The 61,924-nt window shown below is 38.7% G+C and overlaps 1 long non-coding RNA gene across 3 annotated transcripts; it reads right to left on the reverse strand.

Moving 5' to 3' along the window:
• Nucleotides 1–37,971: 37,971 nt before the first annotated feature.
• LOC135981703 (uncharacterized) lies at nucleotides 37,972–54,668 on the reverse strand. Of its 3 annotated transcripts, none has more exons than XR_010598839.1 (3): nucleotides 54,529–54,668; nucleotides 44,205–44,351; nucleotides 37,972–40,498 (listed from the first exon to the last, which is right to left on the reverse strand). It is a non-coding gene; the product is annotated as an uncharacterized LOC135981703 (long non-coding RNA). The 3 variants fall into 3 exon arrangements; XR_010598841.1 differs by lacking the exon at nucleotides 54,529–54,668 and adding an exon at nucleotides 53,068–53,206; XR_010598840.1 differs by lacking the exon at nucleotides 54,529–54,668 and adding an exon at nucleotides 50,798–52,184.
• Between the last annotated feature and the right edge of the window lie 7,256 nt (nucleotides 54,669–61,924).

A 61,924-nucleotide genomic window follows, 5' to 3' on the forward strand; every position in this document is an offset into this window, starting at 1 on the left:
GAAGTAGGGAAACATAAATGTGGTGCTATGTAGCCCGTAGCTACAATGAGTATATGAGAACCAGTTGAGGATCAGCTCTCATTGTATTGTACTTTGCATTTACCACTTGCACTCATTCAGCTATATATCTCAAAATGCTTTACAAAATTGATAAATATTATTATTCCTGTTTTACTGATGGAGTAAATAACAGTCCCGAATAGAGGGCAGAATAGAACCATCCCACCCCAGAAGGAATACCAGGAAGACTCATTGAGACAATCTGCCTCATAGAGACAATCTTTCTGTTGGTGCTCCTTGCGCACAGCAAGAACACAACTAGCCCCACCCATTAAGGCAGAGCAGTTCTAGAGCTGGTTGAAAAAGTAGGACAAAATTGTCTCAGAAAAATTTCTAACTTTAAAAAAAAAAATGTCAGTGAAAAAATCCATTTATTTATCAAAAAGCTTTTATCTCTAAACATGGCCTTTTTAGGAAACAATTCTTTTGAAAAAAATCATCAATAGTGTCGTCTTTGTTTTTTTACAACCGTTTCCATGTCTTTTTTTAAAGGAAAAAATAATGTTTGTATTGAAATTATCAAAAACATCAACATTGAAAAATATAAATAACTATTTCAATAATGTTTTCAATAAAAATGTTGAAAATATAGATAATTTTTTTTAAAAACCCACAAATTATGTTCATTTTGAACCATTTGAAACAAAACTAACTTCAGCAGTTCAATTTTTTTTCAAAACTAGTTTTCCAGTTTCCAACCACCTTTCCTAATTTGTAATTTCCTGAACAACTATAGCAGTGAACTATTTATATTCACTTGAATAGGTGGCAGTTATAAAATTAGTGTTGACCTCCTTATCTGGGGGGAAAAGTAATGGTGGTTTGCCACTTCCAAACATACCCATTTACTTGTTGAATCTTGGATTCAGTCTTAATTTTGGAAAAAAAAGCCTTGAAACTAGATTCTATATTTTCTATAGATATTACCCATCTGATTGCCCAGTATCACCTATTGCAGGGAAACTATTTAATGCACCATACAATGAGCCAAACTGATGCTAATAGAAGTTAATATTGCTTTTTCATAGATATATGCTGGGCATGTACATTGTTTATATTTTTTGGCAGTTTGTATTTGTTTTCTGGGAAATAGTCAAAATGAAAGATAATATAAGGTGTTTTTTCCATACAGCCATCAATGTCCAGAGCCTGGTAGTTTTTGAAAGTGATGTTCTCAATAGAAAAATTAATTCACTTCTCTGTTTTCTTTTGACAGCTACAGGACTTTCCATTGCTATATAACGGCAAAATCCCCATGTTACTTCTGTGGGCATTTGGTTCAGTAGAGCATGGATCATCCCTACAGTGGAGAAACTTGAGGTTTTGTTACAATTATTGTCCGTATATGAATAATTATTGTACACTACTTTCTTTGGAGGTTTTTTGTATTTTAATTTTATATTTAGTTCTATATGATTATGTACCACTTAGATGGTTAGCTCTTTGGGGCAAGGACCATTGTTTTGTTCTGTGGTTTCCAGTGCTTAGCACAATGGGGGTCCTGGTCGTTGACTAGGACTCCTAAGTGCTACAGTAATACAAATAATAATACATATTGTCTGCTATCCCTTCACTATACACACACACTCACTGTCTCTCTGTACATATATTTCCATCTGCTTCTTCTCAGAGAGCATGCCATGCCATTGTGCTGCTGTCGTAAATTGTATGCACCTGATAAACAACCTAAAAATTGCAATAATGTTATTCATTTTAAAAAAAATGTCAAGAGCTGCTGTGTGGTGATTTAATGATTATTGTTCAGAATCAGTAATAGAATGAGATGCTGAGCTAAGAGCCTCCACAGGTTACAAATATAATTGTATTTAAATGTTTTATATGAGGCAAAGACATGAGTATTTGATGAGTACATGCCATTGAAACTCAAATGTATTTATTGTTTCTGCTGTCTTCAGGGTTCTCCTGTAAATTAACCATTTCTCTAGGATGTGTTTGCCTAGGCAAATAGATGTTGTTAATAAATTGCATATTTCATTGCTAGTTTTCTTATTTATAGTTTTACTCGTTGATTAATACAATGTAATTCAAACACACACTCAAATGATACGAAATTTAAGCAAAAGATGTTGATTGGAAAAGATTTCTTCCCATATGTGAAAAACATGGCTGCAATAATTCACCAAGAACATGAAATCTGTGCTTTTCTAAATAAAATATTGTAGAGCTACAAAGAAACCCTGACACAATTTAGCTCCATACACCTAGGTCATAGTCATTAATACTGGTAGAGCTAAGCTGAACAAACTCTTGAAATGTTTGCCAATATTTGTTCAAATAACAAATTATGGATTTGCTTCACTGCGTTCATGCCCATTTGGGGTTCAATTTATATAAATATCTCAGCAAACATTCACTATCAAGGTAGGGGTGTGTGTGTGTTTGTGTGTGTGTGTGAAAACAGTAAATTGTAACCAAATAGTAGAGAATATTCACAGAAAGCAAATTTTAAATGTGAAATTTGCATATACACCATGAGTTATGTTCACCTGATCAGAGAACAGAACGTATGCCAGGTGACATATGAAACCCATCAAAATAGCTTCATCTGTAAACTGAACACATACTATTCAGTACCATTTATTTGCCCACCCTACTTATTTTACTTGAATACTATTTGCTGTTAGGGCTGTCTATCCTAAATAATTAATGTTCATTATGGCCTGAAATACAATGATATATTGATCCAAAAAGTGTCCAAAAGTTACTCAGAAAAAATGCCAGCAAAAGGTTACAGGTTAGTGGGAGCTGCCAAAATCTAATTAGATCATTCCATTTAATCAGTGACTGGGTTTAGTCTCAGTCATATGTTGCATATGAATCAATCACTTTGGAATTAGTGTTTCTTTTTTTCTGGCCATGAGCAGAGTGGAAGCAGTTTGGTTCTACAGCCCTCAGTGAAACTCTGACAATGACTATTGTGAAAGATTCATACTATCAAGCACTCCCAAGAACATGGTGTCATATAAATAACAAGTTACAGTCTGAAACTTCTATTAAAATGTTGTTGTTTTTTAAAAAGAGGATGAAACAAGTGTAGGTATCCAAGAACTATCTGCCTTTGCACCTCACTGCAGTGCTAAAACAGGAGATTTTTTTTCCTCTGAGGGATTTTGGCTGGAGCACACCATAGCAAAGTAACCATCAGGAACCAAAAGAGAGCAACTGAGTCAAGTTTTATAAGGGATCTTGTTAGGCCTACCTGGGATGGAGCATAACAGGCCTTAATTCACCTACGTACTCTTTGGAGCTTTGCTTGCAGTTATCAAAGACTCATTTCAGGAGCTCACAGAGCTATAAAGTGTGGCATTTTACTTAACAAGGGTTTTGTCTGGAGATGCATTCCCCAAATGCATTTCCCCTCCAGTGGTTTTGTCTGAAGAGACATTCCCTAGAGACTTTATTCCCCATTCAGTACTGAGCCGTATGTCATCATGGTATTTCCCCCTTGCTGATACTTCTTATTTTGCAGAGTTGTTGCTCAGTATTCTGAGCAGGAATTCTTCTCTGGATCCTTCTTCACCTGTTCCAGGAAATTAATCATGGAAGCCTGGTATGCATGCAATGTGGGGTTGGCTTGGCTCAGAGATGCTGTGCTCTCACTGAACTTGGGTATTTTGCATTCAGGAGATTCTAGTACTCTTACTAATGCCTCTGTCAAGAATCAGTTCTATTACTGGAGACTACACTTGTGTCCTTTTCTATAGGCGTCTGATGTAGAGGCTGCTTATTATTACCACATAATATTCAATGTGGATTACCAGCACATGCTTGTGTCTTGTCAGACTATGCATTTGGTATGCCTGTTAGCCTGAACTGCCCAAAGAAGGTTGAGTGCTCTTACAAAGCATTGAAAACTCCACAGATACTGCATGCTGTGGTGTCTCTCTGACCTTCCAGACCTTTTCTTCCAAGAGACAGAGGGTGTGAGCAAAGCAACATGTGCTGTCATATGCTGAACTCCTCCTGTCTGATCATAAATGAAGCAAAGAGGCCCATCCACTAGCCAGTGGCAAATGTGTGTTGTTGAAGCTGCAGCAATTAGTTCTGCTGCATGAGTGCTGAACTCTTGTTGCCCATCCATCAATACATCACTTCTCAACTTCTGATGGATACGAACAGCGTGTAGCTGCACAAGCAGTTGCTATTGTCCTCTGCCCATTCTTGAACATCATGAATCTTTCTGCCACCACTCCATAAAGAATACAGATAACCATAATATATAGAAATGAAAACATACCTGTTCTCCTCTCCTTCTCTTGCTGTGCTTCTGCTCTGATGCTCCTTCCCATAAAACCAGACACTGGAGCTCTACTATATCCCTGTTTATATCTATCTCAAGATAAAATAAAAAATCCCTGAATATTATCTACGTTCCCCCCCATCTAAATACCAGCCAAATCCAAATAGACACTTATATTCCTATTTGTTATGTATTTGTATTTTCAGCGTCCCTTGCAGACATATTTTCTTTTAAAAAGGCAATTTGAAGAACTGATAATTAGGACTTAATTTCCTCCTTATTGCACACGTATCTCCTATTAATGTTAATGGAACTTGTTTGCAGAATGAAAGAAGTGTAGACCCCAAAGGCAGAATACAAGTCATTTAATAAAGTATCTGAACTGCATAATAAGTCCATCCTTTGACTTGATTTGGCTGAATATTTGGTTTCCTGCTTCTGACATGACACACATTGTGAGTGTTTATAAAAGATTTACATTGCAACAAAAATATCAATTTTACTGAGTAATTTATTGCAGGACCTGACCCTTTAGACACTCGCTTGCTCTGTTTATTATATGTTGGTTTTTGGCTGTAAGTGCATGGTTTATGATAATTTACACTTCTGCATATTTGTAAGTTTTGTCAGTTTGAAAAAAGGAGTTCAAGTAGCCCTGTCTTGGAAAACAGGGACTCAGTGAAAATAACGATGGTTTATATATTCTAAGCAATTACTTGAATTTTAACGTTTTTTGCAGTGTTGTTGTAGCTGTGTTGGTCCCAGATATGAGAGAGGCAAGGTGGGTGAGGTAATATATTTTTATTGGACCAAACTTCTGCTGGTGAAAGAGACAAGCTTTCAAAGATATTACCTCACCCATCTTGTCTCTCATGCATTTTAATGAAATAAATAATGAATAAGATATTTTGCATGACTTCCTCATTGTTTAGTGATTCCACCAGGTGTGCTGCTCTGTCATATTAGTGTTAATGAGGAAACCAATATGTGCAGATGGAAGAAATGTTAAAAGTAGAAGTGGGTGGATGAATCAGACAGCTAAGCTAGCCCCAGCCTTCATTCTACAAGCTTTCAAAATGTTTTTTAAAGTTTTTATTCTTTCTGAAAGCACACACACACAAAAAAATCTTCCCAGACTTTTAATTTCTAGTTGCATGTTTTATACATATCTTGAGTCACTGTATAAGTGCCCTGTAGTAAAACAGAACCCTAGTCGAGCAAATAGAAATAGTTATTATTGTTCTGTTGCATTATATACACTTAGCAATATCAGAAAGCATTTTTTTTCACAGTATACCCTGTATAGGTGGATGCTGCAAGGAAATTATTTCAGACTACGGATGGGATTTTCAAAAGATCCTAAGGGAGTTAGGTGCATGGCTGCCAGAAAACAAGAATACCAGTTTGTGAAAAATGTGGAGGTTTCAGAATTTGGTTTTGTTCCATATCAGAAGAAAATCAGGACATATGAACTTTTTTCATGACCAAAAAAAAAGTGTGTGTGTGAGAGAGAGCCACCTCAGAATTGCTAATAGCCCAGGAGTTACAGCACACATCTGTGACATGGGAAACTCAAGTTCCTACTTTGCCTGACTATCTCTCTGGCTCAATAAATATGTAATAAGTCCCTGCTCAGCCTGATTCAGAGCAGGGACTTTGAACCTGGCCCTCCCACATCTCAGGTGAATGTGCTAATCACTGTTATTGGCTATTCTGAGTTGGGTCTCTTTCTCTCTCTCTCCCCTCCTCCCTCTCCCTCTCTCTCCCCCCACTCCCGAAATTCCACCTTGGACCTCAGAAAATTTCATTGAAACTGACACTTTTCCACTAATAGTTTCATTTCAAACAAATTGGCATTTTCCAGTGAAAAACTTTTTTGTTAAAAAATTCCTGACCAGCTCTAGTTAGATGTTCCAGTCCCTTTGAAAGTCAGTGAGCACTGGGGCCCAGATCCACAAAGGGACTCACGTGCAAAATGTAGGTGCCACTGGCTAAGGCACTTACCTGAGAAATGGGAAATCTGTTCAAATACCTTCTTCTCAATAAATTGGAGAGGATTCAGAGAAGAGTCATGAGAATGATTAAAATATTTGAAAACATGCCTTATAGTAATAGGCTTAAATAATTCCATATATTTAGCTTAACAAAGAGAAGGTTAAGGGGTGACTTAATTACACTCTCTAAGCATCTACACAGGGAACAAATATTTAATAATGAACTCTTCAATCTAGCAGAGACAGATATAAGCTAGATAAATTCAGTTAGAAATAAGGTATAAAATTTTAACAGTGGGAGCAATTAACCATTGGAACAAGTTACCTAGGGTCATGATGGCTTCTTCATAACTGAAAAATGTTGTATCAAGATTGGATATTTTTCTAAAAGATCTGCTCTAGGAATTAGTTTGGGGAAGTTCTATGGACTGTATTATACAGGAGGTCAGACTGGATGCTCCCTTTTGGCCTTAGACTCTATTAATCAAAATTCAGTAGGAATTTCAGGTGTTCAGCACTTTAAAAGGTTAGACCAAAGATTTTATGTCTAAAATATTTTTGAGGGGGAAGATTAAGGAAAGTTATATTGCTCTAAAGGTGAGCCAAGCATTAAAAGTGAACACAAAAAAATCTAATAGAATGGAGAACTGATCATCGTAAACATATATTTACCTAGCCAGGACCCTTGGTCTACAAGGTAAAAGGGATTCTTCTATATCAAGGATCTGGACACACTGATCTATATGTTTATCACTTACTGACTGGATTACTGTAGTGCATTGTATCTGAACCTGAAAGAAAAAACAAAAATGGAGGTGGGGGATCACTGTCATCAAAATTTTCCATCAAAATGTTTGCCTTTTAATAAAAAACAAAAACAAAACAAACATTAAAAACCTGAAAACTGAAAATGTTTCAGATGTTGGCAAGAAACTGAAAAGCTTTCAAATGAAATTTTTGGGGTTTCAGTTTTCTGATGACAATTTTTTTTTTAGGAAAGCAGACACCTCCTGCAAAAATATTATTTTCAACAATCCCCCAATTTTTAATCAATTTTTTTAATGTAAATTTTGAGCAGGCCTAATACAAGGTCTGGATCCAGATCTTCAAATCCATCAACAGATGAGGACTCAGCTACATCAGTGACCGCATCTCCATCCTTAAGCCACCAAGAAATTGGTGCTTGATTGGAACAATGCAGCAGACAAAGCTCAGGACAAAATGCCTAAGAGCTGGAGATAATGTATGTCCTGTGGAGGTGCTGGCTCTGAGCCAGCTTCCAGAAGAGATTAGTTTAATCTAGATTCTAACCACTTTTGGGATGCTCTGCAAGACATCAAGCCACCTCCTCCTTCCTTAGCTGTGCTGTGCAATCCTCAGCCAAATGTCTGAGATATAGTGTACACATTCTGGCTAAACAAACATGTCCGGCATATATAAACCTGACCTCTCAAAGGGAAAGGTCGAATTTACTTGTTTTTCTTGGTTGGTTGTTCTGCGAGAGTGAATTCAGGTTGTTGAAAAAGAATTACCCAAAGTGCAATTCATGAAAGAATAGGCATTGCAACCTTGGGACCAAATTTCAAACAACATCAATGCTCAATGCTTTTTTCTCTTGGAATGATTTTACTTCTTTGCACTGCGTCCAGTTTACCAAACCAAATTGGTACCTCAGCAGTGAGATACCCTCATACAGTTAATATATGATATTTAAGACTACACTGCACTCAGTGCTTTTGCATGCAAAACTCACAATTTATGAGAAGTGTTAATTCATCCCATCCATCTCACTGGATGTTGACACTGAAGCCTAATGATGCAAACATAAATGTCAACATAGTTTCACTGCTGATCATTTTAAGAGAAATATCTTGTGATTCAGGGACTGTAGAGTACAGTATTTTTTTTTCCAAATCTGATCCCTTACTTTCTTAAAATACATTTTCATTTTCATCAATTTTGTGTAACTCAAGGAAGGATGCTGCATTCTGCCCTAGTTAGAGTTTTTCAAGGTTCAGATAACTGGATTGAAGAGGTAAAAAAGAGATTAGCTCCAAAAATCACAATGTTTCAGTAAAGGATTTAACTTGCATATACCTTCAGTGGTGAAAGTGTTAAATCACAGCTTTCAAATATGTTTTTGCTCAATTACTATGCTGATTTAAGTTCTGCCTTCTGAAGTTTGGAGTCTTACAGGTTTATGGACTGGTTGTTGCAGATCTGGGAATTGAGCAGAAAAATATTAGTCTGTATTCACAGTTATTACTTCACATAATGATTTTTAATGCTACAAAACCTCCTCATTCATCACTTGAATTAGGAGTTCATGTTGAATAAAAGAATATTATGAAAATTACTGTGTTTGTTCAGTGCTCATTTTTCAAATGTGCTGTTTAGCCCACAGAAAGCACTAACAGCCACACTTTAAATGAAGGTTTCACTTCTAAATACTTCATAAATAATACATTGAAGGCTAACAGCAATTGATTTTATCCCTAATAAATTATTGTAATTTACTTATTTATTTTGATGTATTTAAATATACTCAATCCAGAGCACTGGGTACATTTACAGATATATTAATAACAAAAATCCATAATGTAAAATTTTGATCCCTGATTAGACATTCTAAACCAAACCTTACCAGATCCCACCTATAAACTAAGACTTTCCCATGTCACATTCCCATTCCCTTAGCCCTCTTCACTGGGGGGAATAAATAAACTTGTAATGTGACTTGAAGGTCAGTAAATCCAGATTCTGAGGGAGCAAGTTCCAAAGTGCTCTTACTAGGGTGACCAGATGTCCTGATTTTATAGGGACAGTCCTGATTTTTGGGTCTTTTTCTTATATAGGCTCCTATTACCGCCCACCCCCGTCCCGATTTTTCACACTTGCTGTCTGGTCACCCTAGCTCTTACAGAAGTGATCTGCCTCTATCTCTGACACATGCGCTAAACTAGAGGACTTGAATGTCTCAGCAGATCTCAGCTGATAAGTAACGCATTAGGAAGTGTTTAATTTATGAAAGACAGTTAGTCTTTAAGGTGCCACCAGACTCCTTGTTGTTTTAGTAAGAGCTTTATAGATTAAAGCTATAGTGGAATGAACATTCTGCAGCTCATAATTTGACAAGTGTAGATCCATTTTTGGCATGCGTTATCCATCTCCTTCCTGCTCTGCACTACTAGCTGATGCAGATGGCCAGCCGTGGCGAAGGGGGGGTGGATTGCTTCATTTAAATAGATCAATGCCGGGGAGCTGTGGATGGGACTGTGTCTCGTGGGTGGGGTAGCTCAGTGTTGGTCATATGGTAAATTACTCCCATCTGATACTCTGAGTATTTGTTATTCATAAAATGTTATTTGTCAGAGCTAATTTTGAAAAGCAGCATTGAAATTTCTCAAACATGTTCACAATTCTTGTCCCGCCCCTTTTTCCTAACCTCTATCTTCATTTGTGACCAGTCACCTAAAGAACACTGCATTGTCTAGTGAATAGAGCACTGAGCTGTGTTAGAGAAGACCTGGGTTCTAGTCCCTACTCTGGGCAAGTTGCTTTACCTGGGTGACCCTTCTTGTTTCCTGACACCTTTTGTCTATTTAGATTGCAAGGCAGAGGTTCTCTCTTATTATAAACTGTATTTGTATATGCCTAGCGCAATGGGACTTTTATCTCAGTTGAGGCCTCTAGGTACTACTCTAATCTAAATAATGAATTACAATAAATGAATAGAATAAATTGTACTGTTAGTTTCCTGACAGTGTGACCTAAGCTTAAGAAACAGGAAGAGACTTGATAAAAATCACCGTGGCTTTGATTTTTCTCAGAGAAATGGAGGACTGGGAAATGGAATAGTTTAGGGAGTAAGAGCTAGCAGGAAATAAACAGGCCCGAGGAGTTTAGTTAATTTGAAACCATTTTTTGCCCCCCCCCCCCTTTTTTTTTTGCATGGGAAAAAACATTGTACATGGACCTGAGATTTAAAAATAGCTAGTTTCCTCCTTGATTGAGAAAGTTACAAGCCAAATTTATTGGCTGTCTAGAGACCTTATGTTCAGTTTCCTCTTGTCACATTCACACCAATTACATAAGTGTGAATGCATGTGTTGTCCTATTTGTATAGATGAGAGCCAGATCCTTGTCTGGCTCATTTAATTGTTTCTGTGGGGGCAGTTCCCCAATCCCATGTACAGCACACAGTATTTCATATAACTACCATAAAAGCCTTGTCACCTGAATGTTTGCAAATATGTGAACAAAAGTGGTCATGAGAAAGTAAATCTTTAATGTTTTTTGTAAGGACATTCACAAATAGTGTTTGTTTTTTTTATTTCTCTTTCTTTCTAATTAAAACCAATATCTTAACTTGGACAGAAATAACTGGTTTTAGGAGAAAGCCCTAGGAAGCCTTCTATGATGAGATAACTTTCTCTGTGGATATGGGAAAAGTGGTGGATGTGATATATCTTGACTTTAGCAAAGCTTTTGATATGGTGTCCCACAGTATTCTTGCCAGCAAGTTAAAAAAGTATATGGATTGGATGAATGGACTATAAGGTGGATAGAAAGATGGCTAGTGGGCTCAGTGGGTAGTGATCAACGACTCCATGTCTAGTTGGCAGCCGGTTTCAAGCGGAGTGCCCCAAGGGTCAGTCCTGGGGCCGGTTTTATTCAATATCTTCATTAATGATCTGGAGGATGGCGTGGACTGCACTCTCATCAAGTTTTCAGTTGACACTAAGTTGGGCGGAGAGGTAGATATGCTGGAGGGTAGGGATAGGGTCCAGCGTGACCTAGACAAATTGGAGGATTGGGCTAAAAGAAATCTGATGGGGTTCAACAAGGACAAGTGCAGAGTCCTGCACTTAGGAAGAAGAATCCCATGCACTGCTACAGGCTGGGGACCAACTGGCTAAGCAGTAGTTCTGCAGAAAAGGACCTGGGGATTACAGTGGATGAGAAGCTGGATATGAGTCAGCAGTGTGCCCTTGTTGCCAAGAAGGCCAATGGAATATTGGGATGTATTAGTAGGATCATTGCCAGCAGATTGAGGGAAGTGATTATTCCCCTCTATTCGACACTGGTGAGGCCACACCTGGATTTTTGCATTCAGTTTTGGTCCCCCCATTACAGAACGAATGTGGACAAATTGGAGACAGATCAGCAGAGGGCAACGAAAATGATTAGGGGGTTGGGGCACATGACTTGTGAGGAGAGGCTGAGGGAACTGGGGTTATTTAGTCTGCAGAAGAGAAGAGTGAGGAGGGATTTGATAGCAGCCTTCAACTACCATACAGGGGGTCCAAAGAGAATGGAGCTAGACTGTTCTCAGTGGTGACAGATGACAGAACAAGAAGCAATGGTCTCAAGTTACAGTGGGGGAGGTCTAGGTTGGATATTAGGAAAAACTTTTTCACTAGGAGGGTGGTGAAGCACTGGAATGGGTTACCTAGGGAGGTGGTAGAATCTCCATCCTTAGAGGTTTTTAAGGCCCGACTTGACAAAGCCTTGGCTGAGATGATCTAGTTGGTGTTGGTCCTGCTTTGAGCAGGGGATTGGACTAAATGATCTCCTGAGGTCTCTTCCAACCCTAATATTCTATGATTCTATTTACAATGAATTTCAAAAGTGACAAAAGTATAAATCACTGTGGCAAGATCCACTTTGGGAAGAAAACATTACAACCTCCTGGTCAAGCATTGATTTAACAGATACTGTTAGTTACTGCTGCTCTCTGGAGTGGACATCCAGAGGCAGCTGAAGATCCAATAAAACTCTCAAATTGCAAAACTCAGTGTTAATAAGCAGGCAACCCCTTTTAAAATGTGCGAGCTAATACAATCTCCTATGTTTCTCCCAATAGCTTTCTCCAACCGGTCAGCCAGACCTGAGTGTTCTGTTGGTTATGCCTTAAACATCTCACCTGCATACAGCTCCTGATCCCAACATGGAAATTAGTCAGCTACACCAACTGTATCAGATGAGACAAAAAAATTAGCACCTGTTCCAGTGTCAATAGAAGTCAAAGAGAATCCTTCCAATGACTGAAATGGTGTTTGTATCAGACACATCCTGTTGAGTGTCATGCACATACTGGAAGCACCACAGCCCATACCCACCCCACTTTCTCTCCTAAAGTCCCATATATACCTGTAGAAAAGGGAAGTGACAGAATCTGGTGAGACCCCATGCAAAAGGGAAGTTCAGTGATTACCCCATAACATCATCTGAATCTTCCAGGAGGAAAAAGAAAGGAGCTATTCAAGAGTGACCCCATCTATTGTTAGCAGGATGTGCAGCCATGTCAACAATATCTTATGGTCAATGGTAGCAAAATGAGCCAGTAGGTTTAAAAGGATCAGTGTGGATGTGATGGTTCTTGACTCCGGGACTGTGAGTCACCTTGTTAACCTCTGCCTCCAGCAAGAGGGAGTCTTGCTTGCAGTAGGTGGGTGTCAGCTCCCTGACCTCACCAGCTTTTTGGCCACTCAAGCACTCTCCTCTGGTCTGTGCCAGTCCCAATTTCACCTTGCAAGTTAACAATAGGTGCACCCCAGTCCCCAAGTCCCTTTGAATCATTCCCTTGTGATATCCAGCCCCTAACACTAGCCAGGGCGATCTCCTGCCTGCTACAATGTTCCTTTTCACCTTCAAATAGTTTTGATCATTTGCATTTGTCTTTGATGGCTTTCCATTGACTATGCAAGGATGTGGCAAGGTTAGACAATAGACCCTTGCATTATCGTGCTGGCTGACTAGGGAGAGGTCACAACTCCCTGTTGCTTGAAGGGGTCATCACCGAGACACATTACCCCTGGGAACTAATTTCTATTCCAAATCCATGATGTATAGTTTCAGTGTAAATAGGTTATTCCTTAAATATTACCCGTACATACATCTTGCTATGATTATGAATCTTGAAAAGTTACGAGCTTTCTGTAGATACCTTGCATGTTACTTTTTATTCATAAATATCCTGTCAGATATATTTGGTGTAGGGAGTTTGTCAGTTCTGAGGTCAGAAAAGTTTGCAAAGAACAGGAGACTCTTTGCCAAGGGGTCTGTGCGTCACAGGGGACTCTTGATTTTTGGTCTCCTGCCAGAAGATTATTGACCAACAAAACTAGTGCAGTCTGTGTACTGTACTTTGATCTATAACTACATTGACAAGAATCAAGGAAGTCTGAAACTACTATATCATCATTGCATACAGAGAAATGTATAAATTATTATATCTTCAAATATGTAAGTACTTTGTAACACATTTTAAAATTACACACAACTCATAGATTTATAGATTATAAAGCCAGAAGGGATCATCATGATCATATAATATGACCTCCTGCACATTGTAAGCCACAGAACCTCACTCACCCATTCCTGTAATTGACCCATAACCTCTGGCTGTGTTACTGAAGTCCTCAAATCATGATTTAGACGTCAAGTTGCAACACGTTAGAATATTCCTCACATTTGTAGTCTGTAATGTTAAAAAGCTGATTTAAGCATGGATATTTTATTATTAACATTAACCTTTTGCAAGTTAACCTTCATTTATGGTAAATTCAAAAACTGACATATTTTAAATGAACCCCCTTTTGGTTTAAATCATGGATAAAAATAATTCTAAACTCCAGAGTTTTATTGTTTTTGAGACAGTGAATATATATTTTTGTGAAAGAAGAAATGAGTTTGACCTAACAATCTATATTTTGAGTTTCAATCTGATGTGATGTATCTGAGAGGTCAGCTTTTTTCTATATTAGAATTTCTAAATAAAACAATGATAGTCCTTAACAACAGCATCACTGGTATGAAGATACATTTAGATAGTTAGTGGATTTATGTTCTGATGTTCGGAGACTTACAGGTGACTTATTTTCACTTGGATATATATTATAGGGTAAATTCTGATACCCCTAACCATGCTGAATAGCACTACACTCCAAAAGTGGTCCCACTAATTTCAGGGGGATTACTCATAAAGTACTGGGTACTGTTAAGCATTAATACGGGTATCAGAATCTGGTCCAAAACAAAAGCATAATGTGATAATTCCATTATTTTTCTACTAATGAGAAAGTACATTTGTATTCTATTTTCATTTTTTGCTATTCTGTCTGATTATCTTTTAGACTGTATTTTAAAATAATGTCAATGTTTAAAATATGTACTTCTACAGTGTCGGTCATTAAATTTACACTGTACATAGCCTGTGAGGAGACCCAAATTCATGGTGTGCACAGTAAATCAGAGTACTCCTAAAAGATTTTACACAAAGGGTTTAAAAAGTTATCCATTGTTAATGCTAAGATATATGATGAATACAATGAGGTATAACACTACTCTCCCTAATTGCTGCTTCTTTATTGAAAACAGAAAATGAGGATGCCATCTTGATAGGTGACAAATTGCAGCCACACAGATCTGCTTGAAGTCCAAATAGATCATTCATTTTAGATTATACTTGGTGCAACTCAGTTGGAAACCAAGTACAGAGCTCCTGAAGCAAAACATTACATTTGCATCAAGATTTGTTCAAAAATATTCATTTTAACTTCTTCTTTGAAGCAATTTTTCCACCAAATCAGCAGTTCTCTAGTAGTCAACTCACACCTTTCTTTCACTTCCTCCTTTTATTTATAAATCAGGTTTTCATTCAGATCATAAATAATTGGTATTAGCAATATGAAACATGAGGTGTGTTTTATCTTTTAGTTTTATTCCAGGTTTTATTAACAACAGTGACATAACATAATGATGTAATAAATATTAGAGTATCCTATATCCATTCATTTTCCATGTTAATGGGTACCATTAGATTGATCGACTATTTTATCCACATACATCTTCAAGCTCTCTGATGTACAGTTGTTCCATGTTAGGCTATTGTGACTTTTCTAATGGAAAACAATTTAAGAAATAGCATCTGCAACAAGGTCAGTGACATATATTTGTTTTGAAAAAAGAAAGGAGTGACCTACATACCATCTGTAATGACTTTGCCTTCCAGTTATAAAAGCACTTCATGTCTATTTATTTCCACACTGAAAATATAGAAAATCCAAGATATCAAAGTCTGTAATCCTTCCAAGGAAGGGGAAAATATTTTGCAATAACTAGTTAGCTAGTGAGTGTAAGGTCACAGTCACTGGTGAATTCTTGATATACTCCTGTACTCCACTGAATATTCATCTCCATTTGTAAACTGGTGACTAGAGCTGTGCAGAACTTTCATAGTGAAGCCTGAAATTCAAGAGAGATTAGCCAGTTTTCAGGCTGCATGGCCAAAGCAAAACTTGTGCTTTATTTTGTGCAGGAACAGTTAAAAACTCATGGTTTTTATGGTTCAACCCAAATCTAGACACAAAATGTGTTGGTTTGACTGAGTTTTGCTTTTGAATTCTGGGGTCATGAGCTTCAGACCTGAAGGTGAAGCTTAGGGCAGGTTTTCCTATGAGAACTCAAACTTAAAAACAGGTTCACTCAAACCTCTGTAAACAAAACCCCCCCCCCACTGATATTAGTTCATCTGACTGGTAATCCACCCATAACATGAAAACCGACTATTCAAGGTGAAATTTAGCCCTTATTCTAGTTACATTCTTAAAGCCACTTAGGATAGCAATTATACTTAGGCCTAAACTGAACTGTCAGCCCAGAAAAGAGTTCACAGCATGAATTTTTCATTATTATGGACTGAATCCAAACATCCCAAACTTTGGGAACATTCAGATCTTGAGTTCATACTACAAAATCTGGGAGCATTCAGAGTTATGTGTTTGATTGAACCAATACAGAGACAAGTAATTAATGCATAAGCTGAATGTGTTTTGGAAATGTGGACAGTATTAGCAATCTGAGGTATATTAGATGTATGGATATGACTTCAAGAAAATAAAGAAAAGAAAACAAGCAGTCCTAGATGATAGATAAGAAAGTTTGGATATATATTTGATTGTGGTTTTATTTTCAGGTACATCTCCAGTGCTGAGGTTAAAGATATAATAAAAACAAGTTTCAAAATGGATTTTTAGATATCAAAGTGTGGTGTACAGTATGAATAGAGTTGAAATAATGTCTTTGTTTCTATCACAGTAGATATGAAAGGTAATGGGCCAGATCCTGAACTGTGGCTTAGAAACATCTGGTGAAATTCAGTGTGGGAGGGGAGAGTTCAAAGGTGATCCTTAGTGTGTTCTGTGCTGGGCTAGTCCCCTGGCACAAACTGGATAATCCTGAAAGATGTTCAAAACTGTGCCAGCTGACCTGACCCTAAGGGATATCCCAGCAACTAGGGAATAATGAGTCAGAGCGTTGTGCCATCCATGTCTCCTTTGTATCATTCATGCCTCCTTTACATCATCTATGTTTACTATGTAGGGTGAACTATACTATGCAAGGGCCTGGAGAAGAGATTGTGTAGGAGTCACTATAGCAACTGCATGCCACTAAAGGAGTCTTCAAGTGGCTAGGCAAACCACAGAGTTCAAAGGCCATGACCGGCTTTTGTACGTACTTCACACAGAGACGTGCGATGCGGAAGGCTACTGGAGATTTGTGGGTAAGAGAATTCTGTGGAAACTTGAAGGTCATTTACAGAGAGTGATAAAAAGTCTGGATAATTTAAGAACATGAAAATGCCCAAACTGGTCATAGATGCTGGAGCTAAGCATGCTGGGGGTGCAGCAGCACCACCTGATTTGAAATGGTTTCCATGATATATAGGATTTACAGTTTGGTTCAATGGTTTCAGCACCCCCACTATAAAAATTGTTCCATCACCTATGTACTGGGTCAGATCAATGGTCTGTCCAGTATCCTGTCTCCTGCCGGCAGCCAGTGCCAAATGTTTCAGAGAGAATGAACAGAACAGGGCAATTATCGAGTGATCCATCTCTCTGTCGTCCCATCTTCAGCTTCTTGCAATCAGAAGTTTAGGGACATCCAGAGCTTGGGGTTGAGTCCTTGACCTCTTGGCTAATAGCCATTGATAGACCTATCCTCCATTAACTTATTTAATTCTTTTTTGAACCCAGTTATAATTTTGGCCTTCAAAACATCCTGTCAAGAAGTTCGACAAGTTGCTCAATGTTGTGTGAAGACATACTTCCTTATGTTTGTTTTAAACCTGATGCCTATTCATTTCATTAGTTGACCCCTAATTCTTGTGTGATGAGAAGAGGTATATAAAATTCTGTGATGGGGGTATACAAACCCCACACTTTGCAACCAGGGGTTAAGGAGTTGCTCTGGGCTTAGCCAGCCCCTCCCCCCCGACACACACACCTGTAGCAAATGCTACAACTGGAGGAGTTCAAAGGCAGGGGAGCAGCTTGTTTGGTGGCAGACCTGGGAAGAGAGCAGACTTGCAACCTGCACCTCCAGCAGAGGAGAAGTGAGACATGGTAGAATCTCTCCCCACAATAACTGCCCAAAGGTCCCTCCCTGAGGGAAAGGAGGACCGGCTACAGAGACAGCCTGAGAGGGAAGTATTCCCCTCTCCTTTTATGGACCCTGAGTTTTATTAATTCCCCTTTACTTTGTTTGGGCTACCCCAGCAGAGGAAAGCCCTCGGACTGATCTGGCCCAGGAAGGTGGGTTACACTGCAGAAGGAGGCAGTTGCCACCTGAGAGAGGAAGAGAGCTACCATGCTGCACGCCACTGCCAGAAGGTGCTTTACTGTGAGCAGACAACCCTCACACTGCTTAGACCCAGACAGTGACGTTGGGACAATCACAGCGGGGTGACAGGAAGTGGCCCAGGGAGGGCAGCCTTAAGCAGCCATTGGCTGTCAGATCATTGATAGCCCTCAAAGGGCACTGGGATATAATTCAGTGGAGAGGGAGGGTTCAGGCTCCCCTACCAACAACCCCCCTGCATGTCACGGGCATAAGCCCTGATCACTAGGTGACACTTCCTACCAACCAACCCCCCAAGTGTGGACTGTCATAACTTCCTTATTCACTTTCTCCTCACCATACATGTTTTTGTATATCTCTATCATATCCCCGCTTAGTTGTCTCTTTTCTAAGCTGAACAGTCTCAATCTTTTTAATCTCTCCTCATATGGAAGCCATTCTATACCCCCTAATCATTGTTGTTGCCCTTCTCCAGACTTTTCTAAGATATCTTTTTTTTGAAAAGGGGTGACCAGAACTGCATGCAGTATTCAAGATGTGGGCATATCAAGGATTTATGTAGTGGCATTATATTTACTGTCTTATTATCTCTTTCCTAGTGGTTCCTAACATTGTTAGCTTTTTTGACTGCCACTTCACATCAAGCAGTTGTCAACAATTTATGATGACTCCAAGATCTCTTTCTTGAGTGGTAACAGCTAATTTAAATCCCATCATTTTATATAGATAGTTGGGATTATGTTTTCCTATTTACTTTACATTTATCAACATTTAATTTCACCTTCCATTTTCTTTCCCACTCACCCAGTTTTGTGAGATCCTTTGTAACTCTATGCAGTCAACTTTGGACTTAACTAAGTTGAGTAAATTGTGTCATTTGCAACCTTTGCCACCTCACTGTTTACTGGGACCAGTGCTGTTCAACATGTTCATACATGAACTGGGAAAAGTGGTAAAGATCTTTGGGGGACCCTACTACTTATCTATATCCATAGTGAAAACTGACCATTTATTCCTACAATGTGTTTCCTATCTTTTAACCCGTAACTCTGTAGTGCTCAAAAGCTTGTCTCTTTCACCAACAGAAGCTGGCCTAGCAAATGATATTACCTCACGTACCTTGTCTCTTTATTATTTCATTTGACATTTCTCAGTTGGGGAAATAATAATAAAAAAAAATTGAAATACATGATTTAAAATTCAGTGTCTGCAGGTTGGAAATCTGCATGAAGGATTTAATATATTATGTGTATTTGTTTACTGGTACATAGGTATATATAGGGATCAGATTATCTACTGATGTAAATTGGCATAGCTGCATTGACTTCAGTGGAGATGCACTGATTTCTGGAAGACCTGTTGAGAAGCTGGCTCCATATAATTTAAATTTTCAAGGGCATAAAGCATAATAAAGTGGTAGAGGAAAAATTGCTTGAGAACCTGTTTTCCATCAGTACTCAACATTCTACCAGCATTTGAAAATTTAATGCAGTACTGTATAGTTTACATGATGGCTATACATTTGCACTCCCAGCCAGACAAGGAGTCATGTGTAGTTCAGTATCAGTCAGCTCTCTTAATGTTGAAGTGGACTTGAATGAATGGTACACATTCAGTTCTGTAGGAGTTCTCTCTCTTTCCCCTGAGGCAGACATGTTACATTCAGGAATGCTAGATGAAGGAAAGGATTTTTTTAAGAGTCTCTGTTTGAGAGATAAAACAATCTGTATATCATTTTATAATCACAACCACCCTACAGTCATGCGCAAAAATCAATTGTTTATAGTATTCTGTAGGGATGTAAGAAATCCTGAAGAAGAGTACTGGTAGTTACTCTTTTTCAGATAGAGTGACACATACAGCAGAGGAGACTGATTGTATCAGATTTACAAGCTGCTGGATAGCGAACGCTGAGATCAGACTGTCCAAACTATCAATCAGTAGAGAATTTCTGAAAACTAACAGAGAATTAGGAGAATGCTACATATCCAAAGAAGGAAATGACAAAATAGAAATGTTCAGTCACTTTTTGGAAGTGAGAAATCACAAGTGGTCACCTCTAATGCAACAATCCAGTTTCACTGACAACATGCTTCTAAAATTTGGTTTGAAATATATTGCCACTTCCACAGGGCCAAGGAATCCTTTGAGAATTGGAATCATATTTCTCAACACAGTTCCTCCTTGTATACTGACTAAAACTATGAGTAATTAGAGATGGGCACAAATCCAGGTCCTAGATACAATACTTCTCTGTCTTTGTTTTGTTTGTGGAGAGCTTTGGGATCCAAAGCCAAGTCTAGATCTGAATTCCTCATCTGGTCCCTTTATGATAAACTGAACCAAACTCCTGTTACATTTGGAACTTAAACACATTCTCAAATTAATAATACACCTCACCCCGATATAACACGAATTTGGATATAATGAGGAAAAGCAGCGCTTGGGAGGGGGGGCAGGGCTGCGTGCTCTGGTGGATCAAAGCAAGTTCGATATAACACGGTTTCACCTATAACACAGTACGATTTTTGGGCTCCCGAGGACAGTGTTATATTGGGATAGAGGTGTACCACCAGTTGCAGGTCAGAAAAAAAAAAAACTTGTGTTATTCTTCTGTAGAAAACTCAGAATTAAGATGACCATTGATAACCTATAAGGTTAATTGTCCTTTTATCTATAAAAGGAGAAGCAGGTGCAATTCCATTCAAAGCCAAAGTAAGAAAGAGTGGAATCAGGCCAATAATGTTTAAGTTGAACAGCTAAAATAGAGTATTTATTCATGGTGTGCAAAACCTCACACAATAGAGAGATGTAATAATCCCTGTCCAAATTCTTCTGTACTTCAGGATTTTTTTAAATCTATGGGGCAGATCCTCCACAAGTAGTTCTAATGCATCTCCATTATTATTGAAGCACTGCAAGAACAATAGCCCAAATGTAGCAATTTACAGAACATGGATTTCTGGCCCTATTGAAGTCAATGGGAGTTTTATCCTTGACTTCCATACACCTGGGATTTTGCCCCAGATCTCAAATCCTGGCCTTATTTCACTAGTGCTTGTGTAGTTTTTAGTGTTTTTTTTCTTCTTCTGCTTCTTCTTTGTCTGTTGTTTTTCTTTTGTCTGATTTAGAATTCATGGCTTAACTCATGTGCATTGATGTACAGATGTGCAATATCATTTAAATCCATATATATATATATATATTATTTATTTTACTACAGGTGCTAAATTTCAATATCCACTCTTATTCAATGAAACAGGAAGTGACCTCTTTAACATATGATCTACATTGCAAATATTTGCTTTAAAAATGAGAAACAGTTTCTAGAGAAAACACCCACTCTCCTGCATCCCATTCCTGACCTATAGCTCTTGCTGTAGAGGGACCCTGCACACATCTGTGTGACATGTAGATTTAAATATACATTTATATATATTAACCCTATTTTCCTAATGTATGGACTAAGCTTTGATAGCCTTAGAGTAATTGCAACTTTATCCTGCTGACTTCACATACCGGGTCATGAATGAGCCCCATGGGTGTGTATAACCTTAAGGAAAGCCTGCCTTAAACCTACATTAGCATGATGAACTCTTCTGTCTGGTTCTGGGTGTGACATGAGTTGCCAGAAGCAAATGGGCCAGCACAAAGCCCTGAGCCGGGGTGGCTTTCTCGCCTGTTTTCCTGGTAATCTGGATGAGCTTTTCAGTTATTTGGGTCATCTTTGAAAGGTGAATGTGATGAGCTGGGGAACATTAACCCCATAATGTAAGACTCTAAACATGAGGAAGTAATTTTGTTGTCTCTCTCTTGGTGTCATTTGGGGGTGATACTCTACAAAACCAGCATTTTTCTGTGATTCTGTGCTTCAGCACAACAGGTCCGGTCAATTAGCTGGGGAGAGCCCAGCCATATACAAGTGTAGCCATTATGACTAAAGATTATTACTCTATATGGTGTTTACATTGTTACTAGTCATATTGCTATTTAGAGAAGAAAGATTGAAAGGATTGGTGAAGGAGAGAAGAAAAGAACAAAGCCAATCTTCCATGGCCTAATACATTTTGTTAAACAGGCTGTAGAATTGTAATTAGGATCTGTAGCTTTTGAGCCACAAATCCTGGATATCCACAGACCAAGGTCCTTAGGTAAGAAAACTATCCCTCTTGGGACACAATCCCTGCCCTTTTGGGCCTCCCTCTATGGCAATTTGTGACTTTGCACCTTCCTCAATGGAAGTCCTGTATTACATTTTACAGTCTTTCCCTGTAGTGCACTTTTTAATCTAGCATTACTGTCTATATAAACATGGAATCCATAATCTTTCTTGGTCTTTGAAGAAGAACAGGAGGCAGCATGATCTAGTGTACAGGGCATGGGACTGGTGTCAGGAGGCCTGGTTTCTATTCCTGTCTCTTCCATGTACCTGCTGTGTGACTTTGGGAAAGTCACTTCACCTCGCTGCACTCCTGTTGCCCCATCTGTTCTCGGTCTTGTCTGGAATTATAAACTCTTCAGATCAGGGTCTGTCTCTGTGTTTGTATAGTGCCTGCCACAATGGAGCCCCATTCTTGGCCGTGGCCTCTAAGTGCTACCATAACACAAATAATCATTTTAGTATAGTTCAGAAGAGACAGGTTTCTCATTACGAGAATTTGTAGGTGCCTGCAAGTCAACATGTGGTCGTAATAAGTCGGATGCAATTAGCAATGTTTTATACTTAGAAAAAATCAGAATAAAACATCAGAGATGAACTGAGTTTAACCAAGACATGCTGTTTAAAAAGTAAAAAATATCATCTGACAAATAATCTTTTAGTCTGTTTCCTCTTTATGCCAATTTATTAAAACATCATCACCACTAGAATCTTTGTTTGGCAGCAGAGTCATCATCACAAAAACTATAGCTTATACCCATTCTTTAAACAATTAGGAAGAGCCTGAGGATTACATGGAAAAGATAAACATGTATCTATAATAAATGTAATCCAGTTAGAGAATGACATTGTCAAAAATACATAAAAGGTATACTGCTTGTGTTTAACTAAATTTTGAAAACTTTTTTAAGCATGACAGTTAAATGTTAAAGTTTACAGATTCCTAGTTTAAGCACTATAAAATCCAGCTAAAAAATTGCGACCATCAATTTCCATGTCATTTTATATCCAAAACGTTATATTATATTTCATGTTCTGATGTTATGAAGAATTCAGATTTTTGATTCTTGAATCCCTCAATATCTTTATCCAAGCTATTTTGGCCATTCATTTAAAAATCTGTTTTCAATGCTGGTATAAAATATTAGATTAATTCAAAAAAATTAATTGCAAGCTATAAATTGTCATATAGAGTAAGTACCATATGCGGTAAGTATTCTCTACATCAATTTGAAATATATTTATTAACCTTTGGTATTTTTCTAGATCATATGTCGCTGAAACAACATGGTGTGACTAAAAATGGGCAAACTTACAAAAAAGAAATCAGGGCCAACTCCTTGGCCCAGGCTAAATTCCTTCTGTATAATCCCAGTGGCAAAGTGGGTGACATTCAGAGTTTCCTGAAAGAGACAGTTAGGGACTGCCCTGTCATAAGGAATCTCCTACTGGAGTATATGCCAACTCTATGTCACTCACTCCCACGACCATGTCTGCACAGGGGGCAGGTTCAAACTTGAGATTTCCTAATAAGAAAAAGGGGGGGGGGGCAGTTCAGCTTCCATCCAGTAGGCCTAATGTATAATAGATAATTTACACAATGCCATATAAGAAAGCTTATCCTTTGCTCAATTCCTCAACTCCTGTGATCCTATATTTTTTTGAGGAAGAGGAGACACAATTTGGCCTCACGTGTATGTTATTTCTCTGACAGTGCAGCCGTGCTTTGCATTTGTTTTCCTCTTCAATAATATCATCCGTATCAAAAAGTTAGTTGACTTTGACCTGTTTTATTATTATTACTCATTCTTTGTATTGTAGAAGCAACTACCTGCCAGGGCCCCATTGTCCTAGGCAATGCACAAACATATAACAAAGAAACAGTTCCTGCCCTATCAAGCTTGCAATCCAAGTATGAGGTAACTACAACACAGATCAGGGGAGCACCAGGAAACAAAGCACATGATATGAGTCAGCAGGACATGCAGTTGTCATTGTACACCAGTTGCCTTTTTGGTATCTTTAGTTCAAGCACTCCTCTCTCACATCTTAGATCTTTTCTTAAAAGTGAATTACTTTCTCATCGTTGTAATATAAACATGGCTGAATTTGCCTCTTAAAAATTCCGTACACACACACACACACACACATTAAATGCCTGTTCAAGTAATGTTTCTCTACTTTACATTTGCTTGCTCAGGAATGATTTGATTTATAACTTTATAGGCATGAATATCTGCCCTGTGAACTGTAAAAGGCATCATACCATTCCAGGCCCACATTTCTATGATACTATGACTGTTTAATTATCTTCTCTCTTGAATTGATGGTAGATTTGTAACATTGTTAGTTTAATCAAATCAGCATTGTAAAGAAGATGTACAAAGTCCATCTACAGGATGTTGAGCTCTGACCCCAAACTGCAAATTGTGTTAAAGGGAATTTGTTTACATGATTTGACACATTGCCAGTTTACAATAAGGAAAAGAAAACTCACCTTACATGCTCTTGCCTATGTTTCTAACATTCGGCAGGCATCAGGCATGAGCGGAGACAAAAGTGATCTGCCACTTTCTCAACATTTAAGAACTGCAGCCTTAGTGGTTAGAAGTGGGTCAGTGAAACTACAGTGTAAGCTCTTTGGGGTAATAATCATACTTCCTTTTATGTTTGTACAGAAGCTGCCACATAGTGGGTGCTACTGGAACCACCTAAATAATAGTCAAATAATACTGCTCAGTCTCATTCAAGCATCATATTCTGCAATGATTAATTACAAGATTGGTCTACTTTATTAATTATTATCATTATCCCTTTTTCTGACACCAATGTCACCCCTATGCTTAGTGGTAGCAGTAGTCATGGACCTTGGAGGTCCACTGGAGGAGAAATCAATGACATAAGAGTTTGAGTATATTCTAAGTGTAACATGCTGTATTTACACTTACACCAGTCCTAGAACAGAGCTGGTCAAATCGCATGCAGGGCAATCCCATCTTCCAGGAACCTCAACCCAGTACCTTTACCTTCTTCCCAGGGAGTAACTCCACCTCAAGAATTGACTGTAACGAAGCCTGAGCCAAAGAGTTAAACTCTCTAGCTGCACACAGACTTCCCTCTGTACAAAACCTTGCATATCCCAAAAGTCAAAACTTGCTTGCATACTAAGAAAAAATTTGAAAGATGATGTGTAACAGTGCCACTTGGTGACATCCGCCCCAGCATTATTATTATTTGTATGATGATAGTTCCTCAAAGCCCAGCTGAGATCCGGACCCCATTGTACTACACACTGCAAACAAATAGTAAGAGAATGACCCTGCTCTAAAGAGCCTACGTAAGTGTCCCTGCTCTGAGGAGCCTTTCGTAAGTGTTGCCACATAGTTACCACAGATATCTCCTGTTCCACTAGGGGGAAAACTGTAGTAATCACAGACACCGCTGTTTGGTAACCATGTGGCAAATGCTGCTTTTTGTATCCATTGTTCTCTCTTTTCTTCACACAAGGAAACAAAAACAGATGAAAATGGTTGTCTATGCAGGAAGAAGTCTGTTCTCTCTCCCTGGAGCAGGGTAACTTAAGTGTCAGTAGGCAGTGCTGTTGCTCCAACAAGGACCGAGTGACATGGAAGTTTTATATATATATTAAAGGACAATATTCATTTTACAGCATAGCTGGACTCCACTGAAACACACTTTCAGCTTAAATTCTTTTTAAGAATCCACTTGTGACCCTTCTGTTATTTTCTCAGCACTTCACTAATAGCCAGGTCTCATGCTGTGCTTGCTTGAAGGGGCATGGGACCTTCATCCCAGTGGGTAGGTTTATCATGATCTAAAACACTGGTTGCATGCTGTTCTTAGCAGACCATGAAATCAAATTAATTACATTGCATGAATCTATATTGCTTGCTGCAATCGGACTTGGTGAACTGATGCTCTGCTGTTAAGATACCTTGCACCCTAACTATTTCTCTGGGCTTTGTATTTCCTCCACATCACAAGACACTGTGGTTCCTGCTTCTGGTTTCACTCCACAAATGGCAAGGAATTTTCCCCCATATCAAAATAGAGCTCAATTTTACCCTTCTCCCTGAAAGGGTCTCCCACTAGGCCATAACCTCAAAAAGTAGAACTGATATTTGCCATATATTTACTCCAAGAACTACAGATAGACAAATTTTGGCTTCACCAAAAAATAGTGGCAGAGAGTGTATAAAGCATATAGTATCTCAATCCTTAATAAGAGCCCTGACTTCCACTATTTCAGATGTCCCAACTCTTCATAGAGTATCAGGAAGCGTTTTTGTTTGCTGGCACTCAGACTGTATTTGTTATTGATTTTTTTTCCCAGCTGATACCACAGGTGCTCCTCCCACTTCATCTGCTCCTTTGTTTCTCAGGGACCCTGAAAAATCACACGGGTGATGTGTTCCAACAGAAATTAGATTGTTTGCCTGTTCATTCCTTCTCGCTTTTTGCTGCTAAGTTATTTTTGCAATTTACACATTCGGCAGACAACCAAACACCTTGCAATTTCTTCCTTGTTCAACTGTCAGCCTCCTATAAGCTGGAGTTAATTTCATCATCCCATGCATTTCTCTCTTACAAAAATATGACAAACAGCATCCAACCATAACTGCCTGTAATGGTGTTTTTGATGAAAAATGATGTTATTTGAACGTTTAGGGCTTCAGTGTTAAATTGTTTGGTTATTTTTGTAAAATGTATTAATTTCTATCACACACACACTGATTTTTCTAGGCTAAAAATGCTTTGAAAGCTCTTCAAAAATAACCTAATGTTATAAAATAATAGTGGGAGCCAAATTCCAAATCATGAAGCTTTTTTGTAGGCCTTTTGATGGACTCATTGTTTCCTTCATCAAGAGTATATTTATGTCTGTAGCTTAAACAATGAACCAGAAACCGCACAGCTGGTTGGCAACTCAAAGCTGCCAGACATTAGCACTATCTTTGTTACTGCTGTATTATTTTTTTATGAATAATGGGTATAGATTTACCTTGCCTCATAGAAATGGGCAGTCACCTACAGTTAGGGAAAGAATGCACACAAATGAAGGCAAAATGTACAGGCATTAAGCCACCTTTTTGGATACATGATCCTTGGGCCAGCAGCTGCCAGTGCAATACAGGGCATTTAAAGGCTGCTGTATCTAATAGTGTCTGCTGACAGCCTACAGGGGACATTATGGCATCCGAGGCTTGGCTAAGATATCTTATCCCCGTCCCTGTCACCCATGCTGGATGTGGAAGGGGTATATCATAGGAGCTGCTATTCCACTAAAGGATTCTGCCTTGCAAAGTACTATTAATTTTGAATCTGACTCTAACCTCTAATATTATAATAGTCTAATTATTCTTGCAGTCAGTCAAGGTTGGCTTGAGACATCAAGTGGTCTGGAAATGAAAGGTTTTAAGTATCCTCAGAATTCCCCAATTCTCCCACAATAACGCCTCTATGACTTCATCATGGAAGACTTCATCATACCTTCTCCCTCTTTGTTACAGTTACACTCAATCAGCCAACAGACAATAGCATATGTCTGATTTGCCCTCCAGTTGCCCTAGCTTCACACCAGTGTAACTCCAGTACTGTCAGTGGAGTTATTCTTGATGTACAGTGACGTAAATGAGAAGAGACTCTGACTCCATGTGACTAATGTGGCCATGCACACAATGCACAATAATCAAATACCAGGGTAAGGGGATGCTGAGAGAATTATATGTATAACTATAACATTCCCTTTCTTCTTGTACCTTAACTTATCTCTTTGTTGAAGCACAGGTCAGAGTTCTGTCTTGTCAGAAAACACTACCCAGAGATAGGATATCCTAGGGTTACCATTCGTCCGGATTTACCCGGACATGTCCTCCTTTTTGTACTAAAAATAGCGTCCGGGGGGAATTTGTAAAGCACTCACAATGTCCGGGATTTCCCCCCCAGGCAGAGCAGACCGAGCGGCTGGGAGGGCTGCAGGGAAGTCCCGGGCTGGACTCCGGAGCAGCTGTAGAGGAGCCGGATCCGCCCTGCATTCTGAGCAAGTGTATCAGCACAAAGTGCAGCCCTCCCCTTTTGCAACTGGGAGCGGTTTCTGCCATGCAGCGTAGCAAAATGGGAGCGAGAGCACTTTGTGCTGATACAAGGGCAGCTCTCCCCTGCAGTCCGGTCCGGGCCAGGGACCGGGTTTTGTTGTGCAGGGCCAGGGACCCGGTTTTGTTGTGCTGGGGAGCTCAGCCACGTGTCCGGCTCGCACAGAGCCCAACACCCTGTTCTGAGCAGCAGGGTAAGGGGGCCAGGGGGCAGGAAGGTTCTGGAGGTGGCAGTCAAGAAACGGGGGGGGGGCTTTTTGGGGGGAGTGGAGAAAGTTTTGGGCAGTCAGGGTACAGGTAGGGGGTAGGGTCCTGGGGGGCAGTTGGGGGGGTCTTAGGAGGGGGCAGTTAGGGGACAAGGAACAGGGAATCTTAGGTAGGGGGTGGGGTTCTGGAGGGCAGTTAGGAGCAGGGGTCCCAGGAGGGGGCAGTCAGGGGACAAGGAGCGGGGTGGGGGGCTGAGAGTTCTGGGGGGGAGCTGTCAGGGGGCAGGAGTGGGGAGAGGGATCAGAGCAGTCAGGGGACAGGGAGCAGAGGGGTTTAGATGGGTTGGGAGTTCTGGGGGGGGGGCTGTCAGGGGGCAGGAGTGCGGAGAGGGATCGGAGCAGTCAGGGGACAGGGAGCAGAGGGGTTTAGATGGGATGGGAGTTCTGGGGGGGGCTGTCAGGGGGTGGGGAGTGGTTGGATGGGGCGTTGGAGTCCCAGGGGTCTGTCTGGGGGTGGGGGTGTGGATAAGGGTTGGGGCAGTCAGGGGACAAGAGGCAGGGAGGCTTAGATAGGGAGTGGAGTCCTGGGGGGCAGTTAGGGGCAGGGGTCCCAGGAGGGGGCAGTCAGGGGACAAGGAACGGGGGGAGGGTTGGGGGTTCTGGGGGGCGGGAAGTGGGAGGGGCAGGGGCGGGGCTAGGGCGGGGCTCCTCCCATCCTCTTTTTTGCTTGCTGAAATATGGTAACCCTAGGATATCCAATTGTATTGAGAAGCTGCAAAAAGGACCCTAGGCTATGGATCAATTGAATCTAAAAGCAGATGCCCTCAATAGTGGGATATGTTAGAGAGGAAGCAAATTCTCTGAAGCTTCTTTTCCTACTAGCATCACCTTATTCTAGCCAATTGGTTTTTTATGCAGATGCTGCATTCAGCTAGACACTGAGAAATATGGGAGTGGTGTCCTTCCTGTTTCCTATAAAGGAGATGTAGAACTGGTTCCATCTGTACACTGCACTGGCACTTAAACCTTTGTTGTCTTCTCAGCCCTTCCAAAAGTTTCAAATAGAGATTGAGCAATACAAAGAAGAGAAATAAGCAGAAGAGGGGTATAGAGGTGGAGGAGCAGTTGCCTATAACAACTGTCTGGGTTCTGGGAGGAAAGACCTATTTCAAGTCATTTCAGTTCACCGCAGTGCTTTCCTGAAGGCAGAAAAAGAGCATTTGGTGCTCAATTATGTGTCCTAAGCCCCACAGTGAGGTCAAGAAGCTGTGCTTTTTGAGTTATCTTTTTAAGTTGCTTGAAAAAAGGCTTAGCATTAGGCACTGACAAATTTAAATCTGACATACTTTACATTAAGTTTCCATTTATAAAGTGTTTATAATGATTAATTGATGTTGTAAGCAAGTTACAGACATGATACTGTATTGTATTGTAGACAGTGATAAGCAAATCCATAGAAGATGCTCCAAATTGTATAAGCCATGGTAATAAGCAACCTTTTAACCTGTTGGATGCTATAACAACCAATAGTTATTAAACATTTATTAAAATACATCCTGTATTAATATTTTCAAACCTATGTATAAGCACAGTCTACATAAGAGTTCACCAGTTTATTATTAATAAAAATACTATATTAGAAAAATAATGAACTGAACAGACTTTGGAAATCCCATCTGATTCAATTATTTAACTAGATGATAAAAATGGGTCACTAGATCTGTTTAAACTCTATAGGAAACCAGTTTCACACACTGGCAAAATTTGTTTTCTTTTTCTCACTGTTGCTTTGACATCAAATCAGGGGCTATGGATGTTTTATATTCTCCTTTTTTTAAAAAGGGAGAGAGAACATTCTTTAAAACATTTGGTTACATTTTTGTTATTTAATCTAATGGCCACTGGATTTTGAAACCTGTAAAACAATTTGTTGATAAATTATTTCACAATTGTGAAGTAGTAATTATGCTTTCAAAATTTAGCACATATGATCAGCAGTTTATGGCAATAATCCCAGAAACCAAGCAAATTGATGCTGAAATCAGGCTAATTATCCATTCTGTTATCAATGTAAATTAGGGCTGTCAATTAATTGCAGTTAACTCACACAATTAACTACAAAAATTAACTGCAACTAAAAAAATTTATCGCGATTAATCGCACTGTTAAACAATAGAATAATAAATTTCAATTGGTAAATTTTTTTGAATGTTTGTCTACATTTTCAAATATATTGATTTCCATTACAACGCAGAATGCAAAGTATACAGTGCTCACATTATATTATTTTTTATTACAAATATTTGCACTGTAAAAATGATAAACAAAAGAAATAGTATTTTTCAGTTCACCTCATACAAGTACCGTAGTGCAATCTTTACCATGAAAGTGTAACTTACAAATGTAGATTTTTTTTGTTGCATAACTGCACTCAAAAACAAAATTTGTGACTCAACTCCTTGTGGGAGAATTGTATGTCCCCTGCTCTGTTTTACCACACTCTGCCATATATTTCATGTTATAGCAGTCTCGGGTGATGACCCAGCACATGTTGTTTGATTTACGAACACTGTCACTGCATATCTGACAAAATGCAAAGAAGATACCAATGTGAGATTTCTAAAAATAGCTACAGCACTCGACCCAAGGTTTAAGAATCTGAAGTGCCTTCCAAAATCTGAGAGGGACGAGGCGTGGAGCATGTGTTCAGAGGTCTTAAAAGAGCAACACTCCAATGCAGAAACTACAGAACCCGAACCACCAGCAAAAAAATAAATAAAAAGAAAATAAAAAATCAGCCTTCTGCTGGTGGCATCTGACTCAGATGATGAAAATGAACATGCATTGCTCCACTCTGCTCTGGATTGTTATCAAGCAGAACCCATCATCACCATGGATGCATATCCTCTGGAATGGTGGTTGAAGCATGAAGTGACATATGAATCTTAAGTGCATCTGGCACGTAAATAGCTGGTTACAACAGTGCCATGCAAACGCCTGTTTTCACTTTCAGGTGACATTGTAAACAAGAAGTAGGCAGTTATCTCCTGCAATTATAAACAAACTTGTTTGTCTGAGCGATTGGCTGAAGTAGGACTGAGTGGATTTACAGGCTCTAAAGTTTGACGTTGTTTTATTTTTGAATGCAGTTATTTTTTGGTACATAATTTGACATTTTTAAGTTCAACTTTCATGATATAGAGATTGTACTACAGTACTTTTATTAGATAAATTGAAATATACTATTTCTTTTGTTTTTTTACAGTGCAAATATTTGTATTTAAAAATAAATAGAAAGTGACCACTCTACACTTTGTATTCTGTGTTGTAATTGAAATCAATATATTTGAAAACTTCCCAAAATATTTAAATAAATGGTATTCTATTATTGTTTAACAGTGCGATTAATCGTGATTAATTTTTTTAATTGCTTGACTGCCCTAATTTAAATAATTTTTATTTGTATTATGGCAGTGTCAAGAGCCCCCAGTCACGGTTCGGAACTTCTCATTGTGTTAGGTGCTGTAAACACATTAAATGAAGAAACAACCTCAAAGAGCTTACATTCTTAGCATATGATGACGCACAACGGGTGGGTAAACATTGGTGAAGGGGGATAATCAGTAAAAGGCAAGATAACACATCATGTTTTTGCATTGTGACTAGAATGGCATGCACATGCAAAGGAGTTTAGTCTACCTCCTCCCTGCCCCCTTAAATCCCCACAGGTGCTGCCTGAAATCAGGGTCCAGGCACGCAGGAGTAAAAATGGGTTATGCACTTTTTTATTCCCTCCCTGGAGAAGATGGGTGTGGAGTGACTCAAACATAAGAACAAAAGAATGGCTATACTGTTTCAGATCAATGTTCCCTCTAGCCCCCAGTACCCTGTCTTCCAACAGTGTCTGGTGCCAGATACTTCAGCGGGAATGAAGAAAACAGGGCACTTAATAACAGGGGATGGATCACTGAGTCATTCCCAGCTTCTGGCAGTCAGAGGTTTAGGGACACCCAGAGCATGTGGTTGTATCCCTGACCACCTTAGCTAACAGGCATTGATGGAGCTATCCTCCATGAACTTATCTAATTCTTAACCCAGTTATGCTTTTGCCCTTCATGACACCCCCTGGCAACTAGTTCCATAGGTTGCTTGTGCATTATGTGAAGAAGTACTTCCTTTTATTTGTTTTAAACTTGATACCTATTAATTTCATTAGGTGACTCCTGGATCTTGTGTTATGAGAGAGTAAATAACACTTCCTTATTCACTTTGTGCACACCTTTCATGATTTTAGAGACTTCTACAATATCCCCACTTACTATCTCCTTTATAAAAATGGTTTCAGAGTAGCAGCCGTGTTAGTCTGTATTTTTTATAAAAATGAATAGTCTCAGTCTTTTTAATCTCCCCTCATATGGAAGCTTTACCAAACCCCTAATCATTTTTGTTGCCCTTCTCTGGACATTTTCTAATTCAAATATATCATTTTTCAGATGGGGCAACCAGAATTGCACAAAGTATTCAAGATGTAGGTGTACCATTGATTTATATAGTAGCTTTATGATATTTATCTTATTTTCGGTGCTTTTTCTAATGGTTCCTAACATTCTGTTTGCTTTTTTGACCACTGATGTTCATGGAGCAGCAGATCTTTTCACAGAAAAATCTACAATCACTTCAAGATAACTTTCTTGAGTGGTAACAGCTAATTTAGACCCCATAATTTTAATGGATAGTTGGGATTATGTGTATTAATGTGCATTACTTTGCATTTATCACCATTGAATTTCATCTGCCATTTCCTTTACCACTCACCCAGTTTTATACGATCTTGTTGTTACTCTTTGCAGTCTGCACTGGACTTAACTATCTTGAGTAATCTGCAAACTTTGCAACTTCACTGTTTACCCCTTTTTTCTAGATCATTTTAAAATATGCTGAACAGCACTGTTCCCAATACATATCTTTCGAGGAGCCCACTTTTTACCTCTCTCCATTGTGAAAACTGACCATTTATTCCTTCCTTTTGTTTCTTGTCTTTTAACTAGTTACTGATCCATGACAGGTCCTTCTCTTTTATCCATGACTGCTCACTTTGCTTAAGAGCCTTTGGTGAGTGACTTTGTCAAAAGGCTTTCTGAAAGTCCAAGTATACTATATCCACTGGATCACCCTTGTCCACGTGTTTGTTGATCCCCTCAAAGAATTCTAATAGATTGGTGAGGCATGATTTCCCTTTACAAAAGCCAAGTTGACTCTTCCCCAATAAATCATATTCATCTATGTGTCTGATAATTCTGTTCTTTACTATAATCTCAACCAATTTGTCCAGTAATGAAGTTAGGCTTAGTAGGCTGTAATTGTCAGGATTTCCTCTGGAGCCTTTTTTAAAAACATCAAGAATCTGGCACAGAGGCTGATTTAAGCAATAGGTTATTTACTACAGTTAGTAGTTCTGCAATTTCATATTTGAGTTCCTTTAGAACTTTGGGGAGAATATCATCTAGTCCAGTGACTTATTACAGTTTAATTTATTGATTTGTTCTAATACCTCCTGTATCAACACTTCATTATGTGACAGTTTCTCAGATTTGTCATCCAAAAAGAATGGCTCAGTTTTGGGAATCTCCCTCACATCTTCTGCAGTGAAGACTGATGCAAAGAATTCATTTAGCTTCTCCACAACAGCCTTGTCTTCCTTGAGTGCTCCTTTAGCACCTCGACTGTCCACTGGTTCCACTGACCGTTTGACTGGTTTCCTGCTTCTGATGTACTTCAACATGTATTTGCTGCTAGCTTTTGTGTCTGGTGTTAATTGCTCTTCAAATACTTTTTTGTCCTGCTTAATTATATTTTTACACTTGACTTGCTGGAGTTTGTTTGTTTCTGTTTTCCTCAGTAGGATTTGACTTTCAATTTTTAAAGGATGTCTTTTTGCCTCTAACCACCTCTTTTGGTCAATTTAGCCATGGTGGCATTTTTGGGGTCCTTTTATGGATTTTTTTAAAAAATATATTATTTTGACTCCACCTCTCCTACTCCCTGGCCACCATAGTTTGTGGGAGGGAGAGTGTGTTAGTAGTAATTTATTACTGGTATTGGCATGGAGTATATTACATTCCTCAGGAGGTAGTAGGGAATAAATTGTGATTGTCAGCATCACATTTCCATTCCTGGGTTGCTCCTGCACAACTATGCATTATGGCTTTCTATTGCCTTGTTTTTTTGTCTATATCATTAAAATCTGCTTGTGACCACAGTTACCAACTTTCACAATAAGCCAAAAATTAGGTAAGCCCATTTCAAAACAAGGCCAAAGCAAGCCAATCCCTAAGAACCCCAACACTCTATGTGACTAGATCCCCCCGGTGTGCAGTCTGGGACTATGGTGGGCTCGCTGTGCACCCCTGACTCTCCCCCCCTTGTCCCTGCTTGCCCACCCCCTTACTCCTGCTTGCCGGGAGCCAATCAAAAAAAGAAGCAACAAGCTACAAGCCAACCAAGCAACAAGCTACAAGCCAAAAACTAGCCAACAAGCAACTCAATCCAATTAAGCCAAAAACAAGTCCAGTTTCTGCATTTTTTCCCCATGGGTTTGGCATGTCTGCTTGTGACCCAACCCACATGGTTTTCAGACCAAACCAAGGTTTGCAAGACTTCTGTACAGAAAGAAGAGCTCTGACCAGGGAAATTTATGTTAACCACAAGTCTTATTGCAAAATTCTGTTCAGTTTCTCAAATGAGAATTTCTGTGCCCAGGTAATTCCCCCAAATCTTACCTTCTGTTTTATTCAACACAAGCTAGTAGAGAATCAAGGTCTTAGTGTTTCACTTGAACATAATTTTGAATATTTTAAAGTTTAGGTATGTTGAAATGTATCATTTGAATAAAATGTGTAATGTTGACATTTTTAATGGCTACCTGCAAATACATGTAATACAATTATTATGGGTTTTTTGGTATAATAATCTATTAATTACCACTCAAACATTAGCTGGATTGGACTGCGTTCTTTATTTCAATTCATAACCCTGAATAGAAAAGATTAATGGAAAAGCAAAAAGTTGTAATCTATTGTATTAGTATCTTGCAAAATGTATTAAATGAAAAAAAGAAAACCTATCTGAAGAAGCAACTTGCTATTTTTGTCAAAGGAGTTCCAGCTTTTCAAATCTCTGGAGACTGAAAAAAAGCATATACTATGAATTGGAGAGAAAAGAGAAAAAAATAAAAATCCAAGTTATGGATAAAGTTAGAATAAGAAATATTAAATTATTACCCTATATTTTACAACTGGGCTTGAATTGTGTCCTCAAACTCATTTTTTGCACAAGCAGGCTAATTTCCCATTCACCCCGGTACTTGCAGTGTGGATTTACCTACATAGTAAGCTGGGTTTCCCATCCAAACATAGGTTTTGTAGTGCAATTAGCTGTCTGGTGTTCACATATTTATGGGAGCAGTTTAGGTCCTGTTTGAAAATCTGGTTCTTAATCAAACCAATTTATCTTGTGCTACTTATTTTACTTTACCATACAGGTATAGACAAAAATAAAACACATGATTGGGGGGGGTGTCATTTCTCCTGCTTTCTCTCTGATGCTTTAGGGAAAAAAGGGACTGAATGTTTGCTCTATCTGTCCCTTGTTGTCTCTGATACAATAGGCTTGTCCTAATACTCTGAACACATGATTTTTGGTGTAACATAATGAACTTGTTCTGAATATAAACATTGTCTATCTTTTTTTTCTGCAAATTGTGATGATTCCTCCTGCATTTCCCATTTCCTAGGCGTGAAGTTATGTAAGCACTGAAGCTTTTATTCTCACTCTCGCTTTCAAGATCCATGTTATCAATTGAATTCAATAATACTTTATTAGTATGACAAGCTATACAAGTGTTGCCAAAGTGTAAAAGACCTCTCAGGTGTCTATCAAAGGTAGATAAAATCTGTCCACATTACAGCTTCTCACAGAGTTTGAGGCCTCATTTTCCATGTCTGCTTAGCACTACTGTCCATTCCTGTTCCAGTGGAAGGTTGTAGAAATGGAAAAGCAAACCTCCTAAATAAACGGTATTAAGCCTGCAACCTTTCAAAGGGGTTTACTCACAAAGGAAGGTTGATCCAGTTCTAAAACAAACACCTAAACATAAACAATTGCACAGACTTCTTAGGGAATATATTAACAATAAGGATTTTCTGACACTTTGTGCAGCAAAGTATAGACAGCAAACAAGAGAAGAGTGCAGCAAATTAACAAAAGAGACCAGATGACTGTCCTGGTTCCATAATGATTTTGCTGTCAGATGTAACTAACTGTTATATACACTTTGACTGGTATTTAGTATTAACGTATTTGAGTATTTTTACTCATAGTTTCAGACAAGTGAACAATTTGAAGGTTATGGAGGCATACATGGTTGGGACAATTTTATTATTTATATACCATGCAATGTATTTGAAAGGGAAAGATTTTCCTGGCTTTAACTGGACTCCCATTTTTGCAGACCGAAATAATTACAGGTTCAATTTTGCACCAGCTATTATGTTGCTGAGATGTCTAAGTTCTTGATTGTACCCACAATTTTAAGCTCCTTAACTGTAGGTGCAAAATTGAGCTCTTCATTTATACTCTGACAAAATCTGAGGCTAGTGACTAAAAATATGGGCTAAACATACTGAACTATATTTAAAACATTCTGTCATATTCTATCCAACATCTGTCAAACAAGAGTGTCCAGTTTCATAATTTTGTCACATATGCATTATATCAACATTCATAAAACCAATAGTACAATGTTGGAAAAAGCATTATATTTTCTTCCTGCATCTCAACTAAGTTTTTCCAGGATCTCACATCTCTACATTATAGTGCTGTTTCGTTCCTTTAATAAAACGATTCTTTACAGCATTTACAGTCAAAATTTTCAGATCTAATGCGTTTCTCTTTTTACATCTCACTTATGCAGGTTGTCCTGACCTTGACAGCTCAGTAGCACATTACTGAAATATTACAGCAATAATTCAGTGCCATTATGCTTAATATTACAGCAACATCCTGCAGTTTTGTGCTCTGAATATGGGAGGAATTCAGGTTTATTTATTTTAATGACTGGATAATGAGTCTGAGCTACACAGATCAAAGTGAACTGCTAAAAGAGAGACTTATGAGCAAAAACTAATAACAGATTAGCTTGAAGAAAGGGATCTATTCACTTTAGTGCAGTGAGAGTGTGAGTAAGTGCTGAGAAGAGACAAAGGACATGATCCACCTATATTTAAAATAATGTTGGCAGACTATTACAATGTTGCCTTTCAACCCTTTGGCAGCCCTCTGGAGTTTGCACTTCTTCTCTTTATGAAAGCATTTAGAATCTCACACTGGTTTACTCTGTCTGTATAACTTTTGAATATCACTTAGAGCCTTATCTAGCACGAAATTTTCTCTGTGGATACAGACAGACACTACTTTTGATTCTTAGAATGAAGAATTCCCTACTGTAGCAACAACATCATGCTAATGCAGGCATTGTGGTCCTGAGACAACCCCTTGCCCATATATGGAAAATGGATGATTGGTGGTGACGCTGGGGAAACATAGAGGACAATATGCTCAGTTGGACCTCATGGTAACCTAACATGGGAAACAGATACTCTCCCAGGTGAATTAAAGTCATGGAAGAATTTTAAAGGAACTGCAGTTTTAAGTATGGTCTTCCTGACAGGTCCATTTCAGCACTCCTCTAGGAAGATGAAGAATAGGAGTCATGTGAGTGGAAGATGATCCCATGAACAGGTGATGTGAAGAAAGGGAATGGGTAGGCAAAGGTTCCCTCTACCCCTTCTCACCTCTCTAGGTAATTTTTAAAATATGTTCCAGAGCCTGTCCATTGCTTCATAGAATCTCATGCAGCAATTTCCACTGATTGCATGCTCTCAATAAAGAGAGCATATAAATCTGCACCATCCTGAAAGGAGCTGTAGGAGGGTAGAGATTCTGGAGGATGCACTGCGGGTTCTCCCCTCTATGCCCAGCCATTACAACTGGAAATGGAAAGAAGGAAGAGGTGGTGATGGAAAAGATAGAGTCACGCCACCCATTATGAATGGGAAAAATCTCCCATTCAAAAATCCATAAAGCCACCAACTTATTCTCCTTCAAAATTCCTCCAAACTCACCTCTGCTGTATTGCATTCAGAAAACAGCAATAAACAATGGCCTGGCAGGAGGTGAGTTGGGATTACTGCTCCCACCAACTACAATTACACACATCCCATTATTTCTTCCATCTCTTCCACCCCTCTCCCTTTCCTTGTTTTTTTGTATCATCCTCCTGTTATGGCTAGTCTGTTAGACTGTAAACTCCTTGGAGCAGGGGCTGTAATTTATCATGCATTTGTATAACACCTCACAAAACAGGGCACCAACCTAGTTGGCCTTTAGGCACTACTGCTATACAAATGTTAAATAACACAAATGGGTCCACTAAACCACATGTGAATTTAAATGCTTCAATAATTTCTTTTTAAATTCAAAGATTTTTATTTTTTTCTGGATTCAAACGTTCCCACGCAGTACAAGAGACAAAGTATTGTACATGAGAATAATAATGTGAAATGGACTGGAAACAAATATAAATCTCACCAGTCTAGTTTAATTGCCCAACCTGAGTGAATTAGAAAATGTAAACTAGCATAATAATTTGTGAATTGCAAAATACTTTCAAAAATCCTCTCTCTTTAAATGTAGTAAATTGATATTAGCAATACATTTAAGGAAATATTTGCTATGTGTTTTATGTTTCTAGTATCAATTTGACTGTTTTTTCTTCTTACTATTCAGTGCTATGAATATAAAACAAAGTCTTATACAGAATTTGGCATCCTCTAGAGAAGGCACCAGTATGATTTAAACTGTTCTGTGTCTACTGTACTCAGAGTGGTCATCAATATGAACCACTATTTCTGCTGTAGTAATATTTCTATATTTGTAAATCTTGTGAATATTTGTATCCAGGGCTTTATATATTCAAATTGGGGGAGGAACCCTGTGCTTTCTAATTTTACCCCAATTTACAGCACCAGGTAAGATGAAGGTAATATAATGGCTAATATACCAACACATAAAATACAGTCTAATGAAAAGTTTGAAAAGTACAGAATGCTTTGATATTTCACATTATATATTTATGGGTTAAGATTCTAATGCAGTGCCTAATTTTCATGATAAAAATTTTAATAGGAGCATGAAATGGCATAGAAATACCTTTTGCATGATAAGCATTGCTCTAGAAAAAAAATGGGAAAACTTATTTGTGGTACTCTGTCAAGATAGCAATCTCTCAGCCATTTGTGTATTAAATTAAATAAAGGGGCTCCTTAGCTTTTATTTACAGCAGTGATCTTCAACTGTCTTCCTTTCTAAGCAGTTTTAGGGTAGACACATTTATTATTTAATGAAACTCCACAAGGAACATTTTTATAGCATGAGAATAGGAATAATACTATAACAATAAAGATCAAAGATTGATGCAATTGTGAGTACAAGTAATAGCTGCCTTGTGTGGCTGTTATCTCCTGAAGGGAATTCTTTAGAATGTCTTTCATTTTATAAAATAAAGTATTTGTTTCAGTACTACAGTGTATGTGGAGGGAACTATGGTAGTGTTGTTTTGTCTCACCCCACCAGCCACCCAGGAAAATTTCTTTTAAAATTGACTTGACTGATTTCATGAACTTTGTGGTAGCTCTATACTTCAAAGAAATCAGAATCAGACAGTGGCCATTGAAAGTTGCTGTATTTAGAGGTATTTTGCCTGCCCAGCCTGTCTTTCAGCCAGTGGATGTCAGTGTCTCAGAAATTGCTATTCTTGGATGTAAACTACATACAGGTGCGAATGCTGGGAATTACATCATAGTGTCATGCAATGCTTGTTGGCCAACGTTGTCTGGCCATTCCACAATGTAACTCTTTCTTGGAGGTAGTAGGCTAGATACTTCATTGAAGCCAATGTTGCTGTGGCAATTCACATCAGCTGAGGATATGGTCCAAAATGTCTATCAATGATATAAAAAATAAAGGTGACAGATTTTAGTGTCAGTGGGACTTTGTGGGGGATACTAAGGTACCTGATAGTGTAAGCATGGCTCCAGTTTTCCCCAGCACAACTTGCCTTTAGATTTGCTCTGTCATGATATTATGGGACCATTACTATGATTCTTATCCTGCTGAGGTCAGTATTTATACTGCTATTGATGCTGACGGTACAATAATGAGACCATGTTATGACATAATTTTTTTTAAAGAACAAATCTAAAAATGAAGCAGGATCAGGGACAATACACTGTTTTACTTATTCTCATAATGTTATTTTGTTCAATGATATAAGAAAGCTACTTTTCCTCTAGTTCGTTATCATATGTCACAAGCTAGCGGAGGGAGAACTGAAATGGTTTTGTAGCAGCTTGGAGATGTAGGGTTGAGGAGATAGACGGGTCTACTAGGACATCAAGTTTGTATGTTTGGGTGACAGAGACAATAGTGGAATGATCAGGAGTAAAAGGAGGGAAATGAGAAGCTTTTCTTTTGCCATGTTGAGGTTGAGATGCATACTAGCTACTAACTATACTAAAGAGGGTATCTAACCAACATCACTTAGCAATAGTATCACTGCAGATATGCACGTTATTTTCTGATCTGACAAGTAATTCTTCATCTTACTTTGTGCCATCCTGTAACCTCCAGCAGTATTCAAGAAACCAATACCTCCAATGAAACTATGAGCATCTAAAACTAGACATTTCACACTGATGCTGCTTATTACTTCTACTCACATAGCTGTGAGATAAAGCAGAAGACATGATATGCCACTGTTGTACCACCTCTGATTTATAATGTCTGTATCCCCTGTCCCAGCATCCTGTTAGTTTTCTTGACAACTGTGCCTGTAGCTGTAGAAGGCTTTTATAACCTTTCTGCAGAAATTCCTACATTTCTTTCCTGGCAAAAATCTTGCTTCACTTTTCCCAGCTGAAAGACATCCCCTCTCTTTAGTCATTTTCCTGAGGTTCACTCTTATATATTAGCATTAAATTACATTTACTTCTTGTCAAGATTCAGCTTAATATCTTTATTTTTTAAGACTGAATTGAAAAAAGGGGTAAACACCACTTTAACTAAAATTCACAGATTATACTAAATCGGGAGGTGTTGCAAGTATAAATGAGACCTGAGGAATAATACAAAGGGGACAGGGGCAAGAGATTCAACCTGAAAAGTGCAAACTAATACTTCAGGGGGAAAATAATTCTGAACACTAATATGCAATGGGAGGGAAACATTTGGAAAGATGTAATGCCAAAATACAGCCTGGGGCTGATAAAGGGTCAGAAAACTAGATATGAAGTTACAATGTGATACCGTGACAAAAACAGTCAATGCAATCAACCTGCATGATATAACAGATCAGGGAGGTGAAAAATCCCTCTTTTACTGCAAGTTAGGCTGCACCTAGAATATTGCACACAGCTCAGAGAGAACGGAGAGATGAGCAATAAAAATGATTAAAGGACTGGAGAGGCTGACTTATGAGAAAATATTACAAGAACTAAATAGCTCAGCCAAATGACAACTAAGGGGGATACGATAACCTTCTACAAGAATTTGAAGGGTGTAAACACTAAGCAAGGGGAAGAACTTTTTTCCTACTCTCCAAAAGACATAAGTAGAAAGAAAGAGGTCAAAGAGAGCAAAGGAACATTTGGGAGGAATATCATGGAAAAAATATCTGTTGTGGACTGTGGAACTTATTTATTTAAAGCCCCAAAATAACCACAGCATCAGAAATCTAGTAATATAGTGCAATGAATGAGAAATCCAAGGACAAGCAATGCAAATGAGCAGAAAACAGACGTGAATACCGGACACCCAATGGAAATAAACATATGTCAACTAGAATGTAAATCGGTACATCATGAGTATAAAGAGAATAAGGGTACAGCATCGTCAGAATAATGCAGACAAGAAATAAGACACAACAGAAATAAATAAATACATAAAACTCAATCATAGCAGCTGTTATAGAAAAACAAGATTTGCTTCAATCACTGAAGTTATCAACATCTATTTGGACCTTAGCTTCCGCCCATCACCTCTGTATAGTATGACCCAATCACAAACCATGCTATGTATTGTGCTAAAAATCACCTCACCCCTGTAACTGGAACGTGTCTCCAGAACTACTGCACATCCAGTTATTCTGGAGTGCCTGCTGTCCTTTGCTCCCCACCAAGATATTCTTGAATGGCATGCATTGAGTCCTCTGAGCTGTCCCATTCTCTGCACTACTGATTTGAGCATCACCTCTCAGTGGATGGTGCCACAGACTGGTGTCCCAGCCCAATGTTTATTATATACAATGTAATCAGACAAAAATGCCAAAAGGCTGGCATTGAGAGAACTGCCCATGCACATATTCCAAGTCCATGAGTGTCATCATCTCTGGCAGCTTAATGGTATCTCCATTCCCCTCCACACGTGGCTCCACTGGGGCTTAAAACAAATATGCCTAGTAGTTTCACATGCTTCTGACAAAAATTCCAAGGATAAGACCTTTTCCTGTTAGGAATATATTGCGTATTGGCTCGTGTACAATTTCTTGTGGAATAAATATCACACTCTGTTCTTGGACTTGAGGAAATTTATTAAGAACAATCTCAAAGGCTCAGGAATCGAATTGTCAGGATGCTCCCTACTCCCCACTGATACAGCCTCTTTAGAGCAATAGTGCACAGCTCCTGTCCTGTGACATTCCACCTAGCTAGTAGGTAAATTAGGTGTACCCTAGGATAAGTTAGGTGTACCTCTGACACATCATCATCTGAATTTCTCACAAGCCCACTTGATTCAGAGGTGACAACCATCTCATATGCAACTAAAGCTGGTCAAAAGTTTCCAAAATTAATATTTGGTGTCATTTTTAATTTTTTGACCAAAAATAAACGTGAAAAAAATCACTCTTTTTTGGGTAGGGTAGCAGAGGCAGGTATTTCCAATCTCAGGGGTTATGTTCAAGATGAACCACCTAATTGATGTTTGGCACTCCCCTGCTGTTGCTGCACTATTTTCCTCTGGGATAGTTGGAGAAAATTCTGAAAGGTTGTCCTTTCCTGAGCATTGTGGAAATCCTGAGGCTAGAAATATTGATATGCAATATAAGCAACTTTGGAGTTTTCTGTAAGCTTTCTGCTGGCCCATTTCAAAATAAGGGCTTTCAGGAAACACGCAGTAAGATGTTGTGAATGGTTACATTTAATATTACATTAAACCTGCCGCAGGAGTGATGGTATCAACTGAGAGAGTAGCTTGCCTTCATGTAAAAGTAATAGTCCAGAATGGTGCTTGGCTTCATATATACCTTATGTTTTCTCCACTCCTTTAACTTGCTTACCAAAGGGCATTATGTGTTAGCAGTGGTCCTCAAATGAGCTCCTGCCTGGTATCTGATATTTGGACCTTTGGCTCAATCCTTTAAAAGATTAAATAAACTCTGTCCTAGTTTCCATAGGAAACTTCTGCTTTCTGCAAATTAGTTTCCAACCAGCTCAAGGGACTGCTTAATACTATGTGCCATAAAATGTGCATTTTCTTAAACCACAAAAGCCCATGATACTAAACCCTCCCACACTTAGTTCCTATGCAAAACTTTCCCTGGAGTTCAGTCTCTCTCATCATTGGTTCAATAATAGATATCACCTCACTCACCTTGTCCTTGGAGTTCAGTGACAGCTTTGGCTAACCTATGTTATCAAACTCAAGGTTGAAAAGACAGAGATTGGGTTCTCTTCCATCCTCATCAGAATCTTGTACCCGAAGTGCTATCAAGCATCTGGAAAGCTTGGGATCTTGAGCCTACAACAAAGAAACATGACTTGGTAAAAAACTCAACATGCCTTTTTTGTGAGTGAAAGAAGATTGTTAGAGAATGTCTAGGTATGTGAACTGAGACGTGAGATGTGACCAGCTCTGAAAACAAAACAAAAAGAAAACACTGCTCTTCTCTAGCTGAGCTCCATTTAATCTGACATGTATGTGACGGGTTGGATCACAGACCCCCCCCTTGGGAGCTGCCACCCGATGTGCCAAGACTACTTCTACCCCTGCTTTCCCTGCCAGCTAGGGACTCCAGCACCCTGTCTTGCTGAGCCAGACACTCCCGTTTGCTCCAACAAAGACCCAGGGTCTGAATTACTTGCCCCAAAGCTGCAGGTTTACTTGAAAGCAGCTAACAGAAGTGTTCCTGTCTTTAACATTCAGATGCCCAACTCCCAATGGGGTCTAAACCCAAATAAATCTGTTTTACCGTGTATAAAGCTTATACAGGGTAAACTCATGAATATAACACTGATAGACAGACATGCACAGCTGTTTGCTCCCCCATGTATTAATACATAATCTGAATTAATTAATAAGTAAAAAGTGATTTTATTAAATACAGAAAGTAGGATTTAAATGGTTCCAAATAGTAACAGATGGAACAAAGTAAGTTACCAAGCAAAATAAAATAAAACACGCAAATCTATGTCTAATCAAACTGAATACAGATAATCTCACCCTCAGAGATGCTTCAGTAATTTTTTTCCCTCAGACTGGACACCTTCCAGGCCAGGGCACAATTCTTTCCCCTGGTACAGCTCTTGTTCCAGCTCAGGTGGTAGCTAGGGGATTCTTCATGATGGCTCCCTTCCCTTTGTTCTGTTCCAGCCCTTTATATATCTTTTGCATAAGGCAGGAATCCTTTGTCCCTCTCAGGGTTCCCACCCCCTCCTTCTCAATGGAAAGACACCAGGTTAAAGATGGATTCCAGTTCAGGTGACATGATCACATGTCACTGCAAGACTTCATTGCCCACTTGCCAGCACACACGTATACAGGAAGACTTACAGGTAAAACACACCCATCTGCAAACAATTGTCCTGGTTAATAGGAGTCATCAAGATTCCAAACCACCATTAATGGCCCACACTTTGCATAATTACAATACGCCCTCAGAGTTATATTTTATATTTCTAGTTTCAGACACAAGAGTGGTACATTTATACAAATAGGATGATCACACTCAGTAGAGTATAAGCTTTGTAATGATACCTTACAAGAGACCTTTTGCATGAAGCATATTTCAGGTACATTATATTCACTCGTTAACATATTTTTATAAAACCATATAGACTGCAACATCACAATGTAATCATTCTGGGTGGGCCAGATCCTCAGCAGGCATAAACTGGTGGTGTAGCTTGATTTCACTGGAGAACGTCCATTTATGCCACCTAAGGATCTAGCTCAGTGTATATTAATCACAGCTCGTGGAATTATAAGGGACAGTGCCACTGTTCCTATACACCTTCCAGGTTCTTTTTTGGAGGAAAAAGTTGATCTGAAAATAGTGGCAATGACTAAATGCAGTAATAGTGGTAGAACTGTTCATTTTTTTGCAGTGACAGAATTTAACTTATGGAAAAAGCTCTCATATAAAGAGAGATTGAAAAAGATGGGATTGCTTACCTTAGGAGAGGAATAAAAGGGGGAATAAACAACATATAAAATAATGAATGTTCTAGAGAAAACAGATCAAGAGATTCTGCTCTCCATGTCTCAGAACACAAGAACATAGGACTGTTCAGTGAAAGTAAAAAGGTGGCAAATTCAAAACCGATAAAAGGAAATACTTGTTTAGATCACATGTATTTGGCTATGGATGCTACATTGCTACATGATGCCATTAAGGCCAAGAATTTAGCAAAGAATTAGATTAAAAAAGAGATTTGACATTTATATGGATGACAAGAATATCCAGTATTATCATCATGAAAACCTACATTTTGGAAGGGATATTAATGGACATGCTTCAGGGTGCAAGTTATTCTCTATCCTCGATCATGATGACATCTATGTGCGTGGCATGTTATTCCACATGTGCCTACAGAAGGGCTCGAACACTTTCCTCCGAAACATCTAGTATTGACCATTGTCAGAGATAAGAAACCGGGCTAGCTGGACCTTGGTTCTGATCCAATAGAGCAATTCATAGTTTCCTGAATTTCCCGGAAGAAAATCTAGCTCCTGATTGGCTAATTATCTAATATGAGCTGCATTATCTTTCTGCCACTGATCATTTTGCACAATATTGCATGTACCATTTGCATGACCAGTCATGGAGGGGAGAGCAAGAGAGTGTATGCTCATTCACAGTGAGTTAGGAAGCCAAGTTTTCCTCTCATGGCCCTTTGTCTTCCTTCCTATCTTTCCCAGGCCTATTTCTGTTTTCTTCCTAGCTTTATATTATGACTGTGGCATGAATACTCATGACAAAATATTTAGTACAACCTCAAGCTGTGAGTTTATAGGTGATTTCAGCAGGTGCCACTCATTCAGGTAGATCAAATAACACAATTATTCATTATAGGGTGCTTGGTGGTACCAACAGGTATGTGAATGAGTTAAGTATATTTTTCCTGTCTCTACTTTTTATTGACTATTCTGAATCTCACAAAACCACGAAGAAAGAACTTTGTCAGCAAAGCAGTTGTATTAGGCAAAAGAATGTTCTTCTATTGAAGGCTGTTTTTTTGTGTGCTTTAGATGTACAATTAATTATATAAAAAGCGGCTATTCAACTTTGTCCTATACTGACAACTTCAAATCTTTGTTTAATGGAATCAGCTTGTCTGCACTTTGAATGCATTGTCAAATAAAATCACACCCACAGGGATTCAAAATACTTTTAGAGCCTTATCAACAGCAGAAAATAATATGAGCTGGGAAGAGCAATGAAGTGAGAGAGGACCTTTATTCTGGAGATATATATATCAAATTTACAATTGACGATACATTTTCTTAATGTTATTTCTCTCACCAGTATTAGGAACCACATATGGCTTCACTAGCCCACAGAACCCCATAACACCACTTACCAGAACAGATGTGTTTGCATATCTCTAAGCATTGCCATTAGCAACTTATGTCAAAACATTTCCTTACATTACATCATTGAGACAAGACACTGGAAAGGGGAATATTGTATTCTAGCAAGATGACACAAAGAGTCCCTATGTTTCAACATGCAGACAAGCCCACCTCAGTGTGAAAAATATCACTGAAAACTAGCTAAATGAATTCCTCACACAGAATACAAAGTAAACCAATTCTAATATATTCAGGTACATTTGCATTTTGGATTTAAACAAAAGAGCTTATTTTGAAAAAGAAATCTATGGAAAAGAATCTAGTCTCTGATAAAAATATATGTACTTTGCATTAAAGCTACCTCTTTGGTTGCGCTCAGTGCTTCTCTGTAGTTGAGATGAGAGAGCAAGGACTACACTGTACTTTTTAATACCAACATACACACTTCAAGATTTTTTTAAACAATCTATATTTACACAAGATCAGAAAGCATTGTGGGGCTTAGGCAGCACAGGACTCATCTTTCAGAGAACATTTGAAGGCTCAGTTTCAGGTCCCCAGATCATAAATGAAAACAAATTTATGCTCTCGTCTTATCCTTGTCCTTCACTATGCAGATCATATCAATGTTTCTGATCTCAGATCAACTGCTATTGCATAGTTTACTTTTTTCAACCTATAAAATACACTCATGCTATAATCTAAGTGCATGTACTAGATCTGGTTGGAAATTCTCTGTTGCAATGTTTTTCCATCAGAGAATGCAGAGTTGTTGAAATCAAAATGTTCCATGGAGATTATTTGATTTAGACAAAGGTCTGATAGAAAGCAGGCAGGGTTTCATTGGAAACCTGTCTGGTTTCCTGTCAGCTCACTATAAATCAGAATGAATTCAAAATATCAAAATCCTCCACAAAACGGAGTTACCTTTCTCTGCAGAGGTGTAGTATGTACTAACCATACAAATAGCACAGACTGTCTTCATAAATGCCAATTCAATGCAGAGCAACTAACAATAATAAAATGCCCCAGTCCTCAAGTTGCCTTCAAGCCATGCCTTTTAAAAAGCATAGATTGACCTAGCAGCATATGCTGATGGTCCACAAGCTTAGGTGCTGTTGGACCAAGAGTGAAAGAGAACTCCATGGTTGGGGGTCCTCCATAGAGATTGCTCTGTCCCCAGCCAAAGAAATCTAGGGACTGTCAGCTTGAGCATTCCAGCTGGTCTCGACTGGTTGCAGCACCAATAAGAGAGGCATCTCTAAGGCAGAGGGCTTTACAAACCCAAACCATTGTCCTAAATTCCAGATAGAAATGAATTTGAAGACAACAGCGAACTGGCTAACTATGTTCCCCATGTAAAAAACTGCTCAGCAATTGGGGTCTGTACTTTGCATCAGCTGAAGTTTCTGAAGTCTTCCAGGGTATCCCCATATAGTGTTTATTACAGTAATCGAAACTGAAAGTGACAAAGGCACACATCTCTCATTAGCACAGCTGTATGTCATTTTAGAATCAAATTTACTACTTCTAAGAAATAAAGTGGCATTGCACATATCACTGAGTTATTTACATCAGCATTATTTTTATTGTAAATACTGAATCATGATTTTGATATAGAAAAGGCTAGTTGTGGTGCAGATGTTAACCTCAAATCACTTCAAAACCCTACAGTGCTATCACTCTTTCGTGCCTTCTCTTATATCTTTGTCCCATATCTCTAGAGTTTGTGAGGTCACAAATTCTAACTGATCAAGTGGTTTGAATACAGAACTGGGACCAGGATCTAATCCCAGCTGTAGTAATGACTCCTCCGTAATCTTGAGAAAGTCACAATTTCCTCACCTACATTTTTCCGTCTGAAAACTGGCAAGTCTAATAAGTGCAACAACTTACTGAGTTATCTCATGCCAAGGTGTTCTGAAGTTTAATTAATAAATTAATTAATAAATTGTTTGCAAAGCACTTTGCAGATAAGTGCTAAACATTATTATTTATACTAATTTAAAAAATATAAGAAAGCATGAAGTCAGAAACTATTAAACAAACCTGTACTTCATTTTTGAAAGCTAATCATTAAATTGGTTTTTGCTACAAAATATTCTTTAACACTAATATTTAAAAACCTGAAATGTTTCCAGTTTTGTGTTTAATGAAGCATTTTTTGCCACATTCTCAAAAAGATTGTTAAGCAATATCATAAAACAAATGTATTTAGTAGAGAAATTGATACATTAAAGTTTTGTTAATGGCTGTGTTTTTATCTCTGAAAAGACAGTTGGAAAGGTAATTATAACATGCAAATTAGTTTCCATTGGGCTGCATATTAAAAATTATATATTGATGTAATATATCTAACATTGCAACCTGTGCTTAGTTTACATCCAGGTAGATAGCTGGGTTGTACAAAACTGCTTTCAAACAGATACTTCAGTCTATGGTTTGTATTGCCTTAATTAATTCCTTTATACTATTGCTTTTGTTTTCCTTTTTATGCAGCTTTCTTCCCTCAAACCTGTTTTTTTCTGCAAAACTTTCTTGGATCATATGCAAGAGATGCTTGCCCCAGCAAAGAATCTCTCTTTCTCTTGGTCTGTTCTTTAAGCCTCAGGCTTTGATAAAATGGCTTAACAACATCTAGAATCTCTCTAGTTAATGTGAAAACCCCAAACCAAAACACAAAGCACACAAATTCAAATATTTGCAGTACATTTTAATTACAGTCTTTGTGTTCTTTTCTCCAACTATTTTTCAAGCCTCGCTTTTTAATAAAAAATTAGGAAATAAGGAAACAAGGCACTATGTAGTGGGAAAGGACACCTGACCCATTAAGCCTATTCCCTTAAAGTTTATCTCACTCCCATTTTCCTACTTAGTAACTGTATCCTTTGATTCCCTCTCTGCTCAAACACACCTAGCTATCTCTGAAACTCATTTGTGCTATTTGCTTTGATGGCCTTACTTGGCAACTGCTCTGAGTGAAATTCTTCTCTTCTGAACTCCTTGTGGCTATACTTTTCTGCATTTAAATTGTGGGCTCTAAGGTTTGAATTCTTGGCCATTGTGAATATTTTGTTCCACCTTTGTTTGTTTAGCACCCTTATAACTCTGACTACCCTTTTTCAGGTCATCTCAGAATCTTCTATTTTGAGAATAAATTTGGGTTTTGTTATCCATTTTCTCATAATATTCTAAAAGTCTGGATTGACCCTAGTTACCCCATAGTGTAAGATAACAAACCTAAAACTCAATATTGTATTATAAAAGAGACCTAATTAATTATATTTATTTAATGAAGGAACAATTTCCTTGTTGTACATAATAGAGGTTTCTGGTGACACCAACAATTAAAAATGGGTAAACTAGTTCAGAACATAAAATTAATCCAGTACCTTTGGCCTTTTTTGAACCACAGATTTTTTTAAGGTTTGGATAAAGCTCAGATCAAGTGTCTTTGATCTTCTTCTTCAGTCTCCTCAACTATCAATATTGCTACATCCCTCTTTGCTCACTGAGCTCCAAGAATCTGGTCTTTCCTTCCAACCTATAACAACCCTCTCCAGCTGATCTACAGATAATTCCTTCCTACAGACACCATATTTCCGCTATCCTCTAATGAGACTCGGAACATTTCTTCAGTCTCTTGTCTGAGCTCTAGCCCATTCTGTATTCAATTAATATGCACACTTGGTAATACTCAATGATCTTTAAAGCACAGTTGTGGATGTTACAAGATCACTTTATATTTATATATACACAAATTAATAGATAAGGAAAAAATAAACAGCAGCAAGTCAAATATTACTATGTCAAAGGTAGTAAATCGCCCCCTGAAATCTAGGTAGGTGAACTCTGGCTGCCCTATTATCAACCCTTAGGAACTGGTAAAAATTACATTAAAATATCTAGCACCACAGACATTTCCTACAGATGAGAAGGATGAGAGTTTGGATAACACTGCATGAAATTGAAGAGCAGTAAAGTTGCAGAGCAGTTGAAAGTAATTTCAAAGAGTATAGTTAATTGAAATGACTCAGTTTCTATTATAGGAAGAAAGATGTTGTGAGAAAACTCTGTGTCTATGTATGTATAGACAATTAACAGATAAGGTGCCAGTAGATAGTTCTCAGAAATACTTGGCATAGTTTCTGGGTTTTGTAAGACCAGTACAACTAACTTCGTGTTGTGCCATTCTTCATATCAGCTCTTAACACTAGAGTATGTAAAATGTGGATACACTGGCTGCCAGATCCTCAAAAAGGGGCTATCAGAACTCTAAATTCAGCAATGCATTCTTCAAAAAAGGGATAATAGAGAAACTGCACAGAGGGTCACAGCTTGGAAAAGAAATGGAGACAGATTTGTGGGAAAGAGGGAGCTGCTGGGTTGCTACCATCTACTACAGCATTGCATAAAGCACAGGGAGTCAATAGGCCTATCAGCAGAGTAAAGAGGATAGCAGTCAGCCTAGGGATTTCTGGGAGGTTGCAAGGAAGAAAAAGTGAACCAACTGGCTGCTGAAAGATGGACAGGGAGCCTTACAAGTAACTGAACCCTTGCAGGGTCACTTTCTTTTCTTAACGTGGAAGATTAACTAGTATCTCTCTAGCACTCTGATAGTTGGTAGATTCCCTGCCCTTCCCTCAACCAAGCACAGAGAACCTGAGTTATTGTCAAACTCATCCCCTTCCTGGGGCTGGGCTTTATTAGGAATTGTAAAACAAAATTTCATCTTAGGCTTATCTGTTAATAACGGTTTCCCTCCTCTCTCCTCTCATTTTTTTCTGGTCCAAAAGAGATACTCACCCCTCTCCCTTCTTTATAGCCTAGCTGGTCTAACTGGCCCCACCTGACAGCATGACTTCTGCAGTCAGTCATTAGATTGAACTTCAGTGCAGAGTATTATCACCTGAGCTAAGAGCAAAGGTTCAGCAGAGGAGCCCTATATTTCTGTAAAGGGACTTAAAGTCTGCTATTCTTTTTACACTATCAAATGGAAGAGAATTGGAGAAAATAAAATTTTCATAATCAATTACAGTGACCTTCTATTCAATGTAAATTTATCTGAATGGCCAAGGCTGAAATAGCCTCATCAATTTGACTTTCAGAGCTTGTTTTCTCCTCTAATTATCTTTTTAATTTGCTTCTGTTTTGTTGTTCTGGATCAGTTTTAAAAGCCTCCTGCTTATTACTCATACACTAACCTTTGCATTGTTACTTGACCACACTGGCCTCCATTGCACTTTTCCCCATTTTGATTTATATTAACCAGAAAGGAATGCAAATGTATTGTAATTTCTTTAACTGCTTATTCTAAAAAAAAAACAACCCACACTATTCTTTTGTAGTTAGTTTCCTGACCACAATATGAGATTTCAATCAAAATTTCTTTAAGGCATTTGACCTTTCTTAGAGTTCATTTGTAACTCTTAAACTATTTACATTAGTGGTTATCCTCATAGTTCCTGGAGGACAAAAAAGTGCAAAGAAGCAAAATGACTGGATATTCCTGTTGCATCACCCATATCAGGGCCTCTGCCACACAGGTGCACTTGAGAGGGTCAATGTATAAAGCAAAGTTATGAGAATTCTGTGGCAGATTTTCGTCCAATAGGTTTAGCAGTGCTGGGTTTGTATACTTACCAGATCATTTTTTACCAACCTTTTTGGATTGTTCCATTATTCAGGCAAGCAAAATATTTTTAAAAATCAAGAATAGTAAGAATTCCCACTTAAGGGCTCTGCTGTGACTTGAAGACCCATGCCTGCTTTGAAGGCAATGTGGAGGTGCCATGTTCTTGCAGGAGCACTGGCAGACATTGTGCCTCATGGAGCTTTGTAGAGTGTAGCCACCTTTTTAGAGAGTGTAGCATGATTTCCAATATAGGAAGCCAGCTCTGCTGGCGCCACAATCCCTCGGTCACCCCATATGGACACTACTGTGGCTAGTGCTGCTTTCAGTGCTAGACTCACCTAGTCCTTATGGGTCCTCAGAGCAAGGATTGCAGTTGTGCTCAGCCCCTGCACAGAGACATAAGGGTGGGGAAAGGCTCCTTGAACTTTTTCCCTCCAGCCTCCTGCTGCACCTTTGCAATGCTGGGCACAATCTGTCTTAATGTTTAAAAATAACTACAGGAACAGCTGGAAAGTGGCTATCTGGTGCAGGGGCAGCTGGGGTATTTTTTAAAATGTCAAAGATTTTGGGCCAGATTCTAAAGTCCTCCTCTTCTGCAGCACAGGGTAACCTTAAAATAGTTGGATCTTTCTACTAGAATATTCTCCCTACGTAGGAGGAATTTCCACCAGTGCAAAGCGGCGCTGATATTTTGCCCACTATGCTAGAACGCTACTGCCCAGCATAAGAGGCGAAGTGTGTGTCAGAGGCGGGGCAGTGAGGGGGGTTTGGTGGACTGCCCAATTTCCTACTGTTGTATATTACTTACACTAGCCGCATAAATAAAGCCACCTCTGCTTCAGATTACAACAGGTACAGTTGGCTGAGAATCAGGGAACAATGACTGCATGCAATGGAAAATCAAGTGCCTTATCTCCTTTCCCCACATTTCAATCTATCCTTTATACCCTTTTTCCTTCTTCCCTTCTTCTCTCTTCCCACTACTTGTTGTTTGCAAATACTTGTTAACACACATTACAGAGTGTGAATGAGTATCTGCAAGACATACTTAAATAGAAACAAGAGGAAGAAAAGAGAGGAGAAAGTGCCAAACCCAGCAGTACTTTTTAATGCCTTTGTGGGATGGAATCTCAATACAGCAGCCATTGTCACAGCTGGAGAAGCATGGCAAATTCAGTCTGTGGCCCATAATGAAGACCAATATTTGCACATTTCTTGCCTTCCTACCAGCCCGGATTGACATAGGGGAGAAAAGGTGATCCTCACCCAATCGGTATTGCTTGTCCCTATTCCCAGCAAAAACTGTTTACCAATCTCACTCTCTCTGTGATTGCTGGGAGTGGGGGAAAGGGATGTTCTATTCTCACCCTCTGGCTGCTGGAAGGCTCTGCCTCTTTTCTTTTTCTCCTTCCTAGCAGCTGACTCTGAACAAGGTAACCTCTCTCTTTCTCTCTCTGAACTCCCCCATGCTCCTGGCATTCTACTTACTTCCCTGAGTCCAGGCAGAATGGGCAGAGCGCCAATCATCACTGCACTTACACAGCAGCTCCCAAACAGAAGCCCGAGCAGCACTTTTGGAATGCCTGGCAGGGGCTCCATCAATGCAATAAAACGCTGGGATGCTTTATCAGCCCACTTTGAGCTCAGTCCAAGCCACTCTTTATAAAACTAAATAAAGAAGGAGGTATAAAACTGTGGTCACTTGTCCTTCTCCTGCACCCAAGGTGATTCCAATAAACCACCTTGCAAGGAGGGATTGATTGCATTCTCTCCCCTGGTGGTTCATTGTCTTGTTTTGTTATTTCAAAAAAGAATTGATTTTATATGTTTATTTTTTATTTTTAATAACCCACAAAAAGCAATTAGCTCTGGATGCTTTTGATGGTATTTAAATACTAGGCAGCTTCGGCACCCCAACCAAGTGCCATGCTTTATATTTCCTTTTTTTTTTTTAGTTCTATCCCTACTGAGTCATGCAGTTAAGCTGGAGGCCCCAGATGCAGCTGCGGCTGTAAATAACCTCTGTAAAATGCAAGTCTGAGGGAGATGCTACAGCTGAGCAACCTCTTCTCATTGTTTCAGGGGCATTGCTGTTCCCAGGACCAGTGACTATTTGATTACTTCCTGCTGTTTTGTGAGCTGAGTGGTTCTCGGGTTAGACAAGACTGAAAGGAAATTTGTAATTTGGAAGTTTGGGTGTTATGCTGGGTTTTTTCCCCCCTCTCCCTTGAATTTCCCTCCCCTTGAAAGGAGTTTTGATGATCTTCTCTGCCCTGTCTTCCTATCTTTCATTTCTAGACTATCTTTCACAGTTAGAAAAGAAGTCCCTTCTTTTTTACATTAGCAACAGTTCACTCCCCATCTGTATTCTCCAAAGGAGAAATGTGTGTGTAATTCTGAACAGAATAAGAAGCTGAGCAATCCCTACAACTTGACCCAAACTTGCAATTTCCACCCCTCGCCCCAAAACTGTCACATGCCTCAGTGCTAGAGTTAGATACAATTGATATTTTGAATTCCAGAACCAAGTCCCACAAGCTGCTCCATGGGGGCTGTCTGCTGCGTGTGCCAGAACCCCACTGATTTCAGTGAGACTATGCACACATGAAAGGGTCTACCCATGCAGATCAGATTGCACAGTCAGGGCCATCATACACCTATTGAATTATCCAGTCCCTGTTTGGCCTGTGAATGAACTAGATCTGGTTTTGAGTGAACCATTTTGAAGTTTTCTGTTGGTATCAGTTATACAAGCATGGCTAAAAAGTAGTTGCAAATATCGTTGTGAATAACTCCATGCCCGTCCCATGTCATATTATTTCCAACACCTTTCATTCGCTTGTTTAAAAATACATAAGTTAGTAAAAATTATTTTCAAGTATGTTTCCAAGAAAAGAAAGTGTCACTACTTCTAGTGAAAATGAATGTGCTGGCACCATCAGTGTAATTCACCAGCATTTTGAAAAGCTGCGTTTTATATGAATGATAGATTTGAACAATTACAAATGTTCACAATTAATCTGATAACTGAAAAGAGGGCTGATTCTGTTTATAAAGCTCTTGATATTTCATCTATTCAGGGAACAGAACGTGAAGTAAGATGACAAATCATATAGCATGAATAATGAATAGTCTCTGTGATAGACTTGTGAACAAACCATAAGCTAAAATGAATTGACACAAGCTATTTATTGAATAATTGCAAATAGCAAACACAGTTGCAGAATTCATAACCTGTACCCAGATAATTTGCAAACAGAAGTAATGAAATTATTAGATACATTATCTTACTATTATTTATTTATTTGTTTGTATTGCAGTAGTGCCAAGTTCAAACCCAGTCTCCTCTTTGGGCTTTAACTTGAGCTACTACTCCAAGTTAGAATCTGAGCTGCTGTGTGTGCTTCACTGCTATTTTAGTCCATGTTAATTAACACTGGTTTGCTGACCTGAATTAAGAACTTAAGAGGGATTTTTTATCCCATCCAACACCTTAGCCCCTCCCATTGCTCAGACTGCTGTGCCACCCTTCTGTTTTTAGCATGCTAGTGCTCATCGCGTTGGCACAAGTATATCGCCTCTAACCAGAAATTTTACTTTCCAGCTCCGGTGTGGACATTTTCTAGCTGCATAATGAAACTTAGGGTTCTTGTCATTTCAGCATGGAACTAGAAGACATTTTTTTCTTAAGTTTTGCTTTGAGTTTTTTAGTTGATTTGACTTATCCAACCCATTTCTCCAACATGGCCAGATCTCAGGAATGATGAGTGAAATGCAAAGAAAGCCTTATTCCCGCAAATTCTGTATTCCTTCTTCAAGACCTGGCCCAAAAGCAGGAAGTGAAAAGCAGAGCTGCACAAAGGACTTTTGGTTCAGAGTTCACACTAACATTTTCTCAAAGGAAAAGCTTGCAACTAACTCAGAAGGTGCAAACCCCTTACACGGAAATCAAAGCAAATATTTGCATGACCTCTGTGACACAAAGCCACCAAATTCTTCACATTTCTTCTTTGTACTTCCTGCAGGACTGGATGTAAACACAGGGCAACATTATGAAGGAGACTTTTGTTATCTTGCTTCTGGCCTATCTGAAAGCTGGAAGTCTCCCAAAAAAACCTGTTCTTAGGAGATTTACAGGTTGAAAGATCTTGGGCAAATTCAGAATACCTTTTGCTAAGAAAATGGATCTGATCTATTTTTCTGAACTGAGTTTACTCATCAAACATTCTGAGATTCACCCATCATTTGTGTTTGTTTGTTTCCAAGCCACAAAAAAAGGAGGGTGGGGTAAAAAGCAAAGAAGTTCAATTATTTGATTTCACTGATCAGCTGAGATGTTTTCCTGTGGGTTTTTTTGTGCCTATGTCTCCAGCGATGGATGTCCATTAGCTCTTGCTCTCTCTTTTTCCAGATTCTCCCCTATGGTGAGCTTGGATAAGATTCAACCTGTGTAAACATATCACAGCAAGTAGAGTTTATCCTTTGACCTTCAGCTCCAACCTCAATTTGTTACGGACAAGGAGGGGTTTCTTACTAAGCATAAAGCTGTCCTTCTGGCCAAAAAATAAATAAATGCTTCTTGGCTATGGTGAAAACAGGCAAAGTGAAACTGACTCTGAGTGCTTTTTTCTTTTTTTAAACTTTTTTCAAAGTGGTGAGAAGCTAAAACCTGAGCAGCAGGGCCGGCAGATTGTTGGAGGGCGGCACAGCTGCTTTTTTAAATTTTTTTTTGTTCTTGTTCCGCTCCGGCTGCCCTGTAGGGGGCGGCGGTGCGGAGAACCAGAGCGCCCTGCAGGGCAGTCCTCTTCCTTCCCTCCCCGCCGACCGGAGCGGAGCCCTCGTGGTAGGAGGCGGCGCAGCGGGAGGGGCCACGTGGCAGCGCCCTTGCTGTAGCCCTGGCCGCCCCCTTCTCTCTCTCTCCCGCTCCCTCCCTCCCCGCCCTCCCGCCGGTCCCCCTGCAACTGCGCTCCGGCTGCGCCGCAGGTTTTTTGTTTTTGTTTTTTTGCTTGGGGAGGCCAAAAAGCCAGAGCTGGCCCTGCTGAGCAGTAAACCATCCATATTCCAGTTAACAATCAGAAGTCCCAGCAGTGTTCAAACCCCCTAGACTGAAAGATTATTTGGCCTCCTCTAGACTTGGGTTTTGGATCCAATTTAGTACATATCGGAAAGCTCTATCTCAGACTATGACAGTAGTATTTTATTTTCTGAAATAGCAGTATACTGATAAAATAGAAGTGATGAAAAAAAAAGGAAACAACAGCTTTTAATATACAGTTTCTCTTGGACCACTGTCAAAACTTGCCACTTTAATAGACAGAGCAACTAGAATCTGTGGGTCTGTGGTGGAGTGATTGCTTTTCATTGGTGGAAAACTGGAAGCCTTCCTTATAATATCTTTACTTGATTCTGTTGTATACATAGATAAAAATAGCAAGTCTTCAGTTCAGAATTCTTTTCTTTCAGGAAATTTAATCTGATGATGATGGTATGGGAATGTGATAAAAGATGATACACTTTAGAGTTTGAGGATTTCATGGACTTTTTTTATTCTCTCTGACTCTCAAACTGATATCAGTCTGTTAACAGTTTTGCCAGGGCTCTAAACTTAATGAATGGAGAACAATTTTTTCTTCCACCACCCAGCTCATAAACTTAAGGGCAAAAGTCAAGAAAAGTTTTAGGCCTCGGCTCCTGCCCCAAATAAATCTAACTCTGGCCATTAACTTTAAATCTTCCTTTTCTTCTGATTGAAGGTGATAAACTCTAATGGTTTAGAGATGATGGTGGTTGAGGTTGATGAATTCCATCTCTCTCGACAATCATTGATATTATCATCTTTAGATGAGTTCTTTATTTATCCTTCCTTTTTACTTAAATGCTTCAAACAATAGATATTTAGTAACATTCTTTCTAGATTGAACTGATCTTTAATTTTAATTTCATGCCTATAGTGCTGTCCTTTTCCTTCTCCTGTACACCACAGAAGGAATTTCTTTGTTTCTCATGTAAATTGTTTTCCTCTTAAAGTACAATTGTGCTCTGAAATGTGAGTCTGTGAAGATGACTTCATGAAGATGACTTTATCATGATGTTCCTATCAAATTTACTCAGTGCTGAATTCTAAGGGTTTTTTTGTTTTGTTTTTGTTTTTGTTTTTTCATTTTGGCTGCCCACTTGGGATTTTGAGCTGTGTTTATGTGTCACATCCCTCGGCCCGCGCTGCTTCCCGCAGCCCCCATTGGCCTGGAACGGTGAACCACAGCCAGTGGGAGCTGTGATTGGCCAAACCTGCGGACATTGCAGGTAAATAAACTGTCCCGGCTCGCCAGTGGATTTCCCTGATGGGCTGCGTGCCAAAGGTTGCTGATCCCTGCTCTATTGGCTCTGAGAGTCTGCAGTGGCACAATTGTTTTTTTTCAGCTAATTCAGCAGGTATCACTAGGGCTAGTAAAAAAAAAATTGATGGAACATTCTTTCATTGGAAAATGCATATCCATTGAAATCTAAACACTTTGTGAAATTGTGTTGATTTCACAAAAAATTTATTTCCAAGAAAAAAGATTAAATTTTAATGAACCATGATTTTACAAAGTGTTTATATTTGTCTTTATTCAGTTAGAAACAAAACCTGAAAATTTTAAAATTCTCAAAGAGCAAAATTGAAATTTTCCCCAAAAAATGATTTTTTTTATTTGTCTGTTCAAAATTACTCCTATTTCAAATTTTCTTAAGTTGTATTCTATTGTATTTAATAGAATCTCTCTCTCTCTCTCTCTCTCTCTATATATATATATAAAATATAATGCAATATATAAATTATATATTTAATAATATAATATTAAATTTTAAAATGTTGAAACCAAAATGAAGCATTTCAGTGAATCAGAAACATTTTTCCAATTTTTTTTTATTTAAAATTTGCTCTTTGAGAATTTTGAAATTTTCAGGTTTCATTCCTAACTGATCAAAAATAAATTTTGAAATCTCAAAATCCTCTGTGAAGTGGAATTTCCACTCTCCATCCATGACATCACAGGAAACTGCTATTTCTACATGGTCATTTTTCTGTCCATAACCATATTTTAATCTGAGTGTTTTGCTTATGCTTTGGCAAGTTTCATACCTATATTAGTTCCTGGTAACTTTTTTTTCCTACCCGACGTAGAGTAAATAAAAGAAACACCTTGCGTCACATTTTCAAAGTGCCCATCCTGCCCTTTTGAGACAGCACTTTTGTATGCATGAAAATCTAAATGACAACTTTGGAAATATAGATCTTACTTTTAAACATCAGGGGCAAAATCTTTGCAGTCAATGGCAAAACTTCTACTAAGTTCATTCGGTTCAGGATTTCACCCCATCTGCACTTTCTTTGGAAGAAGAGTAAAAAGATACATTACAATTGCTCCACCAACCTAAAGGTCTGCAACTCAAGGCCTTGTTGGATCCTGTCCCCTTTCCTCAAGATATTCTGACAGGGGATGGGCTTCTTTTAAAAACATGGGCAGAATAATCACATTTTTCATTCTAGTTCCATCTGCTTTCTTGGCTCTATAGGAAAAGCATTTCTTTCTTTTTCTGCTCACTCTGTGTGCCCTCTTTCAGCATACACAACCATCTAAGTAAGGTTCAACAGGCATCAAAAATGGAGGTTAGGTTGGTTTGTTTGTTTGAAAGCAACACTCCCCTATGGATACCTCTCAAGATCTTCTCATCATGATAATCTTAACCTACTCCCTTCTCACACATACACAAACCTTTATCAATGGTGACTTATTAGGATATCATTAGACAAAAAAACTAGTACAAAAAAACAATAATTTAGATTTTTTTCCTCTGTTTTATGTCTTCCTACAGGCGCTGGTTATTTCCACAGTCATAGGTTGAATCCCTTATCTTCTTCTCCACATTTCTCTCCCCAAATGCAGCAGGGACACTCATTGGGCAATGGGTCATCACTGTGACTGAAATGATAATAGCCTTTCTTGGGATTTACTCTGTGGTCACAGGTTTCAGAATAGCAGCCGTGTTAGTCTGTTTCCACAAAAAGAACAGGAGTACTTGTGGCACCTTAGAGACTAACACATTTATTTGAGCATAAGCTTTCGTGGGCTACAGCCCACTTCATCGGAGGCATAGAATGGAATATATAGTAAGGAGATATATATACACATACAGAGTGAAAAGGTGGGAGTTGCCCTATCGCAATTGCTTATTGCCCTATGCAATTGCTCATCTTAATTAATTAGCCTCTTAGAGTTGGTAGGACAATTCCCACCTTTTCATGTTCTCTGTATGTGTATATGTATCTCCTCAATATATGTTCCATTCTATGCATCCGATGAAGTGGGCTGTAGCCCACGAAAGCTTATGCTCAAATAAATTTGTTAGTCTCTAAGGTGCCACAAGTACTCCTGTTCTTTCTGTGGTCACAGAGCATCATCAATACATCTGTGTAGAAGCAGCCTGCCACTGGCTTTTTAAAGCAGTCCTGCTGACAGAGCTGAAAGAGTGATGGTCCCACACTGCCTCCCGACTCTGTCTCTCTCTCCCTGTTGTTTTTTACAACCTGTCTTTTCCTTCCCTTCTTAATTATCTCCTTTCCACAATTAGCAGCTTTTCCCCCTTTAATTTGATGGGTGACACCCACCTGTGGACACAAGGCTAGGAGATGTCAACCCAGCATAAACTGTATTAATACATCCAGAAACAGGTATTTTTGCACGCATCATACTATTTGCAATACCCTAATTGCCTGTCTCCCTTATTTGCAGTGCCTTAATTAGTGAGATATTACACTACTGTGTTGTAACACAGCTATTTGAAATAGATGAATAAGTTTACTTGTAGTAATTAGAAGTAGCAGCAAATAACACTTTCTAAT

Source organism: Chrysemys picta, chromosome 2, assembly GCF_011386835.1.
Source record: "Chrysemys picta bellii isolate R12L10 chromosome 2, ASM1138683v2, whole genome shotgun sequence".
Classification (NCBI taxonomy): Eukaryota; Metazoa; Chordata; order Testudines; family Emydidae; genus Chrysemys; species Chrysemys picta.